The 72089-nt window shown below is 46.6% G+C and overlaps 1 protein-coding gene across 5 annotated transcripts; it reads right to left on the bottom strand.

Annotated features, from left to right (window-relative positions):
• Window positions 1–24427: 24427 nt before the first annotated feature.
• SRSF5 (serine and arginine rich splicing factor 5) lies at window positions 24428–52561 on the bottom strand. Of its 5 annotated transcripts, none has more exons than XM_086937179.1 (8): window positions 52439–52561; window positions 51291–51429; window positions 46472–46542; window positions 38416–38565; window positions 38149–38218; window positions 37038–37111; window positions 26608–26718; window positions 24428–25033 (listed from the first exon to the last, which is right to left on the bottom strand). In XM_086937179.1, the coding sequence occupies exons 2-8, from the start codon at window positions 51414–51416 to the stop codon at window positions 24718–24720; spliced, it is 918 nt and encodes a 305-aa protein (XP_086793305.1). In that variant the 5' UTR covers window positions 51417–51429; window positions 52439–52561; the 3' UTR covers window positions 24428–24717. The 5 variants fall into 5 exon arrangements, with proteins under 5 accessions (XP_086793305.1, XP_086793308.1, XP_086793307.1 ...); XM_086937182.1 differs by having other exon boundaries at window positions 24428–25030; window positions 52439–52543; XM_086937181.1 differs by lacking the exon at window positions 52439–52561 and adding an exon at window positions 52220–52423.
• Window positions 52562–72089: the final 19528 nt, after the last annotated feature.

Consider the following 72089-nt stretch of genomic DNA (forward strand, 5'->3'; position numbering starts at 1 on the left):
CAACCAGGAGGTTGGTTATACCTTTGAAGTTTAGGGGCTTCCTTCTTACCTTGGCCCATGATATTCCCCTTGCAGGACACTTAGGCCAGAACAAGACTTGGGACAGGCTTGTTCCACACTTTCACTGGCCTCACATGTCAGAAAATGTCAAGGAGTTTTGTCGCTCCTGTGTCACTTGCCAAGCCAGTGGTAAGTCAGGTGGCACAACAAAGGCCCCCCTGATACCACTACCTGTGGTGGGGGTACCCTTTGAAAGAGTTGGAATAGACATTGTGGGTCCCATGGATCCTCAAACAGCATCTGGGCACAGATTTATACTGGTGGTAGTGGATCATGCCACCAGGTACCCAGAAGCAATTCCCCTGAGGACCACCACAGCTCCTGTGGTGGCAAAAGCCCTCATTGCAGTTTTCTCAAGAGTGGGCTTTCCAAAGGAGGTTCTTTCAGACAGAGGTACTAACTTCATGTCTGGATACTTAAAAGCAATGTGGAAAGAGTGTGGAGTAAACTATAAGTTTACCACACCCTACCATCCACAGTGCAATGGGCTTGTGGAAAGGTTCAACAAGACCCTAAAGGGAATGATAAAAGGGTTACCAGAGAAGCTTAGGCGGAAATGGGACATCCTTTTACCCTGCTTGCTCTTTGCTTACAGAGAGGTCCCACAGAAGGGGGTTGGCTACAGCCCTTTTGAACTTTTGTTTGGCCTCCCTGTAAGAGGTCCATTGAGTTTGGTGAAGGAAGGATGGGAGTTACCTCTCAAAAAGCCTAAACTAGACATTGTGGATTATGTACTTGGTCTCCGCTCCAGGATGGCTGAATACATGGAGAGAGCATCCAAAAACCTTGAGGCCAGTCAGGAATTACAGAAAGCCTGGCATGACCAAAAGGCTGTTCTGGTTGAGTACCAGCCAGGGCAGAAGGTGTGGGTGTTGGACCCAGTGGGGCCAGCAGCTCTCCAGGACCAATGGACTGGACCCTACCCTATCATTGAGAAGAAGGGAGAAGTCACCTACTTGGTTGACTTTGGCACCCCTAGGAGCCCCCACAGGGTGCTCCATGTCAATCGTTTGAAAGCATTTGTTGACAGGGAGGACATGAGTCTCCTCATGGCCACAGATGGGGAACAGGAGGAAGAGAGTGACCCTCTCCCAGACCTGCTTTCCCAGAACCCTGATGATGGGTCAGTTGATGGAGTAGCCTTGGCAGGCAGCCTCACTGAGCAGCAACAGGTGGACTGCAGACAGGTGTTGCAGGCCCACAGACACTTGTTTTCACTCACACCCAGTCAGACTAACTGGTGCACCCATGAGGTGGATACTGGTGACAATCTGCCTGTGAAGAATAAGATCTACAGGCAACCTGACCATGTCAGGGATTGTATAAAGGCTGAGGTGCAAAAGATGTTGGAGCTTGGAGTGATTGAGCCATCAGAGAGCCCATGGGCTAGCCCAGTGGTCCTTGTGCCAAAACCTCATACCAAAGATGGGAAGAGAGAAATGAGGTTTTGTGTGGACTACAGAGGTCTCAATGCTGTCACTAGGACAGATGCTCATCCCATTCCAAGAGCAGATGAGCTCATTGATAAATTGGCTTCTGCCAAGTTTCTGAGCACATTTGATTTGACAGCTGGCTACTGGCAAATCAGACTAGCTGAAGAGTCAAAAGCCAAAACAGCATTCTCTACCCCTAGTGGACATTATCAGTTTGTGGTAATGCCCTTTGGTTTGAAGAATGCACCTGCCACTTTCCAAAGGTTGGTGAACCAAGTCCTTGCTGGGTTGGATGACTTTTGCGCAGCATATCTAGATGATATTGCTGTCTTTAGCTCCACCTGGGAGGATCACCTGATCCACCTGAAGAAGGTTCTGGAGGCCCTGCAAAAGGCAGGCCTGACTATCAAGGCTACTAAGTGCCAGATAGGGCAGAGCAAGGTTGTATACTTGGGCCACCTAGTAGGTGGGGGTCAAGTTCAGCCACTGGAGAGCAAGATCCAGACCATACAGGACTGGACTCCTCCAACTACCCAGACACAAGTCAGAGCCTTCTTGGGCCTGACTGGGTATTACAGAAAATTTGTAAAGAACTATGGGTCCATTGTGACACCATTGAATGACTTGACATCCAAGAAGATGCCCAAAAAGGTTCAGTGGACAGTTAGCTGTCAAAAGGCATTTGATGACCTGAAGAAGGCCATGTGCTCTGCACCTATCCTGAAGAGTCCTGACTACTCCAAACAGTTCATTGTACAGACAGATGCTTCTGAGTTGGGGGTGGGAGCTGTGCTTTCACAACTTAATCAAGATGGTCAAGACCAGCCCATTGCTTTTATTAGCAGAAGGCTGACCCCCAGGGAGAAACGTTGGTCAGCTATTGAGAGGGAGGCCTTTGCTGTGGTTTGGGCCCTGAAGAAGTTGAGGCCATACTTGTTTGGTACTCACTTCCTAATTCAGACAGACCATAAGCCCCTCTTGTGGCTAAATCAGATGAAGGGTGAAAATCCCAAACTGCTCAGGTGGTCCATTTCCCTACAGGGGATGGACTTTACAGTGGAGCACCGCCCAGGGACTGACCATGGTAATGCAGATGGTCTCTCCAGGTACTTCCACTTAGAACATGAAGACTTATCTGGTCAAGGTTAAGTTTAATGTCCCTGCGTTTGGGGGGGGGTTATGTAGGAGAGTAGGGTCTGCTATCCTATGGTCACCCCAATTTTTGCTTTTTGCTTCACTGGTTTTCGACTTACTGAGGCTGTGGGCCTGCTAATCAGACCCCCAGCCTGCTGTTCTCTCTCTAAATTCTTAATACATGTGCTATAGGTACATACCACAATTGGAAATGGACTCCTTGTCAGCCCCTGTACCATGCACTATAGGTGCTCAGGGCATAGGTGCCACCAAGGCCTACCAGGGGCTGAAGCATAGCTTTTGCCACCCCTGGCTGGTTCTTAAATTGACACAACTGGCTGATCACTCAGCTGGGGCAAGTGGGTGTAATCACCCCTTGCTTAGATATAGTATACCTATATCTAAACCTATATCTGGACACATATATAGCCTGTAAGCCACTCCTATGGAAGGCCTCATCAATCCTGGAGGCAGAGTGCGTGGTTTTATGTGAGATGGTGCTCTGGCGTGAGCTGAGCCTGTCTGCAGCTGTCGGGAACAACTCCCTAAGCTGATCCGGGATAATGCCATACCATATACTCTTAAGCGCATTATAATCCTCGCGGTTATATAGCAACTTTGGTTTGGCTTTATCAAAACATGTCGTGTAAGGTGTCATACGAATTGGAATACTACCCCCTCGCCAGTTCTGGCGACGGGGGTAGCATTCCACCCTTCTAGAGGGAGAAGACATGTTACTTTACTGAAACGCGGTTGATTTAAAATGAGCCTCAGATCCACAAAATGGATGCCCCTGCCACAGACACGGGTCTGACCTCCTGCTGCTGACCGAAACCCGGCAGAGGAGGCCTGGACAAAGAGTTTCCTGTCACAGGGCGGTGTCAAACCACCCCAGACAGGAGATAGTGGATTGGAGTAGGGAGGTTTCAATGAAACCAGACACTGCCTGGGGAGCACAAGGCTGCCCCTTGCAGGATCCGGCCAAACCGGTTCTGGGGCCTCCCAGCCCCTGTCCCAGCGCGGCCAGGATCAAAGGAGAGGGGTGTAACCACCCCCTTCCTGGGTCCCACCCATAGGAGGGGACCTAGCAGGATGTCCAACCCCCTAGATTCGAATAAGAGGGGGAGCAGTCCCAACGGACCTGAGATCATCCTGAAGAAACATAAGAAACGAAATCTGGACCCTTCGACTTTCTACACGACGTGAGAAGACTGAAGAATCTCCCTTGTGGTCAAGGAGTGACCACCCTGTGCAAACAGGCACCATCCAGCCCTCGACCCTTGCTTTGTTGCAGTTCCCGCCGGAACTCGAGCGACAGAGATCGACGAGATCAAGCTTGCCTGCCTTCTACCTGCCCGATCCACAGTCCCTGCAGAGCTGGGACCCGTGGAGGCGACCGGAAGCGTGGGGCACGCCATCTTGAAAAGGCCACGAGACGCTGACCGTGCGGCCCACGAGTGACCCTCGAAGCTGTACACCGGGGTTTGAGAAGCCCCAGCCCCGAGCTCCACTTGCACCAAAGCTCACCCCTCCACACTCGCTGAGTGCTGCGTGGGGCCCTTCTGCTTGTGTGCGCTCGACGCGTTGGCCCGGTCACTTGCCAGCTGGCTTGTGGCCCCTGTGCCGACGAACTTTGAAATCCGACTTGCTTTTCTGGTTGCTCCAGATCTGCACCAGCTCCTGTGAAAAGGAGCACCCACTCTGACCCTCCTGGTTCGAGTGATAAGCAATCTCCCGGTTCCGCGTGGATTGCTTTTGCCAAGTGCTGTTTGCTACAATCTTCAAGCCGACGGTGCTGACGGCGAGAGCCTACGTGGGACAGATCGTGACCTGCTCCTGGACGTCGCAGATGCCCCAGAGCCCACGTGACAGCGGAGAGAAGCCTATCGACAACCGCCTGATTGCGCCCGACATTGCCTGGTTCCGTCCTGGTTCCACCCTGGTCACTGCTGAGTGACCCAGACTCTGTCCCCTCTGCTTTCAGGTACTTTTCTACATCGATCCACCCTTGGATCGCACCGGACACTTCTGCTTCACAGCGCCTGCAGCTGCAACAGCTCCAAGCACCCAGAACCTGCGTGACAGAACCCGACGCCACTTCGACCCTGTGCACCCACGGCCTGTGGGTGAGGTAACTTTGCAACGCCGGTGTCTTTACACTGGTACACACCTCTAGGGTCTGTGTCTAAAGTTTTGTGTTCCTAGGTTCAGCGGAAGTATCTTTTTATTCACTTTAATTGACTTTTACGCACCATTGACAGTGCATTGGTGCGCGCCGCACTTTCCGTGCTGCACCCGTCTCCTGTGGGCTACTCCCGACTTCTTCATTGCTTGTCCTGACTGCTCCCAGCGAATCTCTAGGCCCTAGGCCTAACCATTGTTCGTAAAGTGTTACTTATACCACTTTTTTGATATATGGTCTGAGTGGCCACCCGCCCTCATCCATAAACGTGCAACTTTATATGTGTAACAGTGCTTTTGATTTAACGCTTGTGCCCCTTTCCTCATAAAGAGTACTGGGGAGTAATTTAGAAATAAATACATATATTTTTATAATATATACTTGTGTGGTGTCCTTTCATTTGATTACAGGATTGTATGTGGTAAAACAGCTCGCTTAACACGACCTCTTAAGTTAAGCCTTTAAGGCTGCTTAGTCCATGCTACCACTAGGATAGCTTGTCTACAAGGTTGACTTACAACCTGACATCTTTGGGGTTTGTTTGGACTGATAACCAGTGGTTCCAGAATTGGAAACACTACCTATCAGGCCAACTTCTCACACGGGCTGAAGCGGCTCAGGGAAATTCTTGAATTAAGTTTGATGTTTTTAATTGGTGCCGCATACTTCCCACCGCACATTTTATTTTAAGTCAAGATAGTTCGCATTAAACTCGTTCAACTAAAATAAGTCAGCCACAGGTGAGGAGAGAGGGGATGGGATATTGCCGATGGGCACAGAGGTGGTTAAAGTGACGGGCGGAGCAGCATAGGGCCATTTCTAAAAGAAAGATTAACAGGCGTGTTTTCTTGCTGGGCCAGCGCTCAGCAAGCCTTGGTTTTTATCGCAAAACATGAAACGCAGTGATTGCAACCCGAGACAAAACATGAAGCGGGAGTACGAGAAGGGCGTGCTGTGCCAAAATTTACTGGCGGCAAAAGTGAAAGCGTTTCCCTTCCGGGAGCGTGCAGCGACATTAGCGATAATTGCTAACATATGGAGCTGGCGCTCCCGCAAGGGAATCGCCAAATGTGCACACGTTGGCATTGCAAGCAATGCGTGCACGTTTACAGAGGTCCCCTCCTATGCAGCGTGCAGGCAAGACCTAAAACAAGCATTGGAAATGCAATAGGTCTCAGATTTTTTTGAGTTAGAGGTAATGGCATTGTAAATGGCAATGTGTTTTATCCATGTGTTCACCCTGCAAACTCATACACTGCAGTCACTGTCACTCCGCACTCACTTTCACTCTGCACTCACTCCGCACTCACTTTCACTCTGCACTCACAATCACTCCGCACTCACAATCACTCACAATCACTCCGCACTCACAATCACTCCGCACTCACAATCACTCCGCACTCACAATCACTCCGCACTCACAATCACTCTGCACTCGCAATCTGCACTCTTCCCTCGCAATCTGCACTCTTCCCTCGCAATCTGCACTCTTCCCTCGCAATCTGCACTCTTCCCTCGCAATCTGCACTCTTCCCTCGCAATCTGCACTCTTTCCTCGCAATCTGCACTCTTTCCTCGCAATCTGCACTCTTTCCTCGCAATCTGCACTCTTTCCTCGCAATCTGCACTCTTTCCTCGCAATCTGCACTCTTTCCTCGTAATCTGCACTCTGCACTCTTTCCTCGCACTCTACACTCTTTCCTCGCGCTCTACACTCTGCACTCTACACTCACACTCTGCACTCACACTCTGAATCTGCACTCACACTCTGCACTCTGAATCTACACCCTGTACTCACAATCCGCACCCTGAATCTGCACTCTGCACTCACACTCTGAATATGCACTATGCGCGCACTCTGCACTCTGAATCTGCACTCACACTCTGCACTTTGAATCTGCACTATGCACTCACGTTCTGCACTCTGAATCTGCACTCACACTCTGCACTCTTCCCTCGGAATCTGCACTCTTCCCTCTGCTCTCACACTCTGCACTCTGAATCTGTACTCACACTCTGAATCTGCACTCTGAATCTGCACTCACAAACTGCACTCTGCACTCACAATCTGCACTCCGCACTCGCATTCTCCCGATGATGCCATCATTGATATCATCAAGGATGTCACTTGAGAGGTCATTAGTGATGTCATTGACCCTGGCATCTTGTCACCAGGTGCAAGATGGCCACCACCTAGTGAGGGATATAATTCATAAGAGGGATCAGTTGTTCGATATACTTTTAGGATAAAGTTAAATAACCTAATGTATCAATCATATAATTAAATACACACAATCAGTTTGTAAAACACATAAAAACATATAAACGTATAAACAACAAAACACAAGGGTGTATCAAAAAAGAATTTTATCAAAGAGTTCATTGAATCAGCAGTAAATCAAAAAAGCAGGTAAGGAGATGCTGATATGAATAGCCTAGTGGCAAATAATCAATAATACAGCAAAACCTAGAAAAGACATCTATCTCAGAACACAAAGTGAATCAAACACTGTAGAGATAAGATGTGGGTCGACGTTTCGGTCTCTCTACAACACAATTATCGAGACCATCTTCAGGACTGTTGTCCTTACCTGCTTTTTTGATTTACTGCTGATTCAATGAACTCTTTGATAAAATTCTTTTTTGATACACCCTTGTGTTTTGTTGTTTATACGTTTATATGTTTTTATGTGTTTTACAAACTGATTGTGTGTATTTAATTATATGATTGATACATTAGGTTATTTAACTTTATCCTAAAAGTATATCGAACAACTGATCCCTCTTATGAATTATATCCCTTGAAGGCCTCTCTACCCTTTCATTTAACTACCCAAGCCCTCAAGGGTGTAACTGGGTTCCTCACCCTCTGTGAACCACCACCTAGTGAGGCTCTGCTGGCTGGACGGATCATCCACTATTTATCCTGCAGATCGGGCCACTGACAGCACCTGAAAAAGACAGGAAATGTAATTGCCCTGTCAGTGAAGCGGCTGATAGCAGTTTTGTCGATGGTGTCGGACTGAGGAGGGCGAAATTCACAGGAGAGCTGAACAGCGAGTGTGGCCTCTGGCACCAAGATGGTGGGCTGGAGTGCCTAAGCTGAATGGGGGATACTGCACTGTCGGATCGGTGAAGTGTGCAGTGAGCCTTGCTGGATGGCTGTTCATAGAGGAGCGGAAAGGACATGTATGGCGGCCAGGGATCCGACCCACCTGTCCCGTGGGGAGCAGCCACGGCCATGCTCTGCGCTGGGCCCCCGGTGCCACGGAGGAACTGTGAGCCGCAGTGAGCCCTGAGAAGTGGGAGGAGTGTGGCCGAGAGTCACGCCAGATGATGTGGTGTGCCTCCCTGCGAGACAGGGGCGAAGGTGAGAGAGTGTCTGCCTGGCTGAGGGGATTTTGTCCGGGAGGCCGTCCAGCAGGGAGGAGTCGTGGTCCGGCTTCGAATTCCAGCAGTAGGGGCTGAAAGGACGAGCAGGCGGGGAGAGGCGATGTTAGAGGCTTCTGTGAGCTCCCAGCCTGTCGTTTCCAGTGGTGGGGGCTGCAGTGAGGAGCAGGATGGGAGAGGCGATGGCAGAGGCCTCTGCGCGCCCGGCATCTGGCTTAAATTACCACGGGCCCACAAGCTTTGGCAGGGAGCCAGCAGGCACGCGCACACAGCTGAAAAAAACTGAAAAGAGGTGAATGCGCGGCATCCCAACAGCTGGTAATTGATGATTTATAGCCTTCTACTGCGCGTGTCCGCACGGAATATGCAGGAAGTGGAGCAACTCTACAGACTATGGCCTATTGCGTGCTGCCTTGTAAAAACACAGCTATGCGAGGGCCAATTGCCATGCAGCTGCCATAAATAAACAAAATTCATGCGCTTCTCTGGAATTCGTAGGTTAGATTTTCGAAGTCCTCTCTAAAGGACTCTGAAGCCACACCCACTTCGTGGGATGTAGGCCGAGCCCTAAAAATGGGTATTTGTGGAAGGCAAAGATTGACGTATCTGAACTTGACAAAAAGTCACGACAACCCCTATGTATGAATTTTTATATACTTTTTGGGAAAACAAACTGGCAAGACAGCCAACGCTGCCTTTAGGACAGACCAAAAAAAACACTGTGTGGGTGAACAGATATAAGAGGCACACATGCTTGAGCCAGATATTGGCAGGGATGGAGGGGGGCAGAACTGAAGAATTTCACCGAAACCAACTAGTGTTACTGTGAATAACTTTTCTATATACATATCCATAGGCTAAAAAGAATGGTTGCACTCGACACCTCTAACGGTCATAGCTTATTCCCTAAACTGGACACCCAAACCCAAGTTCAGTGTACTGCTGTTCTACTTATTAACCCATCTACATCAGAGCACTGTCACACCCTTACAATTCTTAAAGCTATCCTAACCCTCATGCAATTAATCCTCAAACCATAACCCCTTTCACAATCTCATGACATATGATGTAGATCTAGAATAGATTTGAAGTTTTGGGGGGGGGGGGGTAAGAAGTGTTGCTACCAAAGTTTGGAGACAATATAATAAAGACTCCCTGCAAACTATTATTTTCTTGGCACCAACAAAGGAAGACCCGTCAAAGCTGCTAAAATTAAGGTGTATCAGTTGTCCAGTTACGGACTACACAAGCTGAGACAACATTCTGCTCAAAGGATGGTATAGAGCGCAGCAGATATCTGGCACATTTTGGTCATGAGACTTTGATGAAATGTGCAAGTAAACTTCGTGTGAATTAACTTTTTGAAAGCATTGATGTGAACGAACACAACACCCCCACGCCGCACGGCCCCCAGCTGTAGGCGAGTCTGTGCCCCCTCGCTGCTGCTCGTTGCTCCTCTTTGCCCTCCTGTGCATTTAACTGTTTTTCAATTGTATTTTGTGCCTCTGTCTGTTAATTAGTATTTGTTCATATTTGCATCGTTTTTCCTGTTGTCCCGGTCATTAGCTCCCCTGGTCTGACCCCCCCCCCCCCTCCGCTCCCCGCTTCCCGCCGCCGTGACATCGCGGCCCCGGCCCCTTTTCTTCTCTGTCCTCCCCGCTCCCACCTCCCAGCTGCTCCTCTCTCCCACTTGGCATTAAATGGAGACCGCGCAGCGCAGGTGAGTGTGACCTGTCCTCAGGACCCCCCCACGCCGCACGGCCCCCAGCTATAGGAGTCTGTGCCCCCCTCGCTGCTGCTCGTTGCTCTGCTTTGCCCTCCTATGCCTTTAACTGTTTTTCAAGTGTATTTTGTGCCTCTGTCTGTTAATTAGTATTTGTTCGTATTTGCACAGTTTTTCCTGTTGTCCCGGTCGTTAGCTCCCCTGGTCTGACCCCCCCCCATCCCCCTTCCGCTCCCCGCCGCGACATTGCGGCCCGCCCCCTTTTCTTCTCTGTCCTCCCCGCTCCCGCCTCCCAGCTGCTCCTCCCTCCCACTTCACCTTAAATTAAGAGACCACGCGTACGAACAGCGGGCGCGCCGATTGCGCGCCGAAGGCAAGCCTGTCTGCGCCTGGGCCGCACCCAGCGCCAGAACCCCTGGTCCTCTCCGATGCCAGCGCACCCGGAGAATCTACGACGCCGCAACACTCCACACACTCAATACCGGCCGGAAACCCGCCTGCTACCGAGCCACCCCCAAAACGCACCCACGGACCTTTCACCTGCCAAGCCTGCAAATTCACCAGCCTCCGGACCTGCACCGCACCCACCTAGGTAAGCACCAGCAGCAACCACCTCAAGTGCATCCTGCTCAACACCCGCTCCATCCACAGACACGCCGTCGAACTCTGGAACCTCCGACACAACATCACCAGACGTCGCCTTCCTCACGGAAACCTGGATGAACACCTCCTCAGCACCCAACATTGCCATCCCGTACAGATACAAGATCACCCGGAGGGACCGCGTCAACCAGACTGGAGGAGGAATCTCCATCGTACACAAGAACACCATCCGCATCACGACCAACTCCGACGACTTTCACCGCCGCCGAACACCTCCACTTCCAGATACACACCGACCCCAAGACCACACTCAGAGGCATTCTCATCTACAGACCCCCAGGACCACGCACACAATTCAGCGAAGACATCACAGACTTCATCAGCCCGCACACCCTCCCCTCCGCTGACTACCTCCTCCTAGGGGACCTCAACTTCCACCTGGAGAACAAGGACAACACCACCACCCTGCTGGACAACCTCGCCACCCTCGGACTCAAGCAACTGGTGAACACCCCCACCCACTACGCCGGCCACACGCTTGACCCAGTCTTCTTCTCCAGCAAGTACATCTCCTTCAGCCATTCCACCGGACTTCATTGGACTGATCACAGCTGCGTCCACTTCAGCTTCAGAAGAACAACGACTCACCACCACCGGCAACAGGTACCTCGCAGGAGCTGGCGCAAGATCACTGCCGACCAGCTCACCACCTCCCTCAGCCAGAAGCCTTCCGCCAGCACAACGGACCCCAACGAGGCAGCCAACAACCTCACACAGTGAATCACCAACTGCGCAGACAACCTTGCACCACTGAAGACCCCTCCCAGCGGACAAGGTAGCAAGAAAGCCTCTAGGTTCACAGACGAACTTAAGGACTCCAAGAAGAACTGCTGCACCCTCGAGAAAGCCTGGCGCGACTACCAGACCACAGACAACATGACAGCCCTGAAGCACGCCACGCGCAAACACCACCAGCTGATCCGCACCACCAAGAAGACAGCATTCAAAGAACGACTGAACAACAACGCCCACAACAGCAAGGAACTCTTCGGCATCGTCAAAGAGCTCTCCAACCCCAGCGCCGGTAGCAACGACATCACTCCCTCGCCTCGTTCTTCCACCGCAAGATCGCCGAGATACACAACAGCTTCGGCGCACCAACCATGCACCCAACCACCGAACCAACGCCCCCCACCACCACCCTCTGCGCCTGGACTCCGGTCAGCACCGAAGACATCACCCGCACGATGAACACCATCCACTCCAGATCCTCAACCGACCCCTGCCCCCACCACGTCTTCAACAAGGCCAACTCCATCATCGCACCCCAACTCTGGGACATCATCAACGCCTCCTTCAACACCGCCACCTTCCCGGAAAGCTGGAAGCACGCTGAGCTCAGCGCCCTCCTGAAGAAACCAACAGCGGATCCCACCGACCTCAAGAACTTCCGCCCCATCTCGCTCCTCCCTTTTCCTGCCAAAGTCATCGAGAAGACCGTCAACAGTCTGCTGGCCGCCTTCCTCGAGACGAATGGATCCCTCGACCACTCGCAATCCGGCTTCCGCGTCTACCACAGCACTGAGACCGCCCTCATCGCAGCCACGGACGACATCAGATCCCTGCTTGACAACGGGGAAACAGCGGCCCTCATCCTCCTGGACCTCTCCGCGGCGTTCGACACGGTCTGCCACCGCACCCTAGTGCAGCGCCTCCGCAACATCGGAATCCAAGAGAAGGCACTGGGGTGGATCATCTCATTCCTCGCCTGAGTTCAGATCCGAGGCCACAGAAGTCATCTGCGGCGTACCACAGGGAACATCACTCAGCCCACCCTCTTCAACGTCTACATGAGCCCCTTCGCAGACATCGCCCGCCAACACAGCCTCAACATCATCTCCTACGACGACGACACCCAGCTGATCCTCTCCCTCACCAACGACCCAGCCACCACCAGAACCAGCCTATGTAGGAGAGTAGGGTCTGCAATCCTATGATCACCCAGACTTTTTTGCTTTTGTTTCACTGGTTTACGACTTTCTCGGGCTGTGGGCCTGCTAATCAGACCCACAGCCTAGCTGTTCTCTCACTAAATTGATGCGTTTACCCTAGGTGCATTACCCAATTGGAACTGGGCCACCTTGTCAGCCCCTGTAACTCAGGGGAGCGGTGTACCCAGGGCCTACCAGGGGCTGAAGCATGTATTATGCCACCCCTGGATGGCCATCTAAATCTGTCACAACTGGCTGCACGACAGCTGGGGCAACGTAGCGTACTCGCTCATTGCTTTAGGTATAGTATCCCTATATCTAACCTCACAATAGACACCCGGGTTCCTATCAGTCACTCCTATGGCAGGCCTTGACAATCCTGAAGGCAGAGTGCATGGAACCGTGTGAATCGGGCTCTGGCACGAGCCGAGCCCTGTTGCAGCTTGCGGAACCAAGACCCAATGGCTGTTCCATGATAACGTGTATCATATCGGTAACTTCGGTATAGCGTTATCAAGACATGTCGAGTAAGGTGTCATACGAATCGGGATGCTGCCCCCTCACCAATTCTGGCGACGAGGTTAGCATTCCGCCCTTCTAGAGGGACACGACATGTACGTAACTGTGAACCCCGGTTAAAGTTAACTAAAGCCTCAGCTCCACAAAATGGATGCTGCCACCACAGACACGAGTCTGACCTCCTGCTGCTGGGAGTCCTTCCAGCGAGGAGAGCTTGGACAAAGGGTTTCCTGTCCAGGGCGGTGTTCGCACCGTCCCAGACAGGGTTTGTGTATTCTGGGTAGGTAGGGCTTTGCGAGAAGGTGACTGCGGAGTGGCACCCCGGTGCTCACTACGCATCTGCCGGTTAGAACCAGTTCCAGGAGCGCGCAGCCCCTGACCTGGGGAAAGTCCGGCAGGGGAGAGGGGTGTAACTACCCCCCTTCCTGGTCCCACCCCTGGGGCAGGAACTAGTCATGTACCCACCCCTTTCTTTAGGATAAAGGCCGGAGCGGGGACCCTTCCAATTTAGATCATCTTTGAATCAAGAATACTTTCTACAAAAGGACTTTGAGACTCTTCTCAAGATTTCTCCCTTGTGGCTAAGGAGTAGTCACCCTGCATCCGCAGGCACCATCTAAGAACTCTGCGGTTTGCTGCAAGTCCTTCCTCAGGAATCAGACTGCCCAGCTCGACAAGAACCGGCTTCCCTGGCACCTCTGACCTCTACCCACATCGTCAGCTCAGCTGCGATCTGTGGGTGCGACGAGACCTCGAGGGACCGGCCATCATCAAAACCTGCACGCTTTCTTAACCAGCACGACCACCGAAGGAATCCTCTGGTGAGTGCTCTGGGGTCCGAGAAGCCCCGACACTGAGCAGCTCCAGCATCAAAGTGCAGTCTCCCAGCATCTTCACGATCTGCGTGGGGCCCTTCTGCTCGCTGCTCAGCACGTTGTCTGGTCACTAGCCGCTGGCTTGTGCCCTTCCTTGACGACATCCGACAACCAACGCTGCTGGTCTGGCTGCTCCCGATTGGCCTTTGCTCCCTTCTGCGAGAGGAGCACCCCCGACCCTCCTGGTCCACTCACGACGCCATTTTAGGCCCACCACGTGGCCCTGAAATCTGCCAAGGCTTGTTGCCCCAATCCTGGGCCCAGCGACGCCGACCGCATCAACCTTCGTGGGACAGCTCGCACCTCCATCCTGGTCGCCGACAACGCCTCCTGGTCCGTGAGACTGCAGAGCCTACGTCGCCCACTCACCTAGTTGAGGTGACGGCCATCCGGTGCCTTCCTGGTACCCTCTGACTACTGGCTAGTAGTACGAACTTGGTCCCCTCTGCTTTCAGGTATCAACGATCACGGATCCAGGCTTGGATCACTACGAACTATTCATCACTGGTCGCCGGCCAGCCACTCCTTTCCTTCCGGCTCCTGGCTCGTCAGCGAAGACGCCCGACGCCTGTAAGACTTGTGCAGCCGCAGCCCTCGTGGCTAGGTAACTTCAGCATTTCGGTGCCTGCATAGCCTCCTTACTTAAGGGTCCTGAGTCCCTCGCTTCCGACTTGCCTGATCGGGTTCGCCCGAGACCACTAGAACTTTCCGTGCCCTCGGGCATTTGTTTTAATTGTGCACTTGAAGGATTTTCTTAAGACTTTTGTTCTGTGCTTAGTACCCTGCCCTCATAAAGAGTACAGGGCTGTTGTGATTCTAATAAATACACTGTTTATTTTCATAACACTTGTGTGGTGTCCTTTCACTTGGTGTTCAAGGGGTATGTGATGGTATAACAGCTGGCTTAACACGCCCTCTAGAGTTTAGCCCGAAGACTGCTCGTATCCACGCTACTAGGATAGCTGGTCTAAGGTTGACTTACAACCAATCACAATAAGGGTCGTTTGGACCGATGCATAGTGGTCGCTAGAATAGCGAACGCTGCATATCGGGCCAACTTCTCACAGCCTACACGAAGGAATGAGAGACATCGCCGAGTGGATGAAGAACAGCCACCTGAAACTGAACTCAGACAAGACGGAAGTCCTCATCCTGGGGTCATCACCCTCCACCTGGGACGACTCCTGGTGGCCTCCGGCCCTGGGCACCGCACCCAAGCCAACGGACCATGCACGCAACCTGGGCTTTATCCTGGACTCCTCCCTCACGATGACCAGACAAGTCAACGCCGTATCATCATGCTTCAACACCCTGCGCACGCTCCGAAAGATATTCCGATGGATCCCCTCTGAAACCAGGAAGACGGTCACGCAGGCACTCGTCACCAGCCGACTGGAATACGGCAACTCCCTCTACGGCGGAACCACAGCCAAACTCCAGAAAAGACTCCAACGCATCCAGAAAGCCTCTGCACGACTCATCCTGGACATTACCCCGACAAAGCCACATCTCCGGCCACGAGAGACCTACACTGGCTCCCCGTCAGCAAGAGGATCACGTTCAGACTCCTCACCCACGCACACAAGGCTCTCCACGACCAAGGCCCCAAGTACCTCGACAACTGCCTGACCTTCTACACGCCCACCCGCCAGCTACGGTCGACCAGCCTCGCTCCACGCATCCGCAGAGCCACCTCCAGAGGAAGATCCTTCTCATTCTTGGCAGCCAAGACATGGAACTCCCTCCCCATCCATCTTCGGTGAACCCAGGACCATCTCTCCTTCAGGAAGCTACTCAAGACCTGGCTTTTCGAGCAGTAGCGGACCCCTTCCCCCAGCGCCTTGAGACCCTTCCGGGTGAGTAGCGCGCTATACAAATCCCATGATTGATTGATTTTACCACTTGGTTAAGCAGACACATTGCAGACTTGAGAACAGGTGCGGACCCGTTGAATTGGTAACGTGAAAAATGTTGATATTTGCATTTGAAATTACTAAGCACCTTCAAGATAACAGCCCACAACTCAATCCCCTCTACCGACGGAGATAATTTGGTAGTCGGCCAATATACAATTGAGAAGGAGTCTGGCTGGGCCTTAGTTTCAAATCATAAATTACCCTTTTTTTTTTTAAAGCAGGACTTAGTCCAGAAATGTGGGATTTGACTGGAGGGGTTTACAACTACAAGGCACCTTGCAGGGTTGTGCAGAATTGAACACTTACCTGTGCAGTGAAGAAGGTATCAGAGTTAGTCTCTAGTCAATAACTTTCCAGCAGCTGATTGCCACTGTATCAATATTGCAGGCCAGCAAGAGGCAGAGGAGACAGATGTAGACGTACATACCCAGGGAGGACTTACTCTGGTGGCCGGAGAAATCCTTTTACTTCATGTACTTTCAAATGCACCTTCAAATTTCTTTTGCGGCATCTGTGTGACTTTCTAAAACAATGCTTTTTGTGAGTACCAAGTTCAAAATACTATGCTAAGCAGTCATGTTGAAGCTGGTCAAGACAAGACCATGGTACACATCTCCTGGTCAGGCCCAAATAATAACTACATTCAACAAACTTAAGACAAGCCCACCACAGCGCTGGTTTTTCTTACGACACTATAGCCCCCAAGCTAATTAGACAAAACACTTTCAATAAAAACATACTTAATAATAAGTCCATTTGTAAAGCGCAATGGTTACACTAATGCCAGTGTGTCCCCGCGCTGCAGTAAAGTCAGCCATTAATCAGAAGCCCAGAGCCCTCACCCAACTATACTTGGGGAAAGAGAAACGTTTTTAATTTTTTCCTGAAACATCTCTCCAGAGTATCCATCAGGAGCTCCGTCGGGAGGGCATTCCATTGTTTAGATGCCAGTAGCCAGAAAGACAGACCACCCATCCTGGCCTTTTTGATAGTAGGAACACACACCAAGCCTACCCCACCTGACGTGTGGGAACATACAGGGACAGGAGTTCAGACAGATACAGAGGGGACTTTCCCTGTAAGATCCTGTGTAAGATCCGGTGGCAGACACAGAGTGCCTTGAAAGTGATTCTTTCTTTTATCGGGAGCCAGGGTAGCAAAGCCTGAGCTGCCCTAGCCGATGACCTTCTCGGGCGCCTCTAGATAAGGCGGGCTGCTGTATTCTGCACTCCCTGCAGACGGAGCAAGCATTTGGCTGGTGAACCTAGATAAAGAAGGTTACCATAATCTAGGCGCGACGTCACCAGCGTATGGACCAGTCTTCCTAGCCGCCACAGGTAGTAGGTCCAAGGTTTTATGCAGGACCTTCAGAATCCCAAAGCAGGCACCTGCCACCCGCCTAGTTTGATAGTTTTTTGCCTGCACACAGGGCGTAGGTGTCACCCCCAAGTCCTGGGGCCACCATGCCAATGACCACAGTCGGGGCCCGACTCACCGCCAGCACCTCAGTCTTATCGCCATTCAGCTTCATGCAGTTCTTAGCCATCCATGCAGCCAATTCTTGCATGCATGCCCTGAAGCTGGAGGCAGCCAACTCCGGTGCCTGGGTCAGTGAGTCCATCAACTGCGTAGGCATAGGATAAGACCCTGATCCCAAACCCCTCTGCAATCTCCGCCACGGGAGCTACATAGATATTAAACAGGGTTGGGCTCGGGGTCGAGCCCTGCGGCATTCCCTGGTTCAGCTTGATGACCCTGGAGTAGTGTTCGCCATGTCTCACCTGGAAGCACTCACCCGACAGGAAAGATTTTAGCCAGTCCAAGGCACTACCAGACACTCCACCCTCCTTCAGACATTGCACCAGCGTGCGATGAGCTACAGTGTCAAAGGCGGCACTTAGATCCAGCAGGATCAAGACCGCCATTTGACCTGCATCCACAAGTTGCCTGATGGATTCAGTGGCAAAAAGCAAAGCTGATTCAGTCGAGTATCTGGCTTGAAAGCCGGACTGGGTGGGGTGAAGATCATATTCCTCAATGTAGGCCGTTAGTTGTGCATTCACCACTTTTTCAGCCACCTTTGCGAAGTACGGCAAAAGGGAGATAGGGCGTAGGTTGTCTAAACGATCTAACCCAAGGTGCGGTTTCTTAGGGAGCGGCAGAACCACGGCTTCCTTCCAGCATCCGTGGACACCACACGTGCCAAAAAGAAGTCGCCACTAAATGTCTTATGAAGGGCTCCAGGCAGTCCAAATTCCCTTTTAACCTTTTCGGAGGAGCCGGGTCCCTAGGGGATCCAGACTTAATGCTGCTACAGATGCTAATCAATGGTTCGGGGGGGGGGGGGGGGGGGGGGGGGGGGCGGGGAGAAATCGAGAATTCCTTCAGCCCTCCTCCCTCCACCACAGGTTCTCTATCTTCCAGCCCCACCTCCACACCCCTTGCCACTTCCAGGAAGGTGGAATACATTTTTTTCACCTTGGAGAAGAAGTCGGCTATCTGGTTACAGAGCACCTCTGAGCCCACGACCAGTGCTGCTAAGCTGGTGATAGAGGTTAACTTGGTAGGACGCAGTGTTGGTAGAGGGTAAGGGGAGAATTCGGTGGAGGAAAAGCACAAAGAAAGGGAAAGTGAGATGATATGAAAGAAAGGGGCCGGAGTCAAGAAAATATGAGTCAAGAGAAGTACGAAGGAAGTGAGCAGAATAAAGTGCAGCAAAACAAACAAATCACCGCTACAAATGGGGGGGGGGGGGGGGGGGGGGGGGGGGGGGGGGAAGCAAAAATAAAGCAATGTTGAAAAATCCCCAGCAAAGCAAACAGTCAAACCCCGCAAAGCTACACAAGGTGAGGATCACTAGGCTCTAGAACAAAAGTACCGGGTCATCAAACTGCACATATTCTCAAGTTGGGTGCATTGTTAAAAACAGTCCAGCGAATCAAATAATCATAGCACAAATACACAAAAGGAGGTCATGGGCCCTATACATATTGTAACTGGCGCTTCTTAAAAAACATCAAAAAGTAAAACCATAAAAAGCATATGAAGGGCAGATCGAAAAATTAACAGGACATGTAGGATAAAATAAATATAGGGGGACGAAGATCAGGATTAGGCCACAGGGTGGAGCTCCAGGCTAAAGGAAGGCAGCAGTTTAGAATTCAAAGGAAAAAATAGATCAGGAGTGTTTGTTGAAAAAGTGACGTTATTCTAGTGGCAACGAGTCCATCTTGAGGGGACTCCAAGTAGTCAGAATCTAGGTTTTTGGCACCATTTTGTACGGCTAGATTGGATCACGCAATTACAGTGTAGTTGTAACTAGTTCATTCAAGTCAGCGTTGTTTCGCTCCTGGAATTCCACCTGGCCTGCCACTATCAATATCAATATAAACCCCCAATTTAAAATCAGCGCTCCCAGAAAGTGTCTACTCTGGATTTAAACAATTTGATTGCCATAAACAGCTAAGGCATTTCAGGGGTTGGCGAGGAAGGCCACGCTTAGTGCCGGTGCTCAACCTGCAATCTCCGCTCGGAAACCAGTCAGCCAATCTTGTGAGTCCTATCTCACAAAGTCAAGTAGGCTGAGGCTTGTTTGGGAGAGCGGGAGCAATGCCGGTTATGAGGCGCTGAGCTGTGACAAGGCAGCGCAGGAGAGGCAGGTCTCACCTTGTGTAGGTGTGGGATCAACACACCAATAGCAATTTTCTCCGGTGGGGGTCCTCGCACAATCCGATGATGTTCGGGCAGTCCGGACAGCCCTCCCATCTACCAAACACCTCACCTGCATGCTTGTTAACTGCCGCTCCGCGACATGCCATAGAAATCTCTGAAACCATCCTTAGCGAATCCATCAACATAGCGTTCCTTACAGAATCCTGGCTTAATGACCACTCTACAAGCATTCTTGACATACTCTCACCCCGGGCTACTCCATCATTAGGAAAGATAAACCAATCCGAAAAGGCGGGGGTGTAGCTATCATCTTTAAAGACGAATTACAGCTCTCCCTTATCAATAACGCCGAATATGCCCCCTTTGAATACCTCGTAGCCGAACTCAAAATACAGGGTTCCCCTCCCCCCCCCCCCCCCCCCATCCGCCTTCACAATTTATATAATCCGCCTGGAAATCCCTACCCATTCATTGATGAGCTATCTAACCTTCTTACCCAATCCTCAATTTCCAACTCTAAAAATATCTTCCTGGGAGACTTTAGTCTCCATTGGAATGATACTAAAGATCCCTCAATCTCCCTCCTCTGACCTTCTCGAAATTGATTACCTCAAACAAATCTGTCAGTCGCCAACCCATTCCAAAGGAGCCAACCTTGACGCCATCATAACCAGCAAAGATCTAGCCCACCTATCTAACATTCCCATTGACTGGTCCGACGATCACCTTATCCTGTTCACCATGACCACCTCTGCCGCCCCCCCCTCCTTCCAAAACTATTAAACCCATTAAACTGATCCGAAATCTCAGTCTTATCCCTCCCGATTTACTGGAATCCAAACTTCATGCCCAGCTTCTCGCTATCCCACCCTCCCTTAACACGAATGAACTAACAGAACAATATAACAAAGCTGTCACTGCGACCCTTGACCTTCTCACCCCTCAAACTAAAAAAACAAAGAAATATCCCCTCCAAATCATGGTTTAACACAGACCTAAATAATGAAAGACGTAGACTCAGACTGACTGAAAGATTATGGAGACAGCACCCCTCTCCGTCTAACCTGACCCGCCTCAGACTTGCTAGATCGTCCTATAAAAAAACACATCTTTAGACAAAAAACTTCCTTCTTTAGGTCACAACTAGATCGAGCTCAGAATAGGCCAAGAGAACTATTTAACATTGTGCGCAATCAAACTGCTTCCGCCCCCCCCTGTCCCACTGGCCTCGACGACTAGATGTGAAGAAATAGCTCTTTTTTTCAGACAAATTTAAACTTATTGAGCAATCCTTCCTCTCTACTGTGATCCCTCCCACCAATCCGAACATCTCTTAATATCCCACCCTCCACCATAACTCCCCCTACACCCACTACTGCCCTTCTAAACCCCGATCTCCCTCACCGCCCCTTGCCCTCCAATTTCCTTGACTCCAATCATCCTAACTCTTACTAAAAATAATGCCAAGTGGCTTAACTTCCAGCCAGTCACGGAAAGAGAGGTCTTTAACATAATCTCCAAACTCAAGCCCTCCTCCCACACCAAAGACCCTCTCCCCTCCAAACTTGTCCAAAACCTCACACATCACCCCTTCCTGGACCTCAATTATCAACAGCTCCCTTGCCACCAGCTGTGTCCCCACTTCATTGCAACTAGGCCCATTATCAAAAACTCTTTGGCAGACCCAAACAACCTCAATAACCTTCGTCCCATCTCCAACCTTCCCCTTCTTTCGAAAGCCCTGGAAAAATGTGTCCTTCTCCAACTAGATAAGACACATTGAACACTTCAACTTACTAGACCACTTCCAATCTGGCTTTAGGAAAGGATGCAGCACTGAAATCGCCATGCTAAACATTGTTGACATCCACCACTCACTTGACAATGGTGAATCTAGCCTGCTGATCCTCCTTGATCTCTCTGCAACGTTTGATACTGTTAACCACTCTGCTCTACTAAATGTTCTTAGAGATCAATTCGGCCTGAATGGTATGACACAAATGGTTTGTCTCATACCTACAACACCGTTCTCATCAAACCAAAATCCAAAATTGCCTAACCCTACCTCCATCTCCTTAGGAGTTCCGCAAGTATCCATCCTCTCTCCCACTCTTTAAGAATGAGTGTGAGGGGTTCCATGAAAAGGTTAAACAAGCCGGGATTAACTACCATCTCTATGCTGACGACACCCAACTCGATTATAAGATTAAAACTCATGCTGACATCCTTCAACAACAACACTCCTCAAGATCCAATCCTGGTTCCACAGTAACCACCTCAAACTCAACCCAAAAAAAACCAAATCATTCTTTTTCCCCTAAAAATAACCAGCTCCCCATTCAGAAGTGGATCTCTCACCTTAACGCCCTCAACTGCTCCTTATCTTTATCCTCCTCAGTCAAATCTCTAGGGATCTCCCTTGACAACCTCCTAACCCTTAAGGTACACATTAATAATTCTGCCAAAGGAGCCGTCTTCACTCTCCGCCACCTTAAGAAAATCAAGCCCTTCATCCCGATCAATGATTTCATACTAGCAGTCCAATCCCTTGTTCTCTCTCGCATGGACTATGGTAATGCCATTCTCACCGGAATTCCCAAGATCCACCTAGCACCTCTTAAATCTGTTTAACTGTGCAGCTAGGCTTACCGCAGACTGCAAGCGATTAGACCACATATCCCCTGCCCTTAAAAGGCTCCCCATTGAAGGTAGATCCATCTACAAAACAGCCTGCATTACACACAAAATTCTCCATCAGAATACACCGACCTACCTCGCTAGCAAACTCACTAAAGCCAGTTGCTCCCGTTACTTGAGAAGTACTAACACCCTCCTTCTTATCCCCCCCCCCCTTCTAAAAAAGAAAACCACCCAGTCTATCTTTTTCTGGGAACGCTCCTTGCATTTGGAATGCCCTTCCAACTGACCTTCGCTGCAACCCTTCCTACTCTAGTTTCAAAAAAGAACTCAAACTACATCTCCTCAATAAATACTGGGGGCCCTAATCCATATCTGTTCTCTTCCATTGACTACATCTGTCCGACCCTAGATGCATTCGCCCTCCCTTGTTTTTAGCCTTACTCGCCCTTTCTCCTCGTCACTTCCCCCTCCCTGTTTACCACCTTCACTCCTCCTTGCTCCCCCCTTCCCTTGTCCACCCTCAGCCCACATCCCCTCCCCCTCATTTCTGCCCCTCCCGCTTCTCTTCCTTACCAACCTAACGGACCACTAACCTCCCTATCCTGACCCTACAATTTTCCGGCTTTCGTTTTTTTTTTTCTCAATTTGTGCCTTTTGATATATCACATCTTACACATTTTGTTGTGCTTATTTCCCATATTCATCTTTTTGAAATCTGTCAGGCGGAGACTTTTATGTTGTTTATATACATTGATGCTGTGTCCCCAGTCTTATTGACCCTTCTCGTCTCTAAAATGTAAAGCGCTCCGATACCCCCCGGGTCCAGCCAGCGCTATATAAAACCTCTAAAATAAATAAAATAGTGATCCGTCCATGTGACAGGGAGAGGGGTGTGGGTCACCATATCCTCCCAGTTCGTGAACACTAGATCCAGAAGATGTGCCTTTATGTGAGATGGGGCAGTGGATCCAAGTCCTAATTGCAATGTGGCAATTTCCTGACAGAATTCAATGGCCGTGGTGCAGGTCCTATCCTCAAAGTGCAAATTCAAGTCCCCAAGCACCATAAATCTCATAGCGCAAAGCTGGTTGCGCTAGGTAATCCAGTATACTGGACACAAAGCCTTTGGTGTGACCCGGTGGTCTGTAAATTCAGGACCCCTTCAATGTAGCTTTGGTCTACCGCAAGCGTGAAAGACCCTGTCTCGCAATTGGGCAGGTTAATATCCTCCAACATGCAGTGGACGGTGTTTATAAATAATTGCAATACCGCCCCCCTGCCGCCTCCTATTCAAATGGCTAATCGCATAGCCCTTGGGAGCAGCTTCTATAATATCCGGTGCCGCCGCCTCATCCAGCCAGGTCTCTGAGAAACAATGTCAATCTGGTCGTCAACCAGTTGGTCGTAGACCTCCAGTCTGTTTCCTCAGGGACCGGCAGTTCACTAAACAGCACTTAAGTTCACTGTCATCCCCTCATCCTCCCCACTTACAGAGGGTGAATGAGCAAAATCTGCAGCTTCCCCTTTTGCTGTCGCTCCCCATACTATGTTTGCAGCTGTCTATATTGTGGGCGCGCAACTCATTTAAGTTCTTGGGCGCAATACTGACATTTTATTCTGTCCAGAGCAGGGGTTCGGACCCCTGGCCCCGTCCGGCTGCGGGCGTGCTTTCCTTTGGCGCTGCGCGGAAGCATCTTAATAAATAGCTGCCCGTTAGCAACTAGACCGCTAACCAGCCCCCCGGAAGTGCCTGGCTCTCCCTACCCCGCCCTCCGTGCAACGGTACTGGTTACTGCGTCGGACCAGGGCGGGTAGGGTTAGAGTCGAGCCCTGGACACAGCTAAGGCAGGAATTGCCCCCAAATGAGTTAAAAAGTAATATTTAAAAAAGCTCTGTGCAAGAGCTAAGCACCGCAGCGATGGCACTTTCACAAAGTTAAAATCAAGCCTGTAGTGTGAGGCGGCAACATGGCTCTGCCACCGCTCAAACTCACCGCTATCACCAGCCCCCCTTCCTTTATGCCTGCCAGTTAGCAACTAGACCGCAAACCGGCCCCCCGGAAGTGCCTGGCTCTCCCTACTTAAATGATAAGTATGGTTGAAGATCCACTCTCAAGAGGTACTGCTACATCGGAACCTTATTTAAAACAGCTTCACGACAGACTGCTGTAAAGCATAGCTATTCAGCAATAAAACAAATTTTCCGTAAACTGAAAAAGAATTTACACGGAAAACACTTGCATGTAGATTCCAAAATCCAGTATCTTGATAGACAAAAATTCTCCAAGCCTTAAAGAGGACAAATTGTGCTGTTGCACATTTAATGCCGAAACAGACTGTAGAAGCATGGATCAGAAAACTTTTCATGTTAAGTTCAATGTTGTTTTTCTACATTGAACAGCAACTACATTTAGCAGAGGTGCAAACGCAAAAATTACCAGAAAATGCTATCAAAAACATTTAATACATAATGATTGGAGGACGACATCTAAAACAGCCAGCCAAACCCCAAATCCCCCCACCCTCCCAATACACACTTTTACATTGAAGTATGTTAATTAAAAAAAAAAAAATCATAGTTCATTTTCCACTGTCAACAGATCTAGATCTAGATCTCTGGCGTTCAACAGAAGGGGATCGGGATGGTGGACGACCTTCTGATGCAGGGGACTTGGACCTACTCATAGATCTTGTTGGCAGTGCATCTTGTGCAGGAGACCTGCTTGCAGAACGAGATTTGCTTCGATTACTCCGGTTGCTATGGTTACTCCGATTACTGCGGTTGCTTCGGCTTCTGCTTCGTGACCTGGAGTAAGATTTACGGCTCCTGGAGCGAGACCTGCTTCGAGATCTGGATGAGGTTCTGCTGCGTGAACGAGATCTACTCCGGGACCTGCTAAAAAAATAAAACAAACAAAAAAAAGTTAAACCACTGCATTTAAGACGACATTTTACCAGCTGTTACAGAGGTTATAACTAAAAACATGGTCAAACAGCGTACCACAGCAGCTTATATTCTAGCAAATCAAATTAAAGTCCTTTGATCTATGTAACAACTTTAGTCTTTGTCTACTCTATTTCATCTAGGCCTTAAGCAGCAAAAGAACCAGAGTAAAGCTTCCATGAATGCTGGATTCTAAACTTGCTGTGAAAACATAAGATCAGGACATATTACAGTCAGCCCCCTTTATGGGTACCCAGGTTGGAACGTATTTGTGGATTTGTTTGAGATTATGCAGAGAACTTATGGGCAATTTTCTATTTGACACAGCATTCAAGCCACTGCTGAATTGGGAACACCACGAAGGTTTCAGGCCACAGCCTACAGTGTTACAAGGTGCTCCAAATTAGTTTTTCCTAAAAACCAGGATGAAAGCAACAAGTAGTCCGTTACAGAGGACGCAGTAACGGTTTCCCTGTAAATGCCCGACTAGGATAGCCCCTAAAATTAGTCAGTAAAACATAGATCAATGAAGTACATACATTTAAGCGCAGATTAAAATTGCAGAGTTGGACATTTTTTTGGGTCAGGCATACAAAAACTTACTTAACGGCAACACATTTAAAATCGCCCTTAAGGATGAATGGCGTGTTTCTATAGAAAAATCATAGTTTTGTGCATCCAGGTACACAAACCTCCAGACTACATGTATGACACTTGATAATTTAGGAGTGCCATTCTCCTCCAACCACACATCAGAAAATTTTACAAACCTTTAACAGCCAAACTAATTTTCACAACTAAATACAAAACGCCTAACTGGATAAATACTACCGGAGCGGCACACGTTCAGCACTAGGCATTCGCTTGTAATCATAATTAAAGCTCTGTTTTTACTAAAATTGTGCAAATAAATACAGACAGAAAACACTTCGTTCCAAATGTGGATAGAAACTGATATTGGGTTGCTTTTTGAATGATTCTATATACTGTCAGACATGACTGCCAGGACAAAGGCTATGTGGATATCTAATTAACCCGGGAGCCTTAATCATAATAAATCATGGGCATTTCCCCATAAATCATAGCTGAAGCATTTTTAAGCTTTCAAAATAATTTTTCAAGCTGGAGGCAATACTTATATATTTAAGTTAAAACCAATTCTACAACTAGAGCACTGAAGAACATTTGACAGCAATACTATGTAAAATCAAAGAAAGTGTTAAGGGAGTACCTCAATCAGGAGCAAGACCAGTACCTCTACGCACTGACCTGTCTACAAAACTAGTTGCATGCCGCAGATCAGTTAGTTATGACTAGCATGCAGCTGTGCAGAATATTTTCGAATCATCCAGTGATGAAACACCAGCAAGATCACTGTTGGAATGTTTGTGCTGATGTGAAAGAATTGGCCCTACAACTGTATATAATTCCATAAAGTGCTGGCCAAAGGAACATCTGAGATGAACTTCTTGATCAGTGTAATCATTCAACTATGGTAAAACAAAATCATCAATTAGCGAACGCACCTGTTCCTTTTGTTTCCTTCAATCAATTTGATCTTTCTTCCATTTATTTCTTTCCCAGACAGCTTCTCAATTGCATTTTTCAAGTCACTGTAAGATGCAAACTCAACAACCCTAGAAATAAAAGTTTCAAATTAGCTTTACAAGCAAAAAATGGCATAACCTGCATACATGCAACATTCAGCAGACTACCCGATTACCACCTACATCTACAATATTATGAATGATTAAGTTAAAGCCATCTAGAGTATACCTCATCACCATTCCAACAGTGGCAGCAAGTTCGGTCTCCATGACCCTGGTGTAGACAGACAGAGGCAAATTAGGATCTTTAATTAAGCATGATGAGCTGACCAGGGCAAACTAGTTGTAGCCCACCATTTTATTTAAAGGTCTGGCTAGATAGGGGACCGGACGTAAAATCACACATTAACGTAAGAGGTGATCCTAGAAACACAGAAATGCAGCTGCTTCAACAAGATGTTGATTTACCTTTTCTTTTCCCAAAGCTTTATATAGCACAAACTGGATCAGTTATCAGAGCGCTTTACATGAGCCCCAGTAGCACTACATGAGAACATTCATTTTTGTAACAGAAGTTCAGCGCTTCCATTGAAAGACTAACATTGCAATTTTTCCCTTGTGGTGTCCAAATGATAACAGAGTAAAGCTGGAGTGAGTATTCCTGATTCCACGTTTGTTTCTTGCTGACTGCAACGAGCGAGGAAGAGACGCGGGAGAGACGCCGAAAAATACACTGCATCTAAATTAACGGTGCCTGCCCCAGCTTCTTTACCGGCCAGCACCGCTCAACAATGAGCCCCTCTTTAGGGAACCAACAGACTGTGGCTCAGCTTTGCCTGGTTTTGCCCGTTTACTTTGGAGACACAACTAACCCTGGGCAAAGCGCTGCGCTCGCGTAGTTTGCGCTACTTTGCACAGAGCAAACACGTGCAGCGGTCATTTTTTACTTGCTCACAGTCCTCAACGTCAAGTTGGCGACCGCGAGCAAGCAAAATGACATCCCGGCAAGACTTTCCTCGTTCGCGATGAGCAACATCAAGTGGCCGATCGAGAGTGTGGAAAATAAACCTCCTGGCGAGATTCTCAACGCAGGGAGTTCAGGTTTCCCATTGTGAGTGGTCGCAACCACTCGCAACGAGACACTACCAATCCGCTTTGAGAAAGCTGCCGCTCGAGTAAAAATCTACTCTAGCGGCAGAAAACTACAGCTCGCACTGTGCAAGATGCAGTTTTCAATGACTGCACAGTGCGGACAAGCATCCGGCACTGTGCAATCCTTGAAAACGGCATCTTGCACAGTGAGAACAGGGTACTACGCAGTTCGTGTAGCGCTACATTGCGAACTACACCCATGGTTAGACAACCGTTGAACTGATTTATTCAGTGCGGGCCACAGGCAGACTAGTTACTCGGCTCGTGCAAGTACAGGTGCACGCAGCCTCTGCTGGTTGGGTCAGCTCAGGAGCACTTCACTCTGGGCCGAGCTACGCGGGCAACCAGTGCTTGGCCCTCCCTCCTTTGAAGCCTCCGCCTGAAGCTATTAGCAACTGAAACGGTCCCGCTTTTGCCTTGTACTACCTGCCACCGGGTTTGTGGGGACTACTTTACCCAGCCTGCCCTGCACTTTGGTGCGCCCAGACACCAGTATCACCGAGGCGCTTTAAAATTGGACGCGGACTCCCTTGCTCCTTAGTGACCGAAGGAGGCAGGGTTGGACCACTTTTCTTGGCCCCCTCAGCAGAGATTCTACCCCGCAGCTGCTTGGGTTTTATTGACGCGACACAGGATCCTGTTATTGCCTGTTCTAGCAGTAATAGTGGCTGACTTGAGGGGAGCTCAATTTACCTGTAATTGTGGTCTGCCACAGGTGCATGCAAATCGCCACCCCCGCCGGAGTGATTTCTGGGGTAATCCTGGTCCCGGCCACGAGTGGGAAGCCGGCCGGGGACCACAACACGCCACCGTCTATTGCAAGCGCCAGGAGGTGCTCAAAAGGGCAGCTGGGCTCCCGCTGAGTGGGCGTGCCTTGGCCAAGGGCCGACCCGTCTGAGCCCGTCAAAGCCCCCCCCGATCTACAGCAAAGGAAGGTACTGTGGACGGCTCCTTATTATACATTACCTTTTGAACAATCTTGTCAACTGCAGAGAGCCCATGTTTAATATATATCTGTTCGGCGATAAAATACAAAGATGAGCAAACGAGAGGGGAAGGGGAAAAGTTTGCAGCCAGCTGGTACTATCATGGGAACTCGATCAATTCCTGATTGGAGCCACCTCTGTACTTGAACATTAGATTGTGAGGGTGGAACGACGCCTATCACTGGAACCTTTAGTTAACAAAAGATCTTCACTAGGGGATATGGCCGCCATAGGATTTCAGGATTGTGGACCCAGCATCAACCTACCAAAAGAAATAGCCCCTAATCCAGTCCCCGATAAAACCACTGGCCCGAAACCCTGCACCAGAGTTAGTCAATCTGTACTACCCAAAGACCATCCATCAGGGCATGAAGATGGACTAAAACTACAAGCCCGGAAATAATTCCTGACCCAGTCGTGAAGAGAAGAGGATGGAGAGCCTGCAGACTTAAACCTGCAAAACTTGCCAAGCAGTCAAAAAAAAAAAAAAAAAAAGAGGGGGGGGATGTTACAACTAAAAAAGAGCCTTAACCCCTTGCATGCTGCCACGATTCTGCGCCTGTGCGGCACTATTATTGAGTGGGCGGGTTAATGACGGCCCCCAGCCGTCATCAGCACACTAGCATTGTAGTGCCTGGTGGCTGTCATCAGCATGCAAGGGGTTAAATCCTGCGGATATATCAAATATCGATACCCCCCAAACAGCTTGCCTACCCCAAGATGAAGCCGCATGGCAGAGGCTGGAAACCCTGATGTTTACCATGCTAAATCCAATTGGCAGAGGCTGGAAACCCCGATATTTACTATGCTAAATCCAATTATCATGAGACTGGCCCACATTGAAGACAAGTTAAATGGCCTCGAATCACAATCTAAATCAAATTTCCGTATTACAGAGGCTTTACTAATTAAAAATAGGACTTTACCCCTGCTAAACGAGTATCAACCAAGAGATGAGTAAAAGGGCGCTCGTCGCAAATCCAACAGCATCTAAAAAGAAGAAACCCGCACCCCAAAGCTCGGCACTCCCATGTGATACCAACTTAGCCAAGAACATGGACGAATCCAACATTTTAGCCGATACATCCGCAGAATTTGACCACGGCATAACGAGCCCAGCTGGTGATAATAAATGGTTTATGCCATCCATATTTAGTTTAACGACCAATATTGTTAACGCACCTACTGGGCAGGGAACAATACCGTTAAAACAAGGAAGCGCAGGTGCTGTTAGGCAAGAAGAAAAATCTGACAGGCATAAAAAGGACTGGCATCCAGATCCTGCATCTTCCTCCGGCAGCCGCCCCCTTGGTGGTGGGTACTGGGAAATGTGCCATTACTGAGGGAGGGCCAGGCAGAAACTACAGCCCAATTAATGACTTAAGCGATGCATTGGGTGGACCAAAAGCTGAGGGGGTAGGAGCTTGGGACGGGGCTATACAAAGCCATCTGATTATGGCCAGGAGAGTTACCTGGATAGAGCCCACAAAGTAAGGAAAAGGGGGGAGACTGCGTGGTCTTAAATTTTAACAATGGTTTAACTGTAAGAGATGTATTGGATATTCTGTGTACTGACCTGGATAGAAATCCCAACAAGATCATAGTGCTACCTTTGGGCTTCTTCTACAGGCCATTCCCCCTAAAATCATCATGGACCATTCAATCATGCTTGATGTCTAGGAGACAGACCTGAGCGGTCCCAAGAGGTTCACCCATGGTTTATAATCTAAGCTGTGAAAATAGACGTGCCCCTCTTTCAGATTTAGAAGCATGTGATTGATTACAGCCAGTACAACCGGATTAACCTGATGAAAGTATGAGCCAACCTACAATAGTCTCTTCCATCGGACAATGAACATGTAGAACCATTAAATCCAATAGAGTAGAGGGACCCATCCCCTTCAGCCTTTACTGCAAGGGATTGCTCACAGCCACCCGATAGAGCACAGGGGTCTCAAATTGTGGGATCCAAAGGACCGGACCTTGGTCTGAGACAGTCGCTCCACTCGCCGCGCGGCTTCCCCTGAGTGCGCACCGGCCTGCCTGCACGTGTTCGCCGCTGCCCCTGTGGCATAGGTCTCGTCTTTATTTGTGTACCCTGCCTGCATCATGCCAGTTTTTCGCGTTTTTTGTGCCCTGTAACTGTTCCCTCTGGACCGCTTTCCCGCCTCAGACCCCTCCCTGCCGCTGCTCCGCCCCTTTTTCCTTTCTGTACCCTCATCCCCTTCCCTGCGCCACCCCGCTCCCGCCTCCCAGCTGCTCCTCCCACCCTCCGCCATTTATAGCGGGGACCGCACGTACGCGCAGCGTGCGCGCCAAAGGCAAGCCCGTCCATGCCCAGCGCCAGGACCCCTGGCCCTCAACTATGCCAATGCACCCGAACTTACGACGCCGCCACCCTCCACGCACTAAACACCAACCGGAACCCCGCCTGCTACTGAGCCACCACGAAACGCACCCACAGACCCTTCACCTACCAAGTCTGCAAATTTACCTGCCTCCGAACCTGCACCACACCCGCCAAGCCGAGCTCCAGCAACAACCATCTTAAGTGCATCCTGCTCAACACCCGCTCAGTCCACAGGCACGCCGAACTCTGGAACCTCCTCGACACAACATTACCAGAAGTCACCTTCCTCACAGAAACATGGATGAATGCCTCAATGCCTCCTCAGCCCCCGACATCGCCATAGCCATCCCGGAGGGCTACAAGATCACCCGGAGGGACCGCGTCAACCAAACCGGAGGCGGCATCGCCATCGTCCACAGAAACACCATCCGCATCACGACCAACTCCGACGACACCCTCACTTCCAGATTCACATCGACCCCAAGACCACCCTCAGAGGCACCCTCATCTACAGAACCCTGGGACCATGCACACAATTCAGCGAAGCCATCGCAGACGTAGTCATTCCGCACGCCCTCACCTCCACAGACTACATCCTCCTAGGGGACCTCAACTTCTAGCTGGAGAACAAGGATTGCAACACCGCCGCCCTGCTGGACAACCTCGGACTCAAGCAACTGGTGAACACCCCCACCCACTACGCCGGCCACACGCTCGACCCCATCTTCTCCTCCAGCAAGCACATCTCCTTCAGCCACTCAACCGGACTACACTGGACTGACCACAAATGCGTCCACTCCAACTTCAGGCGAACCACGACCCACCCGCAACAGGTTCCCGGCAGAAGCTGGAGCAAGATCACCGCCGACCAGCTCACCACCACCCTCAGCCAGGACCCTCCCACCAACACGACTGACCCCAACGAAGCAGCCCGCAACCTCACTCAGTGGCTCACCAACAGCGCCGACGAACTCGCACCACTGAAGAACCCTCCCGGCAGCAGGAAAGCCACGTGGTTTACCAACGACCTCAAAAACTCCAAGAAAAACTGCCGCACCCTCGAGAAAGCCCGGCGCCACGACCAAACAGCAGAACACATGACCACCCTCAAGAACGCCACCCGCAAACACCACCAGCTGATCCGCACCACCAAGAAGACAACATTCAAAGAACGACTGGACAACAACACCCACAACAGCAAGGAACTGTTCAGCATCGTTAGAGAGCTCTCCAACCCCAGTGCCTGCAACAACGACATAACACCCTCGCAAGACCTCTGCGACTCACTCGCCTCGTTCTTCCACCGCAAGATTGCTGACAAACCGCTTTGGCGCAATGACCACTCACCCAACCACACCTGGACCCCTGTCAGCACCAAAGACACCACCCGCCTGAACACCATCCACTCCGGCTCCCCTACTGACCCCTGCCCAAACCTTCAACAAAGCAGACTCCATCATCATACCCCAACTCCGGATCATCATCAACAGCTCCTTCGCATCCGCCACCTTCCTGGAGAGTTGGAAACATGCAGAGCTGAGCGCCCTCCTGAAGAAACTCATTGCGGACCCCACGGACCTGAAGAACTTCCGCCCCATCTCGCTCCCCCTTACCAAAGTCATTAAGACCGTCAGACAACTCTTCGCCTTCCTCAAGACCAATGGATCCCTCGACCCCTCACAGTCCAGCTTCCGAGCAAACCACAGCACCGAGACCGCCCTCATCGCAGCCGACATCAGGTCCCTGCTCGACAATGGGGAACTGCTGCCCTCGTCTTCCTGGACCTCAGCAATCTTCGACACCGTATGCCACCGCACCCTGATACAGTGCCTCAGCAACATCGGAATCCAAGGAGCGTCCCTGGAGTGGATCACCTCGTTCCTCGACGGAAGAACCCAGGGAGTCTGCCTCCCCACGTTCCGATCTGCGGCCACCGAAGTGATCTGCGGCGTTCCGCAAGGATCCTCACTCAGCCCCACCCTCTTCAACGTCTACATGAGCCCTCTCGCAGCCATCGCACGCCAACACAACCTCAACATTATCTCCTACGCTGACAACACCCAGCTGATACTCTCCCTCACCAACGACCCCGCCAAAGCCAACCTCCAGGAAGGAATGAGAAGTCTCGGAATGGATGAAGATCAGCCGCCTGAAGCTGAACTCAGACAAGACGGAAGTCCTCATCCTCGGACCATCTCCCTCCGCCCGGGACGACTCCTGGTGGCCCCCGGCCCCGCACCCAAGCCAACGGACCACGCATGCAACCTGGGCTTCATCCTGGACTCCACCCGCACGATGACCAAGCAAGTCAACGCTGTCTCGTCATCCTGCTTCAACACCCTGCGCATGCTCCGAAACATCTTCCGATGGAACCCCACCAAAAAGAGGAAGACTGTCACCCAGGCCCTCGTCACCAGCTGTCTGGACTACGGGAACACCCTCTACGCTGAAACCACAGCCAAACTCCAGAAAAGACTCCAGCGCATTCAGAACGCCTCAGCACGACTCCTCCTGGACATCCCTCGCCACAGCCACATCTCTGCCCACCTGAAAGGCCTGCACTGGCTCCCCGTCAGCAAGAGGATCACGTTCAGACTCCTCACCCACCCGCCAGCTCCGATCCGCCAGCCTCGCCCTCTCCTCCGTCCCACGAATCCGCAAATCGACCGGAGGAAGATCCTTCTCCTACCTGGCAGCCAAGACATGGTACTCCCTCCCCACTCACCTACCGCTGACCCTGGACCATCTCTCCTTCAGGAAACACCTCAAGACCTGGCTGTTTGAGCAGTAGCGCCGCCCCCACGCCCCCCCAAGCCTCGAGACCCTACGGGTGAGTAGCGCGCTATACAAATGTTGATTGATAGCAGACCCTAGTAATATATTGGGAAATGATCCAATACAGTTCGATAAATATCAGCCAAATACACAGCAGAATCAGGATTGTCTAACTCTTCCCCCCCCCCTCAGTCAACATCAGGGGAGGCCGAAAGTATGGTAACCCCCTTATCGTGGAGGGAATTCATTACCATTGTACTGAAAGTACTAACATGAAAAATGGTAATCCTAAAACAGGCTATATTAATTCCAGTTGCCCTCCCCCCTGATTTAGGGAAAACCTTTACTGAATCAAAATTTTTACCAGTTTTTACAATTTAATGAAAATCAGATCTTTGCCATCATAAACTTATAATATTTGACAATTCAAGGAGCACCGAAATTGATTAGAAAGGACTTAGATCGTTTTGTGAAGGGAATTGTAGGGTCTTGTTTTAATTTGGGAGGGTTTTTTAATTGTGTTACATGTGATATTGAAGCTGGCGAGCCATGTGGGTACTGTGACCATTCTGGTGACAAGATCCCACATTATAAACATGATAGATAAGGGGAAGTGGTTAATGTAATACATAAATAGGACTTATTAATTTTATAACCAATAGCTTGAGCAGGGGAAGAAAATGCGCATACCTTTATGGGAACAAGATCAAATGATTTAGTCAATGAAGTTTCCGATAAATATCAGAATGTTTAGTGACCTTGCTTGCTTCCCCTTACGTATTTGTGCTTGTTTACCTAGACCTTACAAGTAACTGTTGCCATGCTCTAATAACTAACGAAGTATCTTGTAACTATGATCTGATACTCTTGTACAGCGCTCAGAGTCTAGCCTGCGCTAAATAAAACCTTTAAAATAAATAAAAAGGCAACATAGCACAAATACGTAAGGGGAAAAGCAAGGGGAGGGGTTAGGAGCAGGGGAAGTAGACAGATAATGAAGGTGGGAAAGAGGAAGGGAAGTTGAGACAGCATGGAAAGAGGGCGACGGGGACACAAACCAGTAGAGTCAAAGCAACGTCCAAAATCCAGTAAGCTATGATCCCAGGGTAAGTGGATCACTTCCCTATCTGTTGCGAGAGGCTCCCTTTACGCAGTGGACTCTGAGGGGTCTCAAACTCCAAGGCCTACATACTGGATCTTCCCCAAAAAGGGGAGGGGGAGTGCTTTGGCAAGGGGCGCCATACTATACCTCAGCTGCGAGTGGCTCCCTGGGCGCAGTGGACTCAGCGGGTTCGATGAGACTCCAGAGGGTTCGATGAGACTCCAGAGTATAAATATTGGATCTTTCCCCAACAAGGGGGAAGTGGTGCTTAGTCAAAGGGCACTAAGGACAGGGGGTTAGGCAGAGTAACAGGCATAGGGAAAGATTATGGGGAGAGGGGATAGGAGCTAGGAAAGTAGACAAAGAGAAATAGTACTAAATGGGAACATGATTAATTAATGAGTTTTAAATATCGCTGGCTAGACCAGAAGGAATCAGAGCGCTTTACATCTTCCAATAGAGTTTACATCTTCCAATAGAGTTGTACATAGTGGAACACTGCCGCTATTTATATATAGATAACACTGCTTCTTAACCGCATCAGTGCTACAGCATATTCCCGTGCTGCGCTGCAATTTTTAAAATCCCATTGTTTGTGACAAGGTCAACTCGTCATAAGCACAGCGCAGGTAACACCCATGACGAGTTGACCTTGTAACAAGCACCGAAGGGGTTAATATGAGAGCCCCTAGAGTGGGGCTCAAAGAGGAACTAGTGGGCTCTGGGTCTAGCCTTCCTGGGGTAAATGCTAATAATGTATTTACTTAGCAGATATCGCATAGTAACAAAAGGTGCAGTTGCACTTTACATGTTAACAGTAAATGACCAAGTCTTACAAACATAATTGACGAATGGTTGAAGTAATAAGACAGAACTAACATGAATAGTTTCAGGGTAGAAGAGTATGACCAGGAGAAGAATTAACTAAACGATACTAGAAATGGTGTACATAGTAGACAATAACTGCTCCTGCTGATCAGCCGGATGGGGCGAGGCTTTGACAATCCTCCACTTATCAGGGATATTGTTAAAAACATTTCTCAAAAAGAAGTTGATAGAGTAAAGATGGGATTGGTGGGAGTTTAAGTGCAGGAGAGCTAGGTGAGGACCTCGAAATGAAGATACTGCAGAAGTTCAGAGCTCATCGAGTTTGTTAAATATTGGAGTTCACGAAATAAGGAGCAATCAAATGTCAAACTGATTCCCACAGTATAAAATAAAGGCACTGAACTCTTAACAGGGCACAGCTCAAATGCCTTGCATGGATTTCTTCCTGCTATTCTGCCACGGGGATAAAGACAGATCATCAATAAATAACTCTGTAGGCATTAAAGGCAGAACTGTGTATATAAAAATGCAAAACAGTAATAGTAGACAATAGAAACAAGTGTACGGAAATATCCCACAGAGAGTGAAAAACAAATCAAGTATAACAGGGGTGGTAGTTCACACAAGGCGGTACACCTAAACTCACCCGGCTACCTTGCTCAGAAATTGACAATCTCTGGGGGAATCAGAAACACGAGAGGCGCAAACAATCTTCTGCTGAAACCTCGAAGATTCCGGAAGGAGAAAACATACAAGCGCTCTTTCTCAGGAATGGCGCCTAGGATTTGGAACTCACTCCCTCCCGAAACCAGGCTTATCTCTTCCACTGCAATCTTCAAAAAAGAAGTAAAAGCTATCCTCATGGCTAAATTCACCTGTACTACTATCTCGAACCCTATCAACACCCTGCGATGATCTGTATTACTTGCTTGACCCCTTACCTATTTGTACGAGCTGTCTTAACACCCACTTGATTGCTTTGCAGCCACCCAATTTTATGATCTGTATTGTATGATCTACTGATTTACTTATTTGACTTTGTTCCCTTGTGTTCCCTTCTGTACTGTGTGAACTATCGACCTACCTATTTGACTTTGTTCCCTCATGTACCCGTCTATGTAAAGCGCTCTGATATCTGCAAAGATCTTGTTCGCGCTATATAAAACTCTGAAATAAATAAATAAATTTAACAAGCTAGTGAAAACAGCAAGCTTACCCTTCATTTAACTTGGGTCTGTGTGCATCAGCAAAGGTAACTTCACCAGCTTGCCTCATGAAATCCTTCAGATCCTAACACAAGAATTGTAGCAAGCACAGGAAAATGTAATTAGGTACTGGAAATAAATACGAGGAACGAAGGATACTTAAGTAAAGCAAAAAGGGGTCTAGCCTGATAACTTAAGTAAATAGTATAATAAATGATATATAATTAAACTGAGGCACAACACCTATTTGCAAAATATTTAGTAATTACGATTACAAAAATCATCTATATTTAACTGTTTTGCACAACAGAACTTAAAAAGCAAAGCAATAAGACTAAAATACTAATTAGTTTGTGCCTCACAGATTAAAATATTTTTTACTTTACCTTATTTATATTTCCCTAGGCTAGTCAAGCAGCAAACTGCATTAAGCACTTGGAGATAGTTTCGATACATGCCCGACTGGCTCTTCGCCACCCAAGTGTTGATCACTACCCAAAGATGGCCTTTATTCACACGACCCTCCCCTTTTGAGGACTACGGATGATGGCGAACATTTTCTACTTCAGAAGTTACCAAGGGCCACTTTACTGCGATCAGGATTCCAACGACCACCCAATTTCGTATCTTTCGACATGTATTCAGAAGCTTTACAGAAGGAACAGCTTTCAACTTAAGATTCAGACCTCTTTATCAACTCTCAGGGGGCCGCTGCAACCTGGCACTTCACAAGTGCTCCGATATTGTCAAGACCATCAACGATCTAGGAGTGGCCAAATAACACGGTAGGAGCTGACTGGCAAATTCAACACGGCCAACCAATAGTGACCAAGATAGAGCGATTAGGATAACCCACAGGCAGTCCTCGTCACGAGGCCAACGACACACAGAAAGGCTGGCAAATAAAGGGTTTAATATTTGGTTAAAATTGATAATAAACAATCAGAAAAAAAATCCCTTCCCAAACATTTTATATATTCTTTTTTTAATTTCAAAATCGCCACCCATCATTTAAAACTAAGTGACAGTTATCAAACTAAAATTTAAATTCAAGTTATTTTATCGTTGTAGTTAACGGATTTACATTTACAAGAAGCTCAAAATAAACAAGATTAAACAAACCTGCCAGCTCACTCTTGAAGATAGGTTTTCTACTATAAGGCGATTTTCAGTCCTTACAGGTGGAGCAGATCTAAAGGATAGAAACCATGTAATCAACATTTGAAAATAACCTGTTACTTGGATGGCAGCACGTGGAAGAGGAGAAGCGCTGAGAAGGCACAATTAAATAACTGAACAACAAATACACAGGAAAAAACAATTGAGACAGTAAAGGGGTCAGGTCCATATGTGGAATAAATCCAGGTCAAAGCCGGCTACGACACTCACCTCCTATCACCACCACGCGGACGACGACTGCTACTGCTAAAACGGTCATTGTATCTTCCGCCGCCGCCTCCTCCACCTCCTCGTCCACCTCTCATGCCGCCGCCGCCACCACCGCCTCTGGAGCGAGCTCTGGCATGTTCAATTGTAACTCTGCAATAAAAGGTAAACAAGGTTTCACTCTGCTTGAAGGACTTCAAATGGTACAGGACCCCGGTGGAGTAAACGACTCAAACTTCGCAAAGCGAGGTGTTACCAACTCAACCATTACAACTTTTTTTAAAGTGGGCCCAAAATGTAATGCATTATATTTTCAGAGTGTACTACACTGGTTATGGGACTAAAGTTACGTGATCCTCCAACGAGTCACTTGAATGCTATGCGACAAAATCAGCCCCGGCATCAAGAGCCTTAACAGGTGCCCGGCTTATATGCTACAAAAACCAAAGGCACAATATTTACCCAAATGTACTTACGAAAAGCAATATATTTAAAGATTACTTTGCCACCGGCCTAACAGACTAAGAGTTACTAGCTTCAAGCGGGTTTGGTTTCTACAAATCAGTTTCAGAAAATGTCATGCCTGAGTGCCAATTTCCGCAGGCTTTTCTAGAGGGAAGTCTGGCAGTGATAAACTCCACTCTTGCTATAGGTGCAAAGAACAAATCTTGCTATATTTGCAAATAACCAACCACAGGCAAACACTGAAAACATGGTGGGCTTATTTACAATGAAGTGGCGCCCTCCTTGGCTGAACGCCACTTCCGAAACACAGGGCTGCACCATATTTACAATATGGGGCAGCCCTGAATTGGTGCTAAATTTAGCAGCCTATCGCCAACGCAGGCAGCCTTGCACTTTAGGGTGTCTGCGTTGAGGGGGAAGATCTTTAAATGCGGTTCTATAACTTCTATGCGCGCTGCTTTAAGCAGGACACAAGTTGCAATATGGCATTTTTTTTAATGTGTACACAATCATAGGCAATATGCTCTTTCTATGGGTGCTGCACAGGGCAGCACACATGGAAACCGCAAAAACAAGGAGAAATAACCCATTTCGCCTTGCTTCGCCTGCTAAAGACCAGGTTTTCACTAGTCTTAATTTTAGCACTGCCTCCCATTTACGCTGCCTTTGTAAATAGGAGGCAGCGTCAAAATCAATGGGTGTTGCTGTGGAACATCCAAACACCCATTGCTCTCCCCTTCCATACTAAACAATGTGAAAGGGTGCCTTATTCACAAGTCAGCGTTAAGCAGACCCTCCAGCTTATTGCGATTTACGATAAAATCGCGAAATTAACTCACGAGCGCGATGGCCGCGATATCTACAATTATTGCCGCGATATTTACAAAAAAAGTGTTGGCAAAACAAACAATGCTGTTTCATTGGTTGTGGGCGCACACGTCACTACGTGCCGCCGTCCAGCCGTCCAATACCTGCTTCCTTCTGGTGTTGTACACGCGCGAAGTAAGGTTTTTTTATGCATCAAGCTGTTCTGCATTTGGTTTGGAATTACTCAAATCTAGCTTGTCAAATCTGAATTGGTACACAAGAAAGGAGTGATATTATCTAAGCGCTGATTGTTCTCATGGTAAATTACTTATAATCTGCAAACCGGAATCGAGACAGGCTTCACAGGCTTCTTTTAAAATTAAAATATGCTGGGTCACTGCAAGTACTGCTCTCAAATACAGTGTTTTAGAAGGAGCACACAGACAGAAGCAGCGCCGTGTTAAGAAAACGTTCGCTCGGCAAAAACAGAAGGGATTGCATGGTTCAATTATTACTATAGCGACCCCTGGTGGAAAAGAAATGGTTACCTTTTATCGGTTATTCAGAAGAGAGCGCGATGAATAATTGGAGCTAGCTCAGCAGCAGAGTCCTCGCCTTTCATGCATGAGGCTGAGACAAGTTCGAGTATGTAAGTCGTCCAAGCAGGTCAGTCTGACCCTGGTGTCTCCTGTGCATTACACGCTTGCTAGATCATTTAATGGATCAAGTGCTCGATTTCTGAATTGTGGTTCCACCGGACTTTTTACATGTTTTGTTTACTTGCTGTAGGGAATAAGTCCTAAAAAATAGAAGTGGGGTACTAACCCAGTTGGGCAGTATGCAAGTGACATGACGTGTGGCATCACAGGAAGTGATATCACAAATGACATTAGATCTTCAGACCTCACACGTTTTGAGCAGGTCTATCAAAAGTACATTTAAGCGCATTAGGAGATTTTGCGTTGGGTTTGTGCCAAAAAAGTGAGGCAAACGACACAAAATCTAGGCCTCAGTTTATACTTTTTTTTATAAACTCAGCAAAATTTAAATTGGCAACAAGGAGAAATGTGGTAGTAAATCTGTTCTGTTCAATTGGTTGCAACGGTCTTGATTTTAAATTATCCGTTGGGGTTAACACCTGCTGCAGAGGTCTTTGTGTGCCCAGTAGATCCCAGGGAATAATAATAATGAAAAAACTCTGGGCGTTAACACATTTGGTGGAGAGATCTTTTGTTTTGTCTAACTGCTGAATAATGCTCCTGCGAGATAGCGTTTTGTCATGATAAAATAGGGCAGAGGATTATTATGCCTTCTGCAAGGTATGTGAATCAGGTTTCCAAGGCACTAGGATAGTGTCCTTCCATTTCTGGTACTTGGCTTCCGTTTCAAGATATTCTTAGAGTTTCTAATTGCTCAAATGGGGGTAATTTCTGATATTAATCTGTTTCCCTAGACTTCATTGCTTGATTTTGTTCAGGAGAAAGTGTCGCTCATAGTTGTTGAATGTCACTCATAACATTGAATTTATGAAAATGTCACATATAAGCAATCTAAACTGCTGGGGATATTTTAAGGCCCCTTTTAGTCCATTGGGTTTCAGAAAAGAGGATAGTTTTTAATGAATTTTCTTGCCTTTGCCCACTCACAAAGTGTCACTTAAATTGACACTTAATTTGACGCATTACTTTCTAGAAAAGCGCTCTAGCAGCAAAGCAGGACTTTCTGTATGGGTCATATTGGTATTGTCAATATATTTTCAATGTTAAAAAGGGTGATAGAAATTACTGTTTTTTAAAATGGACGGGTCCAGGAGGTAGCGGTGCCCCGGCAGGGGTGCATACATGGGTGCTAGAACACCACAGGGAAAAATAGGGCCCCCTCTCACGAGGTGCAGATTGGAGCTGTGCTTCTGTAGAGCTGCAAACACTTTAAACATGCCTGTTTCACAGTGGAATTCCTTGCTAAATCAGTTTACATTGATTTAAGGCTGAAAGGGAATGATAACGAGTAAAATAAATTGCTGCAATAATGCCGCTAAATTTCCACTTTTGTGCCGCTAAATTTGGAAATCTATGCCGCAATATCCTGGGAGGTCTGGTTAAGCCATGTTAGGTGGCTTAACACCTTGTAAATAAGGAGAGGCTCCTATCGACATCACTGAAAGTGGTGCTCTGGTGGCTATAGGGGCTTGTAAATATGCCCCATGATATCTGCCCGCCTCATTCCCGAAATTTTTTTGGGAGGCATTTCCTCCTACAACTTCACACAAGTGCACGTGTCATAAGCATACATACTATCAGTATTAGGAATTTTACTTTTGCCAAACACAACCAATAAAATTAAATGGATTTGCTGATTCTAACGGGGTGGTGTGATTACATAATGGTGGCATTTCAGGTCAGATAATTACACTATGAAAACATACTTCACTTTTACATTCAAAAATACCAGAAATAGTTTTGAATGGCAAAACCCCTGTTGTCAGTACAAATGCCAAAGCCGTGATAACTACAAGCAAACAAGCATTTGCAATAGGTCTTTCATTACTGCATATTTAGGTGCAGTACTGCAAGCTGCAGTGAGCAGCTGCCACTACATTCGAAAGTCACATTTAAAGAGTCTTACTGCTGCAGGGAGGTATGTATAGCCATCATTTTGTTAGTTTCACCGTCTGTAGCTAAGTGGTGAAGGAAGACATTAATTACTGGTCCCAAAACTCCGATAACGGTCTCAGCAATGCTCAGCCTTAACAAATCAACCAAACCGTCTACTCCTAATTATGTAATTTCACTTCAAGGCTTTGATAAGTGGGCCAGGAGTTTCGGGTTGCGGCTAGACCGGTTTTGTTTATATCATTTCACCACCTTACGAGCGACGCATGCTCATACTCACCCAAGGAAAGACTGAAACTGAGATATCGATAACAGGTGGATAAAGCCTCTAACATTTTTAATGAGACCCATTTCATTGAAAAGAATTGTCAGCGATTGTGTTGGGCTACTTTAAAAGTGAAAGCGGGCATGGCACGCTGAATGTTGAAGGATGTTGTGCCTGCAGCAGGAAGAATGCAAAAGTAATTGATGGACGAATGGTGGAAAATGCAAACATTCATCCTGTCCCAAGGATCTGGCTTTAATCCCTTCACTTTTTTGCTCATCACACCACCCTATTTTGGACCCAGCCATATGCAAATCAGTCTTGACCCTGTTACACTTGTCGCCCATATTGGGATGGGTATGCTCAGACGTGGGTCCCTTGCTCACTGTGCCCCTGAATTCAAGCTAGCCTGGCTGATGAAGGGTGACATACCCAGAAACCAGTCCCAGTATGCTGGTTTCCAGTCCCGAGAGGACCTGGCTTGGCAGTTCGGTCTGGACTGGTCCCATGAGGAACGGGGTCAAGACTGATTTGCATATGGCTGGGTCCAGCCTGGGTGGCATAATAGACAAAAGGATGGATTTAAACCAGATCTTTTAACTGGGGGAGAATGTCATTCAGCATTCCGTCCATTTGTTGCAGTTACATTGCAGCAGCAGAAAGGTATTAAAGAAAATAGTGCTTCCAGACTAACGACAACGTACCTACCATGCAACAGAAGTAAAAGGGCTAGTACTCATGGGAGGTTACAAATGAAGACAAGACTGTACTAAGGATGGACTAAAAAGCTTATTAACCAATCAGAAGCTAGCATTTACGAAGGACAATGACAAGCCAATGACAAATATGGGCGGGCTTGAAGTACATACTCCAATACAGCATGGCTCACAAAGCAGCGAATGAGCAGACTAGGCTCGACCTAAAAACAGGTAACTGAGCCCAGTTAGTCAACATCTCCGACAACACACAGAAAGGTTTTATAATCTGTGCTGGGAACACGAAGATTACCATTAGCTACTTATCACAGTAAATTGAATCTTAGACAAAGGTGAGATCTGAATGTCAAAGTTCTTTCAATCACTGGAATCTCCTTGGAGAAAGCATTCCTCCCGGTGCAAACAGCCGGAGAAACCAATATGCACAAGGCAAGAGCACATAATTGCCAGGTACCCACACACCGATGAGCACACGCTACCTACGGACACACGTAGAAAGAAGGGTGGATGAACACTGTCTACATTCAAGTAGAATTAAAACAAAGTTTGGGTTATGTTTGGGGGTGTGGGAGGAGAGTACCACTGCCGTCGAAATTGACCACCATGAGAATCAATAGATTAGGCAAAATACTTCACTCCAACAACCCATCCTGGTTGCCTTCAACGACCCTTAATGTGCATGCTACAACGGGCATTCAAAAAAGAGCCTCTTTGGTATAATACAGCGAGACAGCACAATTTAGTGACCTCATCTTTCCACTAAAAGACATGGGCTGTCATACAACTGCCATGTAGACTGAACCAAGCCATCACATTTACAAATGCTTGATATTGGGAGAAGCAAACAGACTCCGAATGCACCAGTGTAATTGTCAAATGAAAATCCTTAACAAAAACCAATTTCTGCGCTATAGTGGTGCAAGAACTAAACTCCACAAAGCACAGATGGACAGATCGACTTCTTGGTGCTCCAATCACAAAGCCGATAATGCATATTAGCAGACGTCCTTGTATAAAGCGTGTTAGACCTGTCTGCTTCTGGGGAGACTCTAACCATTATGATTTATTTTTGTCCCCCTTAGCCTCCTAGAGTTTTTATTTTTACATGTGTCCATCAGGATTTTTTTAATGCTGTCAGGGGGCTAGGTGTTCCTTGGCGTTGACGCCATTTTTCCCTCATAACTTGTGAGGCCTAGTCACCCCCTTGAAAATCTAGGGATCTCCAGAGACCTAAAATGGTGTCCACCAACTGCCATAACGGACACAACTGGAGGACAGGTCCATAGGATAACATTAGGGAACTTTCTGGAATTGACTAGAGACTTCTGCAGGTCTCAGGCCACCCTATATAAGGCCAGTGACCAGCAGCCATTTTGTGCTGACCAGAGTAGAGGAGTGAGGCAGTGGTGAGAGGAGGTGGACACACTGAGAGCAGCTAGTTTGTCACTGAGGCTGACAGTTACTTCAGAGGATTGTTCCCCCTTCAGCCTTTGACCGATCCCTCTCTCAAGACAACAACTACTGACAAAGAAATCGAACTACTGAAGGAAGAAGACCCTTCTATCTCAGAGCCCCAGTAAAACCACTCAGAACACCCTTAACTGAGGGTATTCCTGACTGTCCATACCCAGCGCTGTGCTCACCGGTGTGGTGGATCAGCTGTAGTGAAGGTGGGCATCTGTGGCACCGTGTGTGCGCATCCTTCCTGAGAGGCCGGAGCTGAAGGTGTCTGAAGAGGAGTAGCGGCGCTGTGTTAGCGGATTGCGGGACCCCGGGGGCACCAGCCGCGTCAAGCAGAGCAGGAAGTGCTTCCGCGCATGCCCTCAGCGCGCCCGCTATCGAAAGCAGGAGGGGCCTAGGGTCGGGCAGGCCCAGGAGAGCAGCGTCGCCGTGAGGAACAGTGTCCTTCCTGTGAGCGAGTGCGGAGGCGGGAGTAGAGCGAGCGCTTCCGCGCATGTCCGGCGGAGAAGTGCCAGCTGGGAGAGAGTCATCGCGTCAGCCGAGGAGCGCCGCATCGACGATCTCCTGAGAAGAGGCAAGAGTGCCACAGCGGACGACGCGGTAGGGAGCCCTGGGCCGGGGAAGCCTTCCCTGTCTTCCCCCTTCCGCCTGACTGCTGCCAAGCTCCATCGAGTGTGGAGAAAACAACCGCTGGGACACTTCAAACCTCACAAGTAAGCCGGGTAGAGAGGGAGCGGGAGGCAGCAGAGCCAAGTGCCTGACATCCGGGACATCAGGGCTAAGCCCCAGAAGTCTAACTGTCTAATACCTGGAAAACGAAAGTGGGTTAAGTGACTCAGAGAGCCACAGCAAAGACCTCACTACTTACCACAGAGGAGAGAGGAGGAGGTGGTGTAGGGAATCACAGGGTTCCTGGGAAAAAGTCCTTGCAGCTTCTCGATGATTGGAGGAGTAGATCCCTTAATAGTTCTGTGTGCCTTTAAATCAGAGTGAGAGGAACCTAGCTAATATTATTGTATCTCCCCTTTTTAGTCACATTACTGGTTGGTAGTGCTGAGAAGATCTATAACCAGGTCTTGCTGTTGAGTTGAGCAGTGCTTAAGAGCTGTGGGGTAATGTACCTGTTAATGAACCTTTTAAAAAACGTATTGCACTGACAGACTGCATCTTCCTTTCTGTAGATTTATTGGTGGAGTATTGTGACATTGTGTATGAACGTGAAGTAACCTTACAGAGTGTGAAGCTAATGGGATTCTCTTAACCAACCAAAGAGTTAATTTATGCATTACTGAATCGTGGACAAAAGAATGTGGTTAACTGCCCTTTTTCCACAGCAGGAGGAGTGAAAAGTAATTTCTCAAAGTAAAAGTGTAATGTTTACTCCTGAAAGAAACTAATGTTGTATCTTGTATAACCTGAATCCATAAAGACATATTTTTATAAAAGGTAACGGTATTTTTCCAAACAGAGGTGTTGTGTCTTTATTTTAGTGGTTCATCACTGTGTTACTGTGAGTGAGACTTGTAATTACTTTGCCAACGCCTTGAGTTAGCTGTAGCCACTACTGTGCCAAGCTACCATATGTAGACTTGGGTAATCTAGGTCCAACAAAGCGCCAAAAGATTTTGGCATGAGTGCACCAAGAGCATTCCTATCTATACGGTGACCTGCAGATTAAGTGCTCAGCACACTGAAATACGGAACGGGTTAGCCGTATATCGAACTTCACTTACCTTTCACTGCAAAGTTCTTTTCCATCCAGTTCATAGACGGCATCATCTGCATCTCTAGGATCATCAAATTCCTATCAAAGCAAAAGGCAATTAAGAGTGAACATGCACAATAAATTACACCAAGCTCGTACTGAACAACAAAACATCTTACAAGATAAAACAGGCTATAAACAATCACCGATGACCATGTGGACGAAAAGAAATGAACAAGATGTCAGGATACGGATTTGGGAACATTATGCCTCTTTTGGAAGCTCTAGGCACTACACCGCTCAAGCTCAGCAGGGAACTGGAACTGCTTATTCTTCGGAGTTCTGACAGCTAGGGTAATAAAAGTCTACGATTTCCTCCACTCACAGGATTCCTTCCCTGTAAGGACTAAGGAGCCAACTTTTCTTTGTTGGACATGTGTTGTTTTCAGTACCGATACCCAAGCAACAATTTATTCAGTAGTTTAACCACATGGATGCTGGTCATTTCCCCCCCCCCCGTGCTGGAAAATGCCATTTTAGTGGCACCATGACGAGCTCAGCTCGTCATCGGCACACGACACCTGTGGGTGATGACGAGCTCAGCTCGTCATCAGCATCGAAAGGGTTAAAGAAGAACAAGCGCAATAGACCTCGAGTGTCATAAGGCTCAAGTCTTTTTTGTATTCCTTTTCGTTTATCGAATTCCGTAAAGCTTGACCGAGAACTCTCTCTAATCACAGGCAGACAGGTGTTTTGTTAGAAATTAGTTTTTTGTAATTAGTTTTGGAATTGTGTAAGACAGTAATAATGTAAAAGTAATGCAAGGATGATGCATTAGTGTTTATTACTTTACCACTTCTTGTACAGATCAGGAATGATGTTTATTTTATTGTTTTGTTTACTTTACTTATTTTGTGTTTCGTTTTATAAGTGCTTAACCATGCTTCACTCGGCATATCTCCAACATGCTTGTATAACTACTGATGCCTTACTGCCGTTCTCACTCTTTGTTACTGCTCAATAAAAAAAGATTTGAACACAAAAAAAAAGAATTTTTTTCTAAGACGGCAACAGTACACGAGATTTACAAACCAAGTTGTGTGAACAATGAGGATGGGACAAGTGCACTCGGCTGTGTGACCAATCCAGAGAACCCGAAATCAGTGTGTGTACCATAAAACTAGAACGTGTGAGAAAAGATCATACGCCCGAGTAATTTTTCACGGTGCAACAGTCTCACAGAAATAGACAAATCAGTCTCAACATGCTTCAAACACCAACCAAAGAGTTCTGTCTTAATTTTACTCGCATTTATGTTACGTGCCAAGTAAAGAGAATTGGTGTTAAAGAACTGTCTCTGAATCAAAATAAGGTACCATATATTTTATCACATAACATGAATGTTACTCAAGTGAAAAGTGAAGTTTAACACCTTCGCTGCTAAGGCAATTCCCCTCCTGTGCTGGAAATTGCTATATTTCATTGTTTTATGACGAGCTGGGCTCGTCATCAGCACACGACCACTGTGCACCATGACGAGCCCAGCTCGTCATCAGCATCGAAAGGGTTAAGAGATCGACAAGCACCGAAAAGGTGAGAAAGAAAAGGTTTCAAGTTAAAGCAAGACCAAAAGATGATCATGAAAAAGGAGAGTGGCAGCCACCCAGTTCAAAAGATTTGTTTCTGCAAATGGTAGCAGGGCATGGGTGAACCTACAAGAGAAAGCAAGGCACCTGCATTTGACAGAGAGTATTGCATTTTAGGGGTTGATTCTGAGTAGTATTGTATGAAAATGTGTTGCGTTTGTGGGTTTCTAGGAGACTACACCACTAAGTTGAGTTTCAACTGATGGTCATTGATGTAACTTGCTCAGTTAAGTGTCTACTGCAGAGATACCTGTAAAATTCGCACAATTCTAGCAGGATAAAGATGTAACGTCAGAGCTGTGATGTTGATTAAATAAAACCATAAGAATTGTAATTATCAAAAACCCTTAGTTACACAGATAGAAAAAGGTAAATTCTTGGTAATAGCCCAATATTCAATTTCACATTTTTCCTTCACACGTATGCCAAAGGAAGCCTAGCTTTGCCAAGGGTTACTTTTTATGTAATCGAGTCAGGGTATCTGATGAGGTACATTTTTTGCCTATGTGATTAATAAGCTTTTGTAAGTTTCAGCTTGGTGAGCAGTTGTGTATGTAAGTTACTGAAACTTTGTAAATGAGGTAGGACTTGTTTATTGAGTAAGGCAATACATTGTGTAGGTAACTGGTGGTAAAGCATGGCGATTAGGGCTGTCAACATGTTTTTAACCAGTTAACCGCATCGGTAATTCCGCCGCAGTGCGGCCGTTTTCGTGCGTGGAATGCCGTCGGCCAATGGCAGCACTGGGGAGGTAGCGCTGCCGTTGGCAGCGCTTAAGGGATTAATGCAAGGGTGGCACTTAGGCTGTGTTGAGAGCTGCTGAGTTTACAGTAGGTGTAACAAGAAATGTGTTTTAATTCGCTGAGCTCGTCATCAGCATCGAAGGGGTTAATTCAAGCATTCTATCCATCACCTTGTTTCTCTAATGAGATACGTCTGATCAGCAGAGAAAAAGTGCACGTAACTTGTGAATGATTTTTAGGATGTCCAGTCTGACTAATACATTAAATAAAACCCATACATAGATAAAGGGTTACATGATAAACAGGTGTGACAGATATGTAGTAATTATGCATTGCAAATAAACAGCAAACGAAAAGGTGTGCCATTTTCGAGCAACAAGCGGAAATAAATCAGACCGATAAATAACTCTGGCATAGTAACAAAGAACAGGGGAAATGAACGCTAAGGTAGCTTAGCGTTAATTTTTTTAACACATGATAATCTCTGAATAATCTCGCCTGGTTATCTCGTTAATAAAGCAAACCTCGTAGGCGATAAAAAATCCAGCGATAGTGGCATTGTGGGAGGTTATCGCTGATAATGCAGCGATAAAACTACAAGGATAGGGATATCATTGTTGAAAGCCCATGGTGAACTTAGCCATGTAATCCACCTCCCATTGGATTACAATGCCAAGTCTGAAAATTAGCAGACGTAAAAAAGCAGCGTTTACCGTGGTTAGCGCTGCTTTTTTTCTCCGACAGGGTTAGCGTGAAGCTTGATAATAGGAGAAATGTCGCTAAGCGACATTTCTCCTCTTATGTTGCTTTGGAACACCCACTTCGCATCTCAGAGATGCAAAGGGAAGCGTAGGCAAAAAGGGTGCTAAAATGCGAGTTTACATGTTAGCACCCTGTTGTCGATAGGGCGATATTTTTATCCCTGCTTCTTTGGCTTTTAAAGCCAAAAAAGCAGAGATAAAGCCCTTGTTAATATGCCCCTCAGTTGTGATCAAATAGGTGTGTATATTTAATGTTAATATTTCAGCAAGCATAGGTTAAAACCATTTCACTATTTAATTTTCTGGCAAGGGAGAAGGTCTGATTAGCTGGCGCAGGAAGGGATTCAAACTTTGCTCTGATATTTCAGAAGAGCAGAACAAGGCAACCCCCAACCCCCTTCCTAACACAAACACTGGCCGTCTCAATGCCTGTCAAAGCCACCTTCGACGATTTAAACTAACTGCACAGTGGAGGTGCAAAGGGATTGTGGGTGGGGAAAAAACACTGAAAACTTTTAGGACTCAGCGAGTCTCGTGTTAGGTTCAAGTCGATAAGAATCTGTAGGAGAGGTCAGTCAACCTGCTTCCCCTGTGGAAGTGGTCGGGAAAGGAGGTATTTGCTCAGGGCTGAAAGCGAGGCGCACAATGCAGCCTAAGCCTCGTGTAATACATGAAACAGAACTGAGCAGACATGCAGGCAGCCAGGAGGAAAAGGATTATGTAAACAAGCGTATGGGAGAGTAGGTAAACAAGCACAACGCAAGCGCTGTGCAGGGAAGACCTAATATAAAGTGCCCCAAATCGGACGGATATAGTAATACAGCTACAGGAAACCGAGTAAGAAGCACACAGGGCACCACGAGGAAACTGTGTGCTAACGCCAATAGAAACGGAGGAAATGTAAGTGGCAAGCACAGGAATCAATGAAAGCAAGCGGAGAGATTAAGGCCCCCCCCCCACCCCAAAAAAAATGTAATAGAAAAGATCAGGCGAATTCTAAAACTGTGCCGGGCAGCTGAAGAGCTAGTTTCGAGCCTCGGTTACGCATTAGGCACGGCACATGCTCCTAGGATATGAAGGCACTCCCTATTGACCCTCGAGGCAACTCCTCTTTATCTTGCTTCAAAAAGTCAACCAACCTAAGCATCAATACCTAAAGGACTCCCCTCTCACTCTGACCTTCAAGGGTGGTGGTCATCTGTTTCAACCACCTGCACTTTTTTCTCCTTCACTGTATACCCAAGTGTGATATATTTGCTCATATATTTATGCATCCTCGTGTACTGCAACTTTCTTTTCCTTTGTGTATGTAAAGCGCTCCGATACCCACGGGTCTACCTAGCGCTATATAAAACTATAACTACATAAGGGAGCTTCTAGGGGGTCGTGACTAACCAACAGAGCTGTTTCCGTGTTTTTAAAGGAGTCGTTTTCAAGGGACATCGCATGGAGAACTTCGAGTACTTGAGGCTTCACGTACGCCGAGCTACTAGATATCTTGTGGCTGTGTGTGAGAACCACCTCTATTTTCTTGCTGTATAGCGGAAACCATTCCCGCCTGGTTTAGTATGCTATTCTTGTTGCTTTCTGAAGGCCATTGGCGCTAAGGCAAACATCTCGTTAGTGCTGATTTCGAGATATATCATCATTTATGCATGCGATTACAGTGAATGAAACAGCAAGGTGCATATACTTACCACAAAACCAAAGCCTCGTTTTAAATCGATGTCCCTTATTCGCCCATAGCCTTTGAAAAAGCGTTCGACGTCCTTTTCTCTGGCAGCTGGATTCAGCCTACCGATGAAAACTCGACATCCACTCATGACAATACAGGACCTGTGGAAATCCAAAGTGCAGATGTAGTAAAGCAACTTATGGTATCACGCAGCGTTCCACTACATTTAGCACGGATAGGCGATAACTCTCGACGATGGCGGGTATCTGACGCGACAATTCCAGACCATAATAGTCGAAAAATAAAAAGCTCCCTTGCCTTAGACGGGCGCGCTAATAACCCACCGGCAGTCTATATGGCCTTTGTAAAGCGAGGAGTGTAACCGCTGTACATGTGCAGACCCACAGGAAAGCCAAAATCCTTAAGTTGGAGATGTGCAGAACCACCAATAAAGCGTGGTGCATTCAAAATGAAATAGGAGATTCGTCCGTATAATCCGGTTATTCTGATACAGAGGATGCCTCAAAGTAAGCTAACAGGGATTCGATTCAGTTAAACTTGCAGCATGCGGCACAAAATGGCGACCAGAGGTGCTCTGAGCAAAAACAGAAAACGCCGCATGACCTACAAGCAGCCATAGCACCATCAATATATAACCCTACCTCCATCTAAAAGCCAATTGTCATAAGTCGGAATATAACGCGGGAAAATAATTAAATCAAAGGCCAGTAAGCGATCGTAAGTAGGCACCCCGCTCGAGTACGCTATATCGCCCCCCTTACCGATGGAAATAAATAAAATATCAACCCTCCATGCACACACATCCGTACAGAATAACCGACCTTGCACAGTTTTAAGATCAGTTCACCAACGCACCATGCTCCTGGCGCCGACCGTAGATTGTATTATGGCCGCCCGGTACGCTAGGGCGCTATCGTCATAAAGACTCACCTTAAAATAAATGCCAATATTCACAGGGTTGTTTCGCAATCATAACAACGAACTCAGCACTGCCTTCCCAAGACCCCGCCCGTCAAACGATAAGAGCAGCCACAACCCAACGGCTTTCCGCGTTCGTGAAAGCGCCGTATTGTTCCGCACCTTTTCACGCCAGCAATCGATTCTCCCTCACCCACATTTAAAAAAGAAATAAGAGCTAAGCTAACTTACCTGTGTCCCTTAGCTGAAACTTATATGGTTTTCACCCCCCGAAATCCGACGTGGGTTTGCAAGCGACCTATTTCCTCAATGACGCAGTTAAAACTAAACAGCCGCAGAAAATGGAGGATTGGGGGTGACGTAGCTTCCGCCATGCAACAGAGTCTCGCGCGATGTCCGCATTCGGAGCGTCTGAAAAGAGCCTATGGTCCATATGAAGTGTACGTAGCATCCAGGTAGCGGCCATCTTGGAACGGAAGGGCTTGTAGTAATGAGAACACCCGTCTTTAAAGGACCTATATGATTTAGAGAATTGTTTATATTAAGATAGAACAGAAGGAAAGAAATTATGTAGGATATACGTTGATTGTTATTTTGTGCGTTACGTCGTTACAAAGTTTTACCTGTCCTTTAATTGCAACATTTACAGTGTCCTTCCATGTGTCGTTTCTATTTGTTGAGTGATGTTTTAGTTTAGCACAACCGCATAACGAAAATGGTTAATCTTAGAAATTAAGCATTTTTAAACCTAACCCAGAGAGTACTGTACGATTTACCAAGCTCAAGTTTTCAAAAAATAACATTCATTCGCATAACCGGGATCTTCAAAGTAGACCTCAAATCTCTTCTCTTTCAAAGACACTTTCAGAACTAATACTTTCATTCTCAGGCCCCTCTAGGAAGTTCGCTCTTCATTGTACATTTTTACTTTTCCTGTACATTTTGTGTTTGTGTACCCTTCATTTTAAGTCTCCTGTTTATCTTTGTTATGTTCTATTATGTAACATACATGCCAACATTTCAGGAGAGCAAAGTGGGAGATTTAAAAAAATAAATCGGGAGAATGGGGCATTGAATCGGGTTACTGGCATGTATGGGCTTTGGAAGTGGCTGCTGCGGGATCGGACATTTGAAACGTAAATGCACGTTTTTTTCTTACCTTTCGGAAGCATGGAGCATAATGGCAGGCAGAGAGTGGGTGATGAAAGTGTTTGGCACTGGCTTGGCAGGTTGTTGGTAGTGCATGCACCCCCCACCCCCCTGTGGCAGCCCGGGCTGAAACAGCCCACCCCAAGTACTTCGCAGGTTTTTGAAAGACGATTCCCAAGTTAATGACGCTTTGTGGTTTTTCACCCCTTCGAGAGCCCCTGCATCGCCACTCTTTGTTGGAAGAATTAGCACTTTACACAATACTAAGCCCTGTCAGCTGAAACCCCAGACGAATCAGGTTTTTGCTTGTACGAATCGGGAGGCGGGAGACTACCCTTCAAATCGGTAGTCTCACGCCTGAATCTGGAGGGTTGGCATGTCTGATGTAACACTTTTCTAACATAACTGGCTCTATTGTACAGTGCTCTGACAACTTCGGGTAATGACCGCACTTTATAAAAATGCCCCAAAAAATACATTAAATAAAATAAATAAATAGCCAATACTAGTGTTGCCTTGGCAAATGCTATAGCGGTTTTTAGGTTTCGGCTAGGCAGCGCTTGCACTGTCACCTTGAGACATTCAGTATATACTTTAGTGTGGAAGCTTTGTTTAAGCTCTGCCCACTCTCCGCCCAACTTTTGTATTGTCTTATGTCCTAAATGCAGCCTTCTCATTGGTTTTAGGCTTGTTAGTCCATCTTTCTGACGGCCATGTTGTCATTTGTGTCCTTCCATGGCTATTGGCCCCTTTACTGTAAACACTACTTTGTTCCCTTGGCTCCCCTCCGTCCCCTCCCGCAGTCCATGACTATTCAGGACACCACCTCCCACCCCCCACTTCAGATTGGGCCTTTTTGCCTGCCCCTACTCCCTTTAAAAATGCATAGGACTTGCGTAAATGCGAGTTCTATTGCATTACAAATGCTTGCTATTAAAGTAGTGCGCACCAATGCTTTACATTGTAAGCATGCACACAGTTGCTTGTTTGTGGGCGGGGATAAATCGGGAAACAGGACAGCAGTGCTCCTGCGTTATAGTTTAAAACATCCATAGACAGGTTAAAAGTACTAACTGTTGCAATGCTTGTTGTTTCTCATCTCTGAGGAGGTTTCCTAAGTCCACACGCTTGTTTTAGCGCGGCAGCCACGCTGAGAGGCAGACCGGGCGGGTCCCCACGGTGCAGCTGTATGAGCGCCATCATCGCCGTGGGTTCTTCTTTTCTGTGACATGGAGAAGTGAGGCACAGCCTCTTTGCTGCCAGACACGCTGTCTGGTCACGAATGGCGTGAAGCGGTGGACATCGGGGATGCAGAGGCCGGCGGATCGTGTCTTAGGAGTGAGTGTAGGGCAACAGGGTTCAGGTGCGCAATGCCCCTGCCCTGCGCCCCATGATATCCACATGGCAATTTACCCCTGGGGAGGCCTGGCGCGGGCCGTGCATCAGGCGGGATATCGGAGCCGGCGTTAGCAAAGCCTGGTCAGGGACGAGAGGTTTAGCCGCTGCCTCTCTCTTGTTGCAGGGAAGGGTCGCCAGGTTGACCTGGTACTTTTTTGGCCAGTTCAGAGTCGTGAGGCCCCCATTCCCAAACAACCCAACCCACCCGTTTGCCCGGTAAGCTGCAGCTGGCGTGGTGACTGGCGGGACAGCTTCCTTAGGGGCAGCATGTGCAGCCAGCTATGACTTCTCCAGTCACAAGTTGTTTCACCCTGGGCTGGTTTTCTGGGATCCTTGCGGTCGGGCGGGACTAAAGTGCAGTTTCTGGAGCAGGGGTAACATTTAAGCGGCATGTCTCCGTAAAAGTGTGTCTCTGTGTGGGAGTACTTTTCACTCCTGTACGCCCCTTCATTTCTTTTCTCCTCTACTGTGTCCCGTCCGTGGCATCTGAGCAGCGCTGAGCATGAGCAGGAACGGGGCATCAGGGGTAGGGCATGGGTAGCGAGCGGGCAGCCTGCCGTGTTCTTGCTGTAACCCACCCCTGTCGCAGCCGAGGCAATTCAGCATTCCTACTGCACCTATCTCTTTGTGGGGGGAGATCGGGCAGCCACCGGCAGAGAAGGGGTGAAGAGCACGCGGTTGTAGGGAAAGGTAAACTATGGGTACTGGGAGACTTCTGCATGTCCTGATAACAGAACTCTGCATACCCTCCACTGCCCTTGCAAACTGGAAAGCCACTGCATGAACGTAGTCTTCCTCCCCATTAAAGATGTTCGTGCTCAATAAATTTACATGAGGACCTCAACTTTATTCCTCTTTCCCGGCCAGACGAGCCACATTGCTTAGTTTGTAAATTTTGAGCTCTTTGTTTCAATGTGTGGTTTGGCCTGGCCTGTTTCTCATCTCCCCTTCACTGAACGTGTTGTCCATTTCTTTTTCCAAACTCATAAAAGCATGGACTTGAATTCCCCCAAATTGTTTTGTGCTTGCTTTCGCTCTGGTTTCCAAAAGAGATCTGCCATGTCAGTAAATTCACTGGGGCGGGGAGCCTTTCTGGTAAGTATGGCGAAATTAAAACCACCATTTCACACACTCAAACTGCTCACAACTTCCCCAGAAAGCAGATAGCTTCTTAGAAAATGCCAGTTGCATTCATGCGCATAGTTTTCATGAGATCACTAAAACTGCTTTACAATACTGCCAATAACTTATAGCATTTCTATCTTGGTCAAAAAGTTCTTCTACTTGTGGACTCTGAACTTTTGTCAACACTCTGAGCAGCAGAGACAAACGCCACAAGCATACTCAATTTTTGACAAGCCATGTCGGAACAGCCATACACGTGGTATCAAAGATATTTAACTTTTCTCACTTACTTTCCTGTAACACGGAATGCCAAAGCTTTATGAGAAAGTACATAAGTGCCAATGAATGACAAGATCAGGGACCAAAGGTCGGCCTCTTTAGGGCATAAGGTGAAGGGTGGCGTCCTGCCCTTGAGGATTCCATGCTCCCTAAAGGCATGTTTATAGCCATCAAGTGGCAGGCATAGCTGGTCAGTTAGAGGATCCTAATCAAATTGTGCAGTACACCTGTTGACTACTTTTACTGGAGGACTCCAACAATATGGATTTTATGCCAAAACTATAAGTTTCTCTGCATTGTCTCTACGCTGCTACCTCAGTAGCAGAGCAGGACGTTATCACATTTCAAACCCCAGCATCCTTTGCGGTTTTGTAGTCAGAGCCACACAAAGTGGATTCAGTAAAAACAAAACATTATGCAACTAGAAGAGTACTAGTGAAATCAAACCTCTTTTGCAAATCTGAAGATGAACATAATCAGAATATTCTCAATTCTCATAGCAGAGACCGCACATTTCGGTCAGTATTTTTTAAAGATATTTAAAGGTAAGATGCCTAATCTTAACATAAGTAAAAATTGTCTAAAACTATTGTTATGTTCTTGCTATAATTTAGGACTAATAGAATGCCGGTATGGTGTTTGGGAGCTTGGTTGCAGCCAGGTTCTGGAACACTTTCATCTCGGCAGTTGACCGCCTGTCTCCCTCCTGGTTGGATGAATAAACATACATGCTGGCAGTGGCAGCTCCTCCGCTAAGGTGGATGAGCGTCGCCCGACTGCTCAAAAGGAAAACTAAAATGATAATAACGTACAGTTATTATAATTTTATTTTCCCTATTGCAGTCAGACGTGAGGCGGGGCTGGCCAGAGCAGGGGAGGAGTGGTGTGCACCCCTAAGTGCGCATGAACTGCAAACAGTTCATGCGCACTTTTCATGTTCCTACGCGGCTACATTACACAACCTGGTGAGGAACATGCACAGGCTCCCTGTTCTAGACAGAGCGCTGATACACAGCGCTCAGACCAATAACAACACTGTGTGCCTGGGTGCTTCCTGCTGCCGGCTGGGACAGGAAGAGGACGGAGAAGAGGTTGGCCTTTAAAAGTAAGTCTTTTTTTTAATAACATCGCATTCCTCTCCCCAACCTCCCCCCGCCTCACCACCCCGTCTGGTAGCAGCCGCTACAGCATGCTGGGAACTCAGCTCCTTGCGGGGTTCTAAAATGATAACATTATGGAAATTCTTCCCACTCACTCTTACCCTTTATCATCTGCTTCGATGCGGTTAAAAATCAGGGGGAAGCATAAGAGGCAAATATCGCTCTTCCCCCTCTACGGCAAATGTACGGGCTGCAGGTCCAGTAACATACAGGCTTTTCGCCCTCACACTGGAGACAGGTGGTGTACCAGAAGAACAACAGCGTGTACCCCCATACATACTCATGCCATTACTTACTTCATCAAAAAGATTTTGGCACCAGAGGATTACCACGGTGGTTCCGCTCAGACTGCCGCTGAGTGATGGGTTTGGCAGTGTGGGTCTGTTCTTAAAGTGCTGTTGCTCTGCTCTTTAATGCGTCATTTGGCAGTGTCTTTCTTTTCCCACTGAATGTTGGGAAATAATTTAAATTTTTACTGTTTACGAGCATACTACTATGATATCTGGATTCCCAAATATGATCTCTCATTGTGCTCGTAAACATTAGTTCGCAAACTATTTTTCCTATTGTTAGGTTTGCGGTTCATTTTCTATTTCTACATTGTAGGAGTCTAGTAGATCCTTCTTCATGGTTAATAAAGTTTTGTTCATGTCGCTCTTATTTCGAAGCTGCACCACCTTCCAAGTATATATAAACAGATGACTTCATATTAAGTCCATATTGAGGAGATAGATGTGATGCGTTCTTTAGATGCTTTTTATTTTGCTTTATAATTAGGCCACAGCCGACGCGTTTCGTTCTGCAAGTCAGAACTTCTTCAGGGCATTCTTGAATCTCTCGGAACAGTATAGACATTGTAGTGCTATAACACAGTAATTTCCTCTTAGTTATGGGTATTATACTTCCAATTCTGACGGTAAGTTTGACGTCCTCAAACCAAAATCCAAAAGCTCCAAATGTGATATAGTATCCCGATATGATAATCCGATCAAAATGTCCAGTCAATTTGTATATCTGACCCAGTTCGATAGGCTCATCCGCCTGAAAAGATATCTCAGAGTCCTAGCAACCGCCCGTGACTCAATATGAAATCATCTGTTTGTATATACTTGGAAGGTGGTGCAGCTTCGAAATGAGCGAGACATAACATTGACCCTGTTGGCAAGGGTGGTGTCCTTTGACAGGGGGCACCTTTGAAGTTGGCATATAGAATTACTGTTTGAGTTTGATTAACTATTGGTTTACTTTCTGGGGTTGGTGCCTATTGCAGTCAAATTAGACCACTGTCCAGTTTATTAGTGTACAAAAGTTTTGTTCATGGACAGTTTCTAAAAAATAATTGAAAGGAATATTGATGATTTTTGGATGTTTGTGAACATGTCACGAAGACCAGAACTTCCCTCTCTAATTAACCATGTTGTGAGGGATCGTATTCATTCTTATTTATAACCCCTTAGATATATGTATTTGGACATACATCCGAACCCTAGTCCACATGCTATATTATTTTATTTTACTTTATGTTTTCTCAACTGTGGATGGCTGTGTATACACTCAGTTGGGGGATCAAACCAATGGTGTATGTGTGTTGTATGTCTCAGTGTTGGGTCAATACACCTACGTAACACTATGCATATGGTAGATGTTATTTCTGGTTTGTATTGGATACCTTTTCTTAGTAGGATTGTTATGCCAATGCAGTCCATGTTGTTGTCTTCATTCAATCCCCTTGTAGTGCTAGATAGGCGGTAAATCCATCTGTGTTCTAGCTTCAATAGTTGTTTGTCATTTATGGTTGCAGGTAATTTCTCAATCACGGCCCATGTGAAATCATTCCATATATGACCAGTCATTTGGAAATGGCGCATCAATTTTGTGATCGTTTTTTCATACAGAATGTGCTTCAGCTCTGTTCTGACCAGTTGCGCCGTGCCGTGCCTAACCACGCCCCTCCAGACCAAGTGCAGAGATCACCGAGGTCACCGACCGCCGACCGCCGAATCGCCGAAGCACAGTGTGGTGCGGAGCAAGGAGCGCGGGGAATCGGCGCAGGAGACACAGAGTAAGCCCGTGTTCAACGGACCCTTGCTGCAGGTGGACAAACGGGATAGCCGACACAGACCTCCTCCCCAGCCGCGGATTGTTGCGAGGTCGGCGGGGAGGGGCTGAGAGTGACGAGGGGAGCGGGAGCGGGAGCCGTGCGGGAGCCGCAGCGAGCAGGGAGACTCGCCGAGTGCGTGGTGCCATTGGAAGGCAACCACTGCAAGAGAACACAGCGGACCGCGAGCTACCAAGCAGCCCCACCCTGGCAAACTCGGATAACAAGCTGGATCAGCCGAGTTCGTAAGACAGCCCATCGTGAAGCCTCGGAGCCGGAAGCAGGCAATAAAGGGAGTGGATTTTACGCTCCAGCCCACAAAAGAAAGCATAAACAACGACAGAAAATACCTTTAGAGAAGTCGGAGATTTAATCTTGGCAGAAATATAAGCGGGGCAAGGCAGCAAGGCAGCAGGCGGAAGGCAACTGAGGCAGAACAGAGGTAAGTGAGTATTTTTTTTAAAAGTGAGCATTTTTTATTAAAAGTAATAATTAAGTGTACCACCTTAGTATAACAGCTTCTGCTTAGGAATGGCACCCAAAGGAGGCCAAAAATTACCGGATGAACATGGAAGGAGTAAATCATTGGAAGGCTCAAAATCCCTCAATGAAAGCCAGGAAAGCCTTGCATCATCTATGGAAAATAATAAAGGCTCACGAAAGAAAAAGAAAGTCAAAAGAGCGACGAAGACTGCCCAGAAGGTAAAAAAAGGAGGTAATCAAACAACCATCAAACAGAAAGAGAACACAGCAGCGTTAAAATCTATAAAGGAATTCGTAGGCAAACACTATAGAACATTAAACCCAGCAATATCGTCTGTTTTAGATGAAGAAATAGTGGAAATTGGCGGAGAAATCGGTGAAAATTAGGCTCGCCAGACGAAAACCAGAGACGGTCAAACGAAGGAGATCCCCAGGAAGAAGCCAACCCTGATACCGAGGAAGTTGGTGTGAACCGTAGATCCTTAAACCTGACACTACAGAGCCAAAATCACCAAATCTCGGCGCCTCGCCTATCATCATCACCAAAAATGTTCTCTTTGATGTCAGTAGGGACTGAAGACCACAGGGGAAACGATGGCCAGAACCAGAGTATCATCTGGGGAGGAGCACCTGACCAACTTCTACAACAGCAACTACGACAAAAATCCCCAACACAGCAAGAGTGCTTAAGGACAAGCTACCCAGCGATCCCAATCAGAAATACCACACAGGACTCGGTGCTCTCTGAAACTCCAACATCTTCACTGATGGAGTTAATCTTGTTAATGCAGAGAGCGCTCCAAGGAATCCTGGAAGTAACCCTATCAAATAACGGAGTGATGAAGGCACAGAAACAACACTTAAAGAAAATAGAAGAAGAACTCGGAGAAATAAAGTGCCAATTGCCAAGTAGGGTAATGCCAACAGACACAGTCCTACCAAATGAGGAAAGTGACAGGATAGTATCGGAAGAAGAAAGCTTGGTATTACTCGAAAGGATGCCCAAACCTGCAGAACAAGCAGCAAAGGAGGTAGTAGAACCCGTGAACTACGTGTATATATCAAGAAGACCCATGCTGATAAAAAGGCGAGGAGGGTATGTCACACTCGGGACCAGGAACAGGAAGGAAAAAACCAGGAAAATGAACCATGCCGGAAAGAGAAAAGAGAAGGAAACAAGGAAGGGGAGGGTGGCCCCAGGATTAAATGCCTTAGCCCCAATATTTATAACACGAAGACCTGTACAGGTGGCGGCAAAAACCCCTATGCCCCCTAAAACTGTGAGAGCACCAAAGAAAAAACAATCTCATAGGGAGGCAACTGAGATTCCCCCCTCCACCCGTATGACGAGACAAAGCGTAAGGCTATTGGATGATCCGGCCACTGAACAAAGGTGTAAAAGACCACAGATACATGAAGAACTCAATATAAGAAACAAAAGCCGGAAAGAAGGAAGAACAATCACCAGCCATCAGTTGAACGAAATAAACATGAACTTATACGAGAGAGCTGACAACAAATGGTTATTCCTGGACCTGTTACCAGCAGGGAGGAAAGTAAAGTCTGGAAGAAATACTAACCCCCCGAATAGGGCACAGGTTTTGTCGGCATTTGCAAAATGCGCCAGACTGAGGGGGATCGGCACTAAAGACCTTCAGCACGTTGGATTTGTAGAAAACAAGCAGGGAAAGGAAATAACAAAAATCACACTATACTCAGACCTGGTAAAAAGGGCAATCCTGAATGCCACAAAGGAGATAACGCATCAAGGACTAAGGATTATCCCAGAGAGAGATATAAAAACCGTGAAAGATAACAATTTCTTAAAACAACATGCCGGGCCCCAGAAGAGACAAGTGATCCTATATAAAGAAACAAAAAGTGATCGAAGCTCTCTGAACATTGTAATTGAAAATACAGGCAATGACTCCTCATGGGGGAACTGGTCGTCTCACAGCACCCCCGCGGAGGAAAGTATTGAAAGGAATACAGTGGCTACAGATGAGGAAGGAGAGCTGAGTGACGTCGAATAGGATAATGGAGGTTCGCAAGATCTAGGTCTCTTATCTTGGAACGTAAATGGGCTAGGCAACGAACAAAAATGGGAATACATAAAGGAATCCATAAATAAAGTAGACATTGCCTGCCTGCAAGAGACCTGGTTATGCGACGATACCCCAACCTTTGACGGTTATGCCCAGATACATCAGCCTGCCATAAAGAAAAATCGTGGGAGGCCCTCTGGGGGTCTGATGACTTTGGTATCAACAAGAGTAATTAGGGAAATAAAACTGTTGAATACAAAATGTAAATGGGTACAATCAAGCAGAATTGAACTCTTGACGGTGGATCTAAAATATAAAATGATGATTTTATTGAATGTATACATGCAGTGGGAAAATGGGGAGGAGTATTGAAGGGAAAGGAGGTTTTTTAAGGAGGATGTAGACAGTACTTTAGAAAAGTATCCCGCAGACACAATAGTGATATTGGGGGACTTCAACCATAAACCCAAGAAAGGCTGACCTTTATAATATGGAACAGTTAGAGGCATACGGTATAAACCCGGTAAGGTTCCCAGCAGGGGAAACTTCGAAACAAGACCGGGAATTAATACACACCTTAGGAGGTAGGGGTTTTCACTGTGTTAACGGAAGAATAGAGTCAGATACACCGGCAGGAAAAACGTTCATGCAAGGGCAACCGAACTGCCCAATTGACTATATATTCCTGCAGGCCTGGAATTTTCACCAGATAAGAACCTTCAAGTTAATCCAAAAAGTGATGAGTGATCACAAACTCCTCCATATAGTAATAACGGGGGGTAGGAAACTACAGAGAGAAACAGTGATTAACCAGGTGGTTGAGTACCCCAAACGAGTGACGACACGTCTAACTGAGGAATATCTGGAAAAAGTGAAGGCCACGCAAATAAAAATGGCACCTGACAATTTTGAGAATAAAAAACTGGAATGGTTCATTGTAAAACTAGAAGAACTGGTTCAATGCCTCAAGATAAAATTAAAAAGGGAAGATCCCAAAAGGGTAAAACAAATAAATTATGGTAAAGGCTTCTCAGTAGTATGCCAAAACAAGAAAAGGGAGATAAGAGCAGCACAGAGGAAACAAAAAAAGACCTTTACACAAGAGAGACATGATCACCTGGTAAAACTGAAAAAAGAATTCAAGCAAATGGTACTCTCTACAAAAAGGTTACATAAAGAAAAATGCTGGTTAGAACTATTGGAAGCCATAGAGAATAAAAATCTAAGGAAATTCTGGCAACTAGTAAAGACAGCATCCGGTACACCAGAGGGCGAATTAAATTGTGTGGTGAGTGAGGCAGCATGGGATACATACATAAGGGATTTGTACGGGGCAAGGACTCCCAGACAGGAGATGGAGATTAAAACATGGCAAGATATTTCTGAAGACCTCCTTGTCAAATTTAACGAAGAACAAGTAGAGCTCACAATAAAAGAACTCAAGCTAACTCGGGCAGCAGGCCCAGACAATCTGCCTGCAATAATCCTGAAGACCAAGGTTACATGGTGGGCAAGTTTCCTGGCCAATATGTTCCAGGTAGTGCTAAAAGATGGTGTAATGCCTCCAACCTGGAAGGGGGGCATAATTAGGCCGATACACAAGAAAGGGAGCAAAGAGGAGCCAAGAAATTATCGGCTGATTAACCTCCTAGATATTGGAGAGAAAGTGTTCTCTAAAATTGTTTTGAAACAACTGAATACATGGGTAGATGAGTGCCAAATAATCCCCACAGAACAGGGTGGATTTAGAGCAGGCCACTCGACAATAGACCACGGGTTTGCTCTATGGGCGTTGGCGAGGAAGTCGACGGAACAGAATGGCAAGCTATGCTGCTGTTTCGTCGACTTCAAAGCAGCCTTTGATTCTGTAGATTGGGCCAGCCTATGGGAGACACTAAAGAGGCTAAATATCCTGAAAAATCTCCTGACCATAATAAAAGAACAACACAGGGAAAACTGGGGGCAAGTAATTAAAGATACGGGAGGCTCCCTAACTCCCAAAATACCCATAGCTAATGGGTTAAGACAGGGCTGCGTGCTGGCCCCCCAGCTTTTTTCTATCTACTTGTCAGATCTCCCGGCCTATTTGGAGGTGGAGGGCAGTGCCAGTCAAAAAATGGATGGAAACAAGATCCCGTGCCTATTATATGCGGATGATCTGGTGATAGTAGATCAGACCGAGAGAGGCCTCCAAAGGAAGCTTAATGCCTTTAATACTTACTGTGCTGAAAAATTCATGACTATCAACTTGGATAAAACAAAAACCCTATGTTTCGGGAAAAAGTTAAGCAGATTTAGTTGGTACATAGGTGACCTTAAATTAGAGACAGTAAATGAGTACCGATATTTGGGTATTTGGTTCGATAGGACACTAAATTGGAACACCCATTTGGAAACACAAAAAGCAAAGGCACTCTCCTCCATATGCGGACTTAAAAGGTTCAATGGGGAATATGGTGAGATGTCACACCGGCCAATGCTCAGAGCCTTTGAGGCAATGATCCCCCCCCAAGTTCTATATGGCGCAGAGATCCTTTATTTGAGCGGTAAGGGATCCTGGGACGTCATAGAGGGAAATTGCATAAAAAGGCTCTTATCACTTCCTCAATCTGCTATGATACAAGCCATCAGAACAGAAATAGGCACAAAGTCCTGGGCGATATTAACCCAGATGGCTGTGATCAGATTCTGGAAGAGATTAGAAGACCCTGAAACAAAAAAAGTGGCATACTGGTGTCGCAAAGAAATTCAGAAAAGCGAGCTAAAATGGGCGAAGTCCAGTAGGGATAAATTGAAGGGAATCTGTAACACACTTGAGTTCGACTTGGATCTGAGCTCATTGCAAATCACTAGTACAAAAGGTGATTTGAAGCAAAGAGGGAAAGAAGTCTCGAAAATGCTTGATAGAGGCTATTTAAGAAAGAAAAAATCAGTGGTACATATGCTAAATGCGTGGTCCCTTGATAATTGGTTCCCCTACCTTGACAGATTACCCAATCGCGGATACAGGCAAGAGATCCTGAGAATTAGAATTGGGATCAACCCATGGCTAATAAGCAGAGACCTTAATTCAAAAATGTTAGATCAGGAAGGTCACTGCAGGTGTAACTTGAGGACAAAGGGAGACCTGTTGCATATCTTGTTAGACTGTTTTACACTCCTAGACTTTAGGAAACTTCTGCTGCGTCCAGTCTTTATAAAATATGATGTAAAAACAAGATCACAGGCAGCCAGTCTCTTAACAGAAATCCCCTACATCGATATTGCAATTGCCCTCGGGAAATTTTTAAAGGTGTCTCTGAGTGCGCTGAGAGCTAAAGAATAACATGTAGTACTGTATGGGTTTTTAGCAGATTGTAATTGTTCGGAGTAACAAGAATGTGAATAGGTTTTATTAGACAAGATAAGTTTAAAGATAACTGTAAATTTTACTGATTTTTTGTACTTTTGATAATGGTGTGTACGAACCTCTTAAATGGACAAAGTTTTAAAAATAATAAGTCATACTCCATTCTGTGCTATTCTCATTGCATTGTTTAAAGACTATGGTCATAATAAACATATATTTTGACTTGACTTGACTTGACTTGTGCTTCAGTCTTCGTTGATGCATGTTTTAACTCTACGTATGGTCATGCCTATATATCTTTACTGGCAATTGCATATGATGACGTATATGACATTGCTGCTGTTTCAATTAGTATTTTTCCTGAGCACCCATGGGGTTCTGAGTCCCAGATCGAAATCTTTGCCTGCCTTTGTCAAAGGGCAAATGTTTCAACTCCCACTCGGATAAAGTCCTAGTACTTCAGGTAGGTTCAACATTGTTTGTAATGTACATTCTTATTCGGTACCCTGTCGAGGTCGAGTGTGTACTACAGTCTCTAAGTGATTTACCTATCTTGAACACAAACATCACTCTTTGTTCCAGTCTCAGCGATGCAGAGTTCATAGTTTTCCAATGTCGCAGTATTATTTTTTTCACTGCATTGGATTGTGGACCATACGTAGTCACACCCACTAGCCTGTGTTTTTAGGTTTGGTGTGTGTCTCAAGTAGTGATTCTCTAGGGTTGTGTTTTGCCCTCTTAATAGCCCTCTTGACAAGACGCTCAGGGTAAGATTTCTCTTTCCGTTTTTTTGCCAACAGTTCTGCGTGCCCTTCAAAGGTTAGTTTCTCGGTGCAATTTCTTCGTAGTCTAAGGAACTGACCCAGAGGTAGGTTGTTCCGGAGGGCTTTAGGGTGAAAGCTGTCATATCGGAGGAGATTATGTATGTCAGTTGGTTTGTAAAATATCTCATTTTTCAATTGCTCATTTACAGGCCAAATTTTCAGGTCAAGAAAGGTTATTGAATCCCTGCTCATGGTCATGGTAAAGTTCAAGAATTCATCCAGGTATGTAGCCCTTTCACAAATTCTGTCACTTCTATTTCAGAACCCCTCCATATGAGAAAGATATAATCTATGAATCTGCTCCACACTAGTACATTTGCTTTGTAGGGGTTGTTGTTGGTATACACCTGTTACAACGCATTTGTTACAACGCACTACTGTTACAACGCGACTTTTACAACGCATACCATTACAACGCATTGCGCTGGGGGGCGCTCTAGGATAGGGAATAAGTATAATTTACTATCCAACACCTTCCCTAGGGTCCACGGGGACTGGAGTTAGAATAGTAAATTATACTTACCACTATCCAGCACCTCAAAGCGCTATGCGTTGTAATGGTATGCGTTGTAATGGTCGCGTTGTAACAGTAGGTAGTTGTAATAGTATGCGTTGTAACATGGTACATCCGTTCGAAATCATGGACGTAAAGGCAGGCTATGCTCTCGGCAAAAGTACTGCCAATAGATGTTCCATGGGTCTGTAAATAAAAGTCTCCCTCAAATTGGAAGAAGTACCTGGTTAAGGCCATTTTGTGGTGTGATGGAGTTCCATTTCTCCCTTCTCAGTATGATTTCTATTACTTTTAGGTATGCCTCTTGTGGTATACTTGTGTACAAAGCCTCAACGTTTAGTGTGATGAAGATGTCGGTTCTTTTATTTAATCTAAGATCTTGGAGTAGTACAAGCACAGCTCTCGTGTCCTTCAGATAGGAAGGCATTCTCTGTACCAGTGGTCTTTGGAAATGGTCTGTAAACTTGGATAGTGGTTCCAAGATAGATCGAATTCCGGATACGATCGGCCTTCCTGTTGGCGGATTTATATTCTTGTGAACCTTAGGTAAAATATAGAAATAAGGTGGTCGTGAGTTTTCTTCTTTTAGGAAGGCCACTTCCTGTGATGTTATCCACTCCCTCTCTCTTGCCTCATTTACCAGTGTATGGATTTCATCCATAATCTCTTTTGTAGGATCTCGCTGTAGTACTTTATGGTTGCGGGGGTCATTTAGAAGTTTTTTGCACTCCTTGTGGTACATCTCGAGGGGCATTACCACTGTTGCTCTCCCTTTGTCTACCGGTTTTATGATGATGTCTCTCATGTTGTCAATCTCTCGGATCGCGTTGTGTTCTGCTCGTAGGAGGTTATTAAACACGTGTCCATTGACATCCTTGAGTTTGTCTACTTACATGGTTACTGCTTTTTCAAATGCTAATAAAGCTGGTGGCATCGTGTGATTTGGTGGAGTAAAGTTTGATTTTTTTCTCAAACCAGTGTTCTTGTTCTCTTCTCCTCTTCCTGGGGTGCTGTATTTTTATCCGAGAAAAAAATCGATAATCTCAATCTTCGGAAATATTCTGCTAATTTGATTCTCAAATTGAATATATTTGACTTTTCTGTAGGGACAAAACCCAATCTTTTGTTGAGCACTGTTTGTTGGGTTTCTGGGAATGTTATCCCACTCAAGTTTATTATTCCCGAGGGTACCTGCTTTTGCTTGGCCGTGTTTCTTGTATTGTAGGTTCCTATTGCAGAGCTTGCCACTGCACTCTTGGTCCTCTTCGTCGCCCTCTTCCTGGGGTTTGACCTTTCCCTAAAAAAGGCGTCTTGAACGTTTGCCATTGGTAGGCAAATTGGGGAGGGGGGGAGGGTTGGAAAGGAGGCTGGACATAGGGCCCCCATCCGTATCGTTGTGGTTGAAAAGGACCAGCCGATTGGTATGTGCCCCTGTTTCTACGTGAGTGTCCTCCTCTTCTCTTCATATTCCATGTATGGTTTTGTCCTTCTCCTGAGGAATCTCTGGAGTATCTTCCGGAATCCGTCCGTGTCTGAATAGTCAGACTTCTCTGTCTCACTTGGATTGCAGTCCGGTTTTGAGTAGGGAAAAGTCTCCTCAAAAGTGAAGCGTATGAGATCTTTTTGGAATTTGTTAATTTTGGCCTGTGTTAAATACTCTTTATGTTCGTTGATGATTTTGTTATTCTCATCTAGTTTCCTCTTGTATGTTGCAATCTTCATCTGTGCTTTCAACCTATTTCCCATGGTCTTGATTTCAACCAGGAGGGCATCTGATAGCATTTTCACTGTTTGTATGATCAGAACCAGCCAGTATCTCGTGCATTTCCAATGTTATGAGAGACCAGCTGTGTCTGAACTCTGGGTCATTCAAAAAAATGCAGGGAGCATTGAAGACTATTAGACCATTAGGAGCTATGGTGCCCCAGAGATATTCGGTCATATTAGCTCCATGTAGAAGTGTTTTTAGTTGGGTGCGCTTGAGTTCCAGAAGTGATTCCCAATTGTCAGTGTTTTGATTTGTTTGTGTCAGGGATGATTCAGAGATTAAGGATGGTCCTGACAGGATCAATTTTATTACTTCCTTGTCAAATTCAAGGTCTTCTGCCATTCCTTAACTAAGGTGATGGTCGGTTGTTGACCTTCGATCAAAACAAATTTAAGATGATTGCTTTCAATTTTTCTTTATTCTTTTTGATCTGGCTCTCGGGCTCTGGAGGCTCCTCTAGACACTTTTACACTAGGGAGAGTGAGAGAAAGTCAGTCAGTTGCACTCTCCCGCTTACTATGCTATCATACACAAGCAACTGCTGCATTAGAAGTTCTCCCAAGGAACTCTGGGCTTCTTATTGGGTCAGGATGTCGTGTTTTACCTCTGCCCTATCCTGCAAGATGGAGGTCTCCAAAGATATTGGAGTAGACGCCTCACACACTTCTCGTGATATGTTTCATTATTGGCGCCTATCCACACCCGGGTAAGATGATACTACCTGGGTGGGCTCAACCATAAGTCGAATGGGAGTTCCTAGATAAAGCAAAACTGGATAAGCAGGGATCCAGATGCGTGATATTTTAAAAATACCTCAAGGTATACCCATAAGCTATTCTGAGGGTACCTGGGGTATGGATAAAAATTGTGAACTTGCTGATTTTATTGAATTCAACCATTCAGTTGTACCCCTGTTACTGTGCCAACATGTTTTGGCCCTCTCAGGGAGCTCAAGTGGGTCTGGGGCCTTCGTCAGGGCTATATTTAGTGTATCACTGCTTTATTATTGTGCACGCACACCATACACATTCGTGAGGCCTAATGCTCTCACCTGTCTTGGTTTTTTCTTCAGTGAATTTTCTATGAAAGGAGAGAGACAGAGAAACCAATATAACTTCTCTCACCCATCTTGACTTTTTACTTACATCTCATACATTCTTAAAGTCGGACCATTTTGTAGAGTTTTACACATATCTTAGACTAGTGATTGACTATCTGGCAGCAATCTTCCCTGTGAGTTTTTCTTTAAACTTGGTGTAATTTTGTGGTCCCATTACATTTTTCCCTAATGTGGTTTGTGATATAATTCTATGCAACTTTGTGTTCTAATTTATGATAAACTATATGATAGGTCCAGATTCATTCTTATGGGTTTGTTTCTGATGTTGATGTTATATGCATTCCTCTCTGAACCACCTCTATGTTGTGTCAATCATACTTAGCCACACTAACCCTTACCCACTGGTATTACTTTTCAAAGGGCATGCAGTTCAGGCAGGTGGTGCCGTCTTGTAGTCATACACTTCAAGAGAGAGAACAGGGGTGTTAAAATGTGGTGGGTTTTTCACCCGATGGTATGCATATATGTTGTTTTGTTGTGCTCAAAGTTTATTGTTTAAATCCCATTTTATTTATTTCTCATTGGTAGCCTAGTGTCTCTTTTATTAGTAAATCAGCTCCTGGCGGAGTTCTCAAATGACAACTTTACGGCAAGTCTCCCCACTTGATGTTACCCTTTATCATCGTGCTTCGATGTGGTTAAAAATCAGGGGAAAGCATAAGAGGTAAATATCGCTCTTCCCCCTCTAAGGCAAATATATGGGCTGCTGGTCCAGTGACATACAGGCTTTTCACCCTTACACAGGAGACCGGCAATGTACCAGAAGAACAATCGACATGTCCCCCACACATACTCATGCCATTACTTACTTTGTCAAAGATTTCGGCACCACAGGATTACCTCAGTGGTTCAGCTCAGACCGCCGCCAAGTGATGGGTTTGGCAGTGTGGGTCTGTCCTTAAAGCACTGTCGCGCTGCTCATTAATACGCCATTCGGCCGCATCTGTGTTTTCCCATTGAATGTTGGTAAATAGAGTTTCGGAATTGGAAGAGATGGAGTTCCGAGGACGGAACTTCGATTTTTACTCTTTATGAGCATTCTACTATGATATCTGGATTCCCAAATAAGATCTCTCATTGTGCTCGTAAACATTTGTTCGCAAACTATTTTTTCTATTGTTAAGGTTGCGATTCATTTTCTATTTCTACATTGTAGGGGTCTAGTAGATCCTTCTTTGTGGTTAATAAGGTTGTGTTCATGAACAATTCCTAAAAAACATTTGAAAGGAATATTGATGATTTTGGGACATTTGTGAACGTGTCACGAAGACCAGAACTTCCCTCTCTAATTAACCATGTTGCCAGGGATCGTCGTTATTCTTATTTCTAACTCCCTAGATATATGTATTTAGACATACATCCGAACCATAGTCCACACGCTAGGGTATTGGGAAGGTGCCTAAAATATGCAATAGTAGTAATTGAACACTTTTCAAGATGACCTGAGGTGAAGTTTACAGGAGAAATTGATTCAGAAGTAGGGATTTTATTTCTAAAAGTGTTGTTCATGATAGAAGGGGTGCCGGAATTTATGGTGTCGGACAATGGGGTCCAATTTAGGGTATAAAAGAATTCCTTCTAGAACATGGAATTGAACATGTTTGTTCCTCTATGTTGTCACATGGCCCGTGGGGACATTGTCGTTTTCAATAACTTAGCATGAGCACGCTGCAGCTTGCCAGCTGCTTTTGCGCACGTTACTACACATCTTTATTTTTGCAACATTTAAATGCCTGCTTTCACATGGGAACTCATTGCTGTGTTCACATTCTACATGTTCCTGGGATTTTTTTTTATAACAAATTTTATTGGCATGCCTTCCATCACTAAAGTTTTTATCATGTTTACATCATTATTTTGAGAATGCATACATACGTTTTCACTTCTAATGCGTATTACAAACATAACTTTCCAACAAAAGAAATCCAATGCAATCATATAAGTCAGTTGTAAATGTAGCAGATAGATATATATTATAAACATATTCATTCTACATTCAAGGTTTTTGCTTTTCCTGTGCTTCATAAGACCTGATTTCAGAGTCTATAATATCTGTCGCAGTTCCCAGTGCCAGTAGGACCAGTCCGCAGTAATCCGCCCATCTCTGCCAAATTTATGAATGTTTCTGTGGGAAGACCGGAATCTCTAAACCCATGCAGAAGTCCATTCCATTCCTCTATGCCCTAATAGTAGGAGGTGTGCCTAGTTTCCATGTTCTGGCAAGATCCTGTTTGGCAATGGTAAGGCCTAACCAGAGGAGATGCCGCTTATATTTATTACCACCTATTGTGTCTGTGAAATGTAGCAGTGCCAACCTAGGGTATCCAGATAGTTACCATCCAAGTACCTTGGATAGGCATGCCAGCACCATTGTTCAGAATCTATCTAACACCATATGTATGAAGGATCCTTCATCACTGTGACAGTGCAAGCACACTGAAGATTCTATTAGGCCTGTTCTCCATCGTCTATAGGGTGTATAGTAAGCCCTGTATAGGTACTTGATTTGAATAAGTCATAATCAAGAAGATATGGGTGCTCCACGAGCGGACTCGAGGGCTTCAGTCCAA

The sequence above is a fragment of the Lissotriton vulgaris genome, chromosome 9 (genome assembly GCF_964263255.1).
Source record: "Lissotriton vulgaris chromosome 9, aLisVul1.2, whole genome shotgun sequence".
Lineage (NCBI taxonomy): Eukaryota > Metazoa > Chordata > Amphibia > Caudata > Salamandridae > Lissotriton > Lissotriton vulgaris.

What these genes read in the sequence shown, in the direction of transcription:
- SRSF5 (XM_086937179.1), bottom strand. Translation starts at nt 51,416, where the DNA reads ATGAGTGGATGTCGAGTTTTCATCGGTAGGCTGAATCCAGCTGCCAGA. An exon ending in CTTCAAGAGTGAGCTGGCAG is followed by an intron (nt 37,112 to 38,148) that starts GTTTGTTTAATC and finishes TTCTTGTGTTAG; the next exon opens with GATCTGAAGGATTTCATGAG. An exon ending in GAAGGAAACAAAAGGAACAG is followed by an intron (nt 25,034 to 26,607) that starts GTGCGTTCGCTA and finishes TTATTTTTTTAG; the next exon opens with CAGGTCCCGGAGTAGATCTC.